Source organism: Acomys minous, assembly GCF_964271855.1.
Source record: "Acomys minous genome assembly, chromosome: 20".
NCBI classification, from domain to species: domain Eukaryota; kingdom Metazoa; phylum Chordata; class Mammalia; order Rodentia; family Muridae; genus Acomys; species Acomys minous.
Genome location: NC_140502.1, coordinates 7,432,418 through 7,504,506, shown reverse-complemented (window position 1 = coordinate 7,504,506; position 72,089 = coordinate 7,432,418). Strand labels below are relative to the sequence as shown.

The window sequence follows — 72,089 nt, the reverse complement described above, 5'->3', positions numbered from 1 at the left end:
ATCATGACATCTTCCACAGATGTTGTTATCCTTTATGGTGACACAGACAGTACTCTTGCTGTGGCCTTTAAAATGTGGGAATCTCTAGGTATACAGAGAACATGGATCACCACCTCACAGTGGGATGTTCCTACAAGTAAGAGAGATCTCACACTTGACCCATTCCATGGAACTCTTGCTTTTACACACCACCATGGTAAGATTTCAGGTTTTAAACATTTTGTCCAGACATTGAACCCTCTCAAATACTCAGATAAATATCTGGCAAGTGTGAAGTGGATGAACGTTAACTGTGAATCCTTAGGATCTAACTGTAAGACAACGAAGAACTGCTCATCCAATGTGTCATTGGAATGGCTAATGGCACAGACTTTTGACATGGCCCTCAGTGATAGCAGTTATGACATATACAATGCTGCATATTTTTTGGTGCACGTTATTCATGAGGTGCTTCTTCAACAAGTAGAAAATCAGCCAATTGACAATGGAAAAATACATGATCATAGCTGCTCAAAGGTACTGTTTTTTTCTATTGGATTATCCATGTTCTTATCAATGTCATAGTTTTTAAGAGTCTCTCAGATGTTTAACTGAGTGAACACGGAAATGTTTCCCAAAAACCTAGGTTTCTAAATGTTTTTATGCTGTCACAATAAATCTAGAGCTTTGTATAAAATTTAATACACAGGTATTGGAATGAAAGACACCATTTATCAGTGAAAATAAGTGACTCTGTACCAGAGCCACTGAATATAATCATACCTGTTCTAATACTGGAGAGATAATTAGTCTCTTTCATTAATTGTCACCATGATGGAGAGATGACTGTTTGTTCATTAATTCTGAAAATTGAGGTAATAAGTTCAGGGGATTGTTTTCTCAATTGATTCTCCCCAAATGTAGTCTCTGTTCACCTACCTCCAAGGCTTAGTGTAATTACACAGGCAGAGTTATGTGAATCAGTTTATTACACACACACACACACACACACACACACACACACACACACACACACACACTCATTTTGTGAATATATATTTCTCACTGTATTAGTGTTTCTATGTGTGTTTCTGTGTGTCTTTGTGTATATCTGTGTTTATGTGTGTACAGAGATATGATTGCACTCGTGTTTGTGTGTGTGTGTGTGTTTCTGTCCATCTGTCTATCTGTCTGTTTGTAGAAGTGAGCTTAAATTGTCTGTGTTTCAATGCCCATGTGTATGTTTGTTTCTGTTTTTGTGTATGTTTCTGATTGTATTTGTTAATTCATGTGTCTGTGTGTTGTGTATCTTGGATTGCAATATGTATATCTCTTGCTGTGTGTGTGTGTGTGTGTGTGTGTGTGTGTGTTTGTGTGTGTTTCTGTCTGTCTCTCCTTTGATATTGTGAGCATAAATTTGATTTTGTTTCAATTTCTCTCATTGTGAATGTTTGTATCTCATTATTTCTCCCTGTATTTGTCTGTGCATGTGTGTGTCTATGTATGTGCTTGATATACTTCTATACTTGTGTGTCTGTTTGGGTGTATAAGGTTGTCTATTCCTGTATGTTCAGATGTGTCCATGTATGTTAATGTGTATAAACAAATATGCGGCTTTATCATATGAATATCTCTATATAGATGTGGGTCTTTTTGTGTGCAGATGCATGTGTGTGTGTATGTGTGTGTTGCACATCTTTATGATGTATATGTGCTTTTCTATGCTTGTGTTTGTTAGTTTACTTACAGAGAACTAAAATTCTACAAACATTATGACAAATTAATATATCATTTTGCTTTTATTGAGATTTTCCACCTGATACCTTCAATAAAATTGCTTTTCAGATACAATCATTATGCATTTTCTCCCTTCAGTGAAGGGCATATGTATTATATAATACTGTCTTCATTTCAGATGCACTCCTTGATGAGAAAGACACACTTTACTAGCCCTAATGGAGACAAAGTTACCATGAACCAGAAAGAAAAAGTTCAGAAAGAGTATGACATTTTCTACATTTGGAATCTCCCACCTGATTTTGAATTTAAGGTGAAGATAGGAAAGTTTAGCCTAGATTTTCCACATGGTCAACAGCTGCATTTATCTGAAGACATGCTAGAGTGGGCCACAGGAAGTCGACAGGTGGGTTGAAAGAACTGTACTGATTTCCATTCCATACCAGTAAACACTGTGTGTTTAGTTGGCCCATTTATGCTTTTTTATAAATTAGTTAAATGAAATAAATTGTCACATTAGGAACCTACTTCTAGTCTCCTATGTTATGTTTCTTATTTTCCTATTTCTTATGTGACCTTTTGTTAGTCCTTCGAGGAGTTCATGCAATAGTTACACTGTATTTTACTATGAAAGAACTGTGGTTTTTGTTTTTTAATAGGAATATGAAACAACTTTTGACCACTTATTTATAATATTTCCAATAAATAGAGCAATAGACTCATGGTACCATTCTTATTACCATATAGTGATTTCCTCACTTATTATGAATCTGTGATAAAAAAGTTACAGAGACTGAAGCTAAGTGTAATGATGTAGTAAATTAAAAATCCAAAGGCATTAGAAAACAAACTCATCATGTCTTTTAATTTTAATTATTTTTTATCTTAATTTTTTATTTTATTTATGTTATATTCCAGCCCTAGCCCCATTCCTTGTGCCCTTCCAGGCACATCCTCTCTCCTCCTTCCCCCTATGCCCCTTCTCTAGTCCTCAGAGAGGGGAACCCTTCTCCCCTACTCACTGACCCCAGCCTATCAAGCATCATAAGGACTGCCTGCATACTCTTCTTCTGTGAGGTGATAAGGGACCCCATCAGAGGGTCGTGTTCAAAGAGAAAGCAACAGTTTTATTTTATATGTTTCCTTAAACCTCTGACACAGAGTCTCTAAATTGTCAACCCTTCTAATCATAAATTCATAATTTTTGATACACATTAAATATTCTATGAATTATTACTTTGTATTTTATTTCCTTTTTATATGTTATTGGTTTTATGTCTGGATGTATGACCATGCAACACTGGTGTATGTGGTGTATATGGACATTAGAAGGGTGATGCATATTCATGGAAATGTCAGACAGCTTGATATGCAAAATGGGTGCAAGAAATCAATTGTTATTCACAGTTTTTCCATGACTCAGCTCTAAATTATGACATGTAAAGAAACAGTTCACTACAGTATCCTTGCTTGGTCCTCTTAATTGTATAGTTCATTCAAACTAAGGAAGCAGTATCTAGTTTCCTTCTCTGTGTTTGGAGGTATTTGGTAGTAATATATTTTTGCTGTGCAGAAATTTGTGAATAAAAAATTCCATCATATGTTCAGGGTATGTTATAGGTGTGAATTCTGAAGTGGTTTCTTTTAGGGTATTCTATTCGAACTATACAAGCGCAAAGTTGTTTAAATTTTAAAGATGTTAAGTCCAGGAATTCTGGTTGCTCATGTACTCTGGCATTTGCAGTTAATAGTCCTTCTCAGATTGATACGGGGAGTCATTGTTATGTAAAGGAACACAGGATCTGAAATTTAGCTACTGAAATACATATATATTCAAAGGCAGCAGTGAAATATTACATGTGTTCTAAACACAGCTTGATTGCATATTACAAAAACATGCACCGGAATAATACTCAATACTAAAAATATATAGACCCATTGTTCTGCTCCCAGTTATGCATATGACGATACATGCTAACTAACAAACATAAAAATGATGATATCAAATCTACCTAGCTCAAAATGTGACAGTCATAGTCTTAAATGAGAGTATGTTCAATGATATGCTTAATATATGATTCAAAGAATGATTATTTGAATGTTCTATGAAAAGTGAGAAGAACTGACATAAATTACCTTGGGAATGATAAAAGGGATCACAAAAACTAACATAAAATAAGTCACTGAAAAAGCATGAGAAAAAGGAATTCCATGAAAGTACAAAATAATAAAAATAGTCAAACAGAAAATATGTAAAGAAAAAATAAAATAAATGAAATAAAATTCTAAATAAAAAATCTCAGCAAGACAATAGTTCGAGATAAAGACAGGATGGCAAAGCTTGAATGTTAGGCATAATATTAGAAAATTCAGACTCTAACAAAAATAAAACAAAACATAAGAGTCAAAATATAGGAGACTTGAGCGTTCCTGATTAAAAGAATAGATTTACAGTCCAGAGGCACTAGCGGAAAAGAAGGACACACTGAAATCATCAACACTATATCCAGTATATTGTAATCATAAATTTCAAGTGAGATGTTTGCCCATCGAGATACAACAGTCATTTATATAGCAAACATTTAAGATCAGTAAACGAACACACCTTGTCATATTTAACTTAAAATTTATTTTGTAACAAAGACATTACGTTGAAGGCTGAAGTACAGAAGACTCTGTCATAGCAAATTCCCATCTGTATATCAGTCAATGTCACCATGGACATTCTTACAGGAGGAGAGTAATAGTGATGTATTTCAAACATTTAACAGCCAACCACAGTAACTAAAACAGAAAAGTTATTCCTCATAATAGAAGGATACAGAGCAGAATTCAATAATAGAAACAGTCACAGGAACTTAGAAGCACTGAAAAATTACCATGAAAGATGCTAGTTGAACCACTTCACATGATGAATGCAAGGATCAAAGGAACACATAGAAAGCACTAAGCTCCAGACAAAAGCAGCTATTAGAAAAAGATCAAATACTACACTATCAACAAGTAGACAATATTTGCCAAATAATCTACAATAATAATTTATTGTTAATGATCACATTCTCTAATAAAAATCCATAGACAACAAGATTGGTTCAATAAGACAACAACAACACCCCAAAAATGTTTTGTTACTTCCATGGGAAAAATGTTATTTTTAACCTGAATGGAATTCTTCTATAAAAATGTGAGTGATACATCATTACGAAGTGGAAACAAAGAAACAAACAAACAAAATCCATGAAAACATTCACTTTTATGGACATGGATGGAATAATTCTTACATAAGCACCTATCAAGACAGTTCAACAACACACCAAAATGTTTGTTCTCTACACCCAAGTGTGTTTCACTCAGAAATGCAAGTCTGAATAAAAAAATACAGTTAAGTGAGATAAGTCATGTAAATACACTCTAAGATGGAATTATATGATTATATAAAATATTCATAAATTTATTATAAAGTCTATTATCTCTTCAGAGTAAAAAGAGAAACATGTCAGAATACAAAGAACAGGTAATATCTTGATAGAATAAATATTTTATGGCAAGCTGACTGAAAGCTTTGTACTAGATGGAGGGGAAAATATAAAAAAAATTTTCAATTAAACTAAGAATGAAGCCAGGTATGTTTGGCCCATGTTTTAAAACAAACAGTTTGTTGGCAGATTTAGAAAATTCTCTGTTGATATGTGACCAGTTTGGCCTAGATAGCTAATCCAAGGCTGGCAGTGAGACATAGAGACCACGCCTTAACATATTGCACCGAAATAGGGCAGGAATATCCAGTCTCCACTCTTCTTTAAAATGGTCATTAAAATCTTACCAAGTGCATAGCCAGAGATTTTGATAGATACTGGGACTTCCTATTGGTACTCTAGGTGAGAGAGGTAAGGATGAATGGTGAAATAGAAAGACCCAGCGTGTCCTAGAAATCAACAAGAAGACAATTAAGGCTGGCAGATCTGGACCCAGGCGGGTCAGCTAAAAATACTGTACCAACAAAGGACAATGCATGTAGTAAACCTAGATCCCCTATCCAGATCTAGCTGATAGACACCACAACCTCCACAACTGTGTGGATAGCAGGGACTGACTCAGTCATGAACTCTGTATCCCCTACTTGACCACTTCCTTTTGGTGGGGAGACCTGTTCATGCTCAGAGGAAAAGTAAGCAGGCTCCCAGGAAAAGACCTGATAGGCTGTGATCTTTATTTTCTTTAATTTTTATTTTTAATTTTCTTAATTTATGTGCGTTGGTTTCAGATCTTGGAGTTACAGATGGTTGTGAGCTGCCATGTGGGTGCTGGGAATTGAACCTAGGTCCTTTAGAAGAGCAGGCAGTGCTCTTAACCACTGAGCCATCTCTCCAGCCTGGGACTGTTATCTTATAGTAGAGAAGAAGGTCCCTTTCTTTCACAAACCTGGGGGAAAGGAATAGGATGAAAGTGGGAGGGATGGGGAATTGAAAGATACAAGTGAGGGGATAAAAATGAGATTTAACCTGAATAAATTACTTCAATAAAGAAATTTTTACCATGTGCCAATATAACTTTGACAATATATTTTAAAAACAGAGAAAATGTCCAATTATAAGTGAGTATATACCATTTGAGTCTTTCTGCTTCCAGTTAACTTAATACGATCATTTCTAGTTCCTTCCATTTGTCCACATATTTTGGGAATTCCTTGTTTTTAATAGCTGAGAAGTATTCTATAGTGTAGATGTACCACACTTTCTTTATTCATTCTTCTACTAAGAACTACTTAGACTTTCCCCAGGTTCTGGCTATTATGAAGAAGGCTGCTATGAACATGGTTGGGCATATGCTCTTGTTGTGTGCTAGAGCATCTTCTACATATATTCCAATGAGTGGAATTGCTGGATCTCAATTTTCTGAGATAGATTTCCAAAGTGGTTGTTCAAGTTTGCATGTCCACCAGCAATACAGAAGTTGTCCCCTCTCTCCACATCCCCACCAGCATGTGATATCACTTGAATTTTTGATCTTAGCCATTCTGATGGTTGTAAGATGGAACCTCTGAGTTGTTTTGATTTGCATTTCCCTGATGACTAAAGTCATATATACTCACATATAATTGGACACTAGCTTAAGGGGCATGTCCCATGGAAGTCTTACCAGGAAAATGGGACAGATGTGAAGACATCCTCTTGGGGCTCTAGGTGAGAGAAATATGGGAGAATGGAGAAATAGAAGTATCCAGAGGGCCCTAGAAACCTACAAGAAAAACATTATGATGGGCCGATCTGGGCCCAAGGGTTCTGCTCAAACTATGGCACCAAGCAAGGACAATATGTGCAGTAATCATCAAACCCCATCCCGGATCTAGAGAATCAACAGGGCATTTTCCACAGTGGAGTGTAGAGCGGGGACTAAGTTCCACATGAACTCTAGTGCCCCAATTTAATCTGGTTTCTTTGATGGGGAGGCCTGGTGGCACTCAGAGGAAGGATAACAGGATTTCAAAAAGACACTTGATACTCTATGATCATATAGAGGGGCAGGAGGTCCCCCTCAGTCACAGACATAGGGGAGGACACTAGGGTGAAAGTGAGAGGGATGGAGGAACCTTAGGATGCAAGGGATGGGATAACAATTTAGACTTGAGATATTCCTATTTTAGATGTGGTTAGTCCTATCTTGCTAAGTCATTGCTTTGATTAAACGTTGGCCAAGGACAAAGTGAGGAGGAATGGTTGCTGTGGCTCATGGGTTATAGACAAGGGAAGATAAGGAAAGACCTTGGACACTGAAACTAAAGCACAGGCCCTTGAGAGAACACTGCTTTCTGGCTTGCCCTGTGTCATTTCTCACACATGCTTGCTTACCAAGAACATTCCCTTTAGTAGACTGGGCATGCCTACAATGAATACCTAGTAGTAAAATGCATTAGTGTTAAAAAGACAGGCTATTCTGATAGGGAGAATTTCTCAGGAAAGGTTCATTCCATGTTCCCTATCTTTTTACTGAACTTTGTGTTAGCTTGATGTAAATCAACAAGAAGACCAGGTAGCAAGCTCTGTAGTGTCTGCACAAAGTACACTAAAATTCTGTTTCCATAATGTCTAAAATTTGGTAAAGAACTCCACTTTTCATCAACTTGTTTTAATATATTCACAAGTTTGGCATTATATAAAGTGCTAACTGACATGTGGTACCTCAGCTTCTGTATATAAAATAAGCGTATTGATATCTCAACATCCTAATATAATATTGCTATGAATGGAGTAGATACAACTTAATATGAATTTTATTTCCTCAGATGGTGACCTCTGTATGTAGTGCTGACTGTCATCCTGGATTCAGAAAATTCAGGCAGGAGGGAATGTCGGCCTGCTGTTTTATTTGTATCCAATGTCCGGAAAATGAAATTTCTAATGGAACAAGTGAGTGTTTGCTGCTGTGGTAACTTTACATTAATAATCCTCTCAACCAACAAAAGGATGCTGAAGGAGTCTAAAAAGCAACCTCAAAAATAAAATATACCTTTTTCTCTGTTATCAGTCATAGGAATGCAAACACTAACAATGTCATAACAAGAAAAAAACTGTTTTGCCTAGATGTATATTTTGATTCAATTTCTGCCACATCGTATTTTCTCTAAGAAACAAAATCTAACTGTAGTGTGAACACATTCTGTATGAGATCTGTCCTTGTTATTAATTTCTCATATAACTAAATGAATGGCAGATTCCAGTCACAAAGTTTTAATCTGTGTATTTATTCTTTTGCATGCATATATGTGTCCCTACATATGTTTATGTACACTGCATATGCACAGAATCTAACAGAGGACAGAATATGTCACCAGATCTGATGGACTGTGTAATGGAGGTGTTAGTAAGCAAGTCTGTATGCTTAGAAAAATTAGTGTAGAGATAAAAAATTACTTGCAAAATTATCAGAAACTGCTTAGTATGAGACCGAATTTGTGTGATTTGTAGAGGCCCATTTTATTTTTCCCCCTTCTTTATTGTAATTTATTCTGATTACATCCCAATTGTTATTCCCTTACCCATTTTCAAATGTCTGATGTAATTTTTTCGAGGAGAGTGAGGATAATTGTTCATGGTGTACAAAATATAAAAAGTCTTATGTCAAATATTTTATAAATAGAGTCCAATTAATAATTTCATGAAAGAATAGATTAGAATGCTTTTGTATTGAAAACAATTAATCACAAACAGTAACATTTTATTGCAACCTACAAGGCCAGTGTGGTAAAATGATTATATATTTATTTGGCTAGATAGAAATGGACAATGAATAGTTATTCCACATTTGCCTGTCATACTATGCAATGAAATTAAGTTCTTAAAAGACATTTCTGGCCAATAGCATGGCTCAACATTTAAATCATTTGCCTCTAAGACTGATAGCTGGAGTTCATTCTCAGGACCCATAGAGGAAGAGGAGGCAAAGAACTCTCAGAAATGGCTTCTGAAATCTATGTGCTCAAATGACATCCATAATTATTAAACAAACTGTAATAAAATTGTTTTAAATGTAAAACTGAATAAGAACTAATGGTAATTACATCAAAACAGAAAATGTTAATATTATTTATAGGTGTGTGTGTGTGTGTGTGTGTGTGTGTGTGTGTGTGTGTGATGTGTTGGTGTGTGTACATAAGGGCAGATGTAGGTGAGAGGCAACTAGTACCTCTACAATTAATTTGCAGCTGTTGTGAAACACCTCACACAGGTTCTGGGAACTGAACTCAGGATTTTTTTGGTGAGAACATTTGCCGGGCATGGTGGCACATGCCTTTAATCCCAGCACTCGGGAGGCAGAGACAGGTGGATCTCTGTGAGTTCAAGGCCAGCCTGGTCTACAAAGCGAGTCCAGGACAGTGAAGGCTACACAGAGAAACCTTGACCTGAAAAAAACCAACAAAGAAAAGCAAAACAAAAAACAAAAAAACCAAAAAAAATCTAGGTCATTTTTGTATGTGGGTTTTTATTTTACTTTTCCCATGCTTCTTATCAATATATATATTTACCTCAGAGTATAGTCACAGAGTCTGGGTCTCAAGAGATTGAAATGAGGGAAGTAGGAATGTGCTGGATGCTTCCCATGAAGGTGGAGTCAAGATGAATGGCTTTGTAGTGCTCAGTCTGTAGAGAGGTTTCTACCTTCAGTGATAGAGCTAGTGCTTCTCATGATCAAGACTCAGGAATTCTTTCTCAATACTGCCAGATTAGAACATAAGTAAGGACATATTAATCATAATTTTCAATTTTCTACAATTTTAAATCCTTTATATTACATTTATATACCGGTAAACTGTACTTCTCATACTTACATTCCTACTTCTTCCAAATGATTACTAAATTTTTCAGCACATCTGATACATTTATTTGGACACACTAATATAAATAATAAGAATTAATAAATAGAATCATTGGTGTACAGCAATGTCCTTCAATTATATTATCAGCAATAAAATGGAGGTATTGCAAAGCTTTCACAACAGACTTATTGAAATATATTGTCAATAAACTGCTGAAGCTGCACAAACAAATCTTTCCTTTCTCATTCAGACATGGATCAGTGTGTGAAGTGTCCAGAGGACCAGTATGCCAACACAGAGCAGAATCATTGCATCCACAAAGCTGTGATCTTTCTGAGCTATGAAGACCCCTTGGGGATGGCTCTGGCCTTATTGGCTTTGGGCTTCTCTGCCTTCACAGCTCTGGTTCTTGGGGTATTTTTGAAGCACAATGACACGGCCATTGTGAAGGCCAATAACCGTGCTCTCAGCTACATCTTACTCATGTCACTCATGTTCTGTTTCCTCTGTTCCTTGCTCTTCATTGGCCATCCAAACACAGTCTCCTGCATCCTGCAGCAAATCACATTTGGAATTGTTTTCACTATGGCTATTTCCAGGGTGTTGGCCAAAACAATCACAGTGGTTCTGGCTTTCAAACTCACAGCTCCTGCAAGAAAGAGCAGGTACATTCTGGTTTCAGGAACACTTAACTACATCATTCCTCTCTGTAATCCAAATTATTCTCTGTTCAATCTGGCTAGGAGCTTCTCCTCCATCTGTTAATACTGATGCACACTCCGAGCATGGCCACATTATAATTGTCTGCAACAAGGGTTCTATTATAGCATTTTACTGTGTCCTAGGATACTTAGGCTTCCTGGCCCTGGGAAGTTTCACTGTGGCCTTCTTGGCCAGGAACCTGCCTGACACATTCAATGAAGCCAAGTTCTTGACATTCAGCATGCTGGTGTTTTGCACTGTGTGGATCACTTTCCTCCCTGTATACCATAGCACCAAGGGCAAGGTCATGGTGGCTGTGGAGATTTTTTCCATCATGGCTTCCAGTGCAGGGATGCTGGGATGCATCTTTGTTCCCAAGTGCTACATCATTTTATTGAGGCCTGACAAAAATTCTCTTCCAAAGATCAGGGAGAAATAATATTCCTAAAGTCATATTTCATGAATACTTTGTGTTAAATTAATTTATTTACTCAATTTTCATCCTGCTTATAGACCCCATCCTTTCTCTCTTTCCAGTCCCACCCTCCCTCCCTCTCTCCATCCCCTCTCCCCTATGCCTCAGATTAGTGGAGACCACCTTCCTATGCACCCCAGCTCTCCAAGTTGCATCAGGACATACCATTTCCTCTTCCCGTGGGGCCTAGATAGATAGTCCCACAAGGAGGGAGTGATCAAAAATCTGGTATCACAATACATGTCAGTAACTCTCCCCATACTTCTTACTAGAGGACCCACATGAAACCTGAGTTGCCCATCATCTACATCTCTGTAGGGGCCATAGGTCCAGTAATGCATGGTTCTTGGTTGCTGCCTCAGTCTCAGCAAGGCACTAAGTGCCTTGGTTAGCTGGCTCTTTTGGTCTTTTTGTGGAACTTGTGCCACCTGAAAGTCTCTTTCTCCTTCCTTCCCACTGTTCCACAAGACTTCCTATTACCACTCAATGTTTGGATGAAAGCCTCAGCGTTTGTTTTAAACCTGTGTTTAGCAGAGCCTCTCAGAGTACAACACAGTTAGGCTTCTGTCTACAAACATGGCAGAGTATCATTAATAATCTCAGGGGTTGGCTCTGTCCATGGACTGTGTCTTGGTTTGTGCCAGGTAGTCTGACTGGTAAATGAATTCTAACTCACAAATTTAAAGTTGGGACATAACAACCAAATATTAGGCTACAGTGCATGCTCTGTCTTTTCTTAGAATATTGCTCACTGCTTCCTCTAATGATGAAGCATAGCAGTATCATGGCTATTAGAGTTGTCTATGTTATCCACATAATCTTGCCCTGATCTTCTTATTTCACAATTTATAACAATTGGGGCATAGTGTACAGAGTAAATATTCTTTTGTTCTTTAGAATAAAAAACGTTCAAAATAAAATCAAACTTGTTTTAATACCTGGGTGAATGACTTTGATGCCAGTGGAAAGGTGATTAAAAATTTAGGAAGTTTCTGGGGGAGTGAACTCATGTTTGTGCATGAAGGTAAAACTATTTTCCTCCTTACAGGGGGATGGTAAGGGAATCTTGATGAAATCTAAGGAAGTAGATGATTTAAACTTGGAAGAGTGATGGTTTAATAAACATAAAGAATACTAAAGAATAAAGATTTGTGTCTTATCTTTAGTGTCTCATATCATGTCTTGCTTTTTAATAAGGCCTGATTCACTGCTCAACCCTGAAAATTATGTTATCAACCCTATGATAGAATAGCTCCAAAGTATAAGATGTCCTGTTCTGGCTTAGATGATTACCTGGACTCACCTGTGCACAAAACAAGACATGAACACACACACACACACACACACACACACACACACACACACACACATACACACACACACACACACACACATGCATACACACACTGACATATATATCTGTATATATATATATTTATGAATATGTATAATTTTTAAGAATATTATAGGAGGATATTTTAAACATTCTGCATAAGGATACTGCTTTTCATGAAGGTCAAAAATGGTGGTGCCAAACACTGCCTGATGGAGAGAGTAGGGACCCTTCTTGGATCTACAGACCACAAGACCTGAAGAGCTTTAAGTGAAATGTGACCACAATGTCCAGACCACAGGTGTGTCCGACCTCATTTCCTCCAAGAGGCCCAGGGAGGACAAGTTTCCAGTCCCCAGAATCTGAACTTGTACCTACTCTGGTGATCTGCAGTCATGCCCTATAGCATGGACTTTGTACCTGACACTGAAGGGAGGGTGGTGAAGTGCTGACCTCCATATCAGCTTGCCCAGGGAAATCTCAGGAAACAGGTGCACCTGACCTCAGACCTAGCCATATGTCCACAGAAAGCCCTTTTTCTCCCTCCTGAATGATCATTAGAACACACAATACTATCATAACCAGTGGGCGCAGGGGGACCTGAGAGTGTGAATATGGGATAGATCTGATCTCAGATATCTGTGCCCATCTACAGAGGGACAATGGGCCCACAGGAGGGCCCATGTGGCTGTGGACATGCACTCCAGCTACAGCTTTATAGCCACACACTCAGCTTGAGTCTTCTAGGGAGCCATGGTCTGAATGGAGCAGGCAAAAGTCAAGCCAGCCATCCTATCAGACTGTCGCTTCTCAATTGGGCAAAACTGATCTGGCCTGAACAGATCCTGCAGATGCCTAGCTAGCCAACACAGTTCAGCAGGGCCTCCCATGCTCTAGTGAGGGTCTGAACCTAGCCACCTGCACCAACCCAGGGATTCATTCCCGTAAGCTGTGGTGGAGCCTGACCAGCTGCCACAACACAGCAGGAGTGCCTGTGCACACCCAGATGGGACTGAACCAGCATGAATGTATCTGGTGGAAGCCCAGATAACTACCACAAGCCAGAGGGCAGTATACGCTCTCTCAAGCAGGAATCAACATAAGCCCCATGGCCTGGATGGATCATGCAAAATCCTAGCCAACCATTACAAGCCAGTAGGGCTTCCAGAACTCTAAGGTACATTGAGCCTTGGATCCCAAAGACCCAGTGGTGGAGGGCAGAGTTTTCAAATCCCATCCAAAGGTAGGATAATTAGCTTCATCTATACTACCTCAAACAGATCCTTAGGGTATAGAGCAACAGCACCAGTCTCTTCTGAACCAGTGGGTAATCCTGGGTGTGGAGTAACATACCCTCGAGCTGCAATCAGGTCACCTGCCTGATCAAGGGAAGAACAAGAATAACTACCTCCCAATGTCAGAGACATCAAGAAGACTAAAGTCCCATGTAAAAATATAAATAACAAAACCCAAAACAATATGGCATCTCCAGATAATAGCTATCTCAAAGAAATCAACCCTGACATCTCAAATACAATTGAAACACAAGAAAATGACCACAAATCCTTAGTAATGAAGATGATAATAAAGAAAATGAATAAAATACATAAACAAATGCAGGAAGATGCAGCCAAAAAGACTGAAGACCTTAAAGAAGGCCATAGAGAGGCACTGGAAGAAGTTCAGGAAAATGCAAACAGTTAGATGAAGGAAACCAATAAAACAGTTCAAGATCTGAAGATGATAATGGAAATAATTATAAAAGCACAGACAGAAGAAAGGCAGGAACAAGAGAACTTAGATAAGAAAACAAGCAGCGTAGAGGCAAGCTTCTCTAAGAGAATTCAAGAGATGGAGTAATGAATCTTGGACTAGAAGATTCAATCATACAAGTTGAAACAGCTATCAACGAAAATCCATATCCTTCATAAGGCGTCTAAATCAACTGAGAAAATCTCATAGGCACTCAAAAAGGCTCAAGCTGAAATCACAGGTCCTACATGGTCTGAATCAGATCATTTGCATATGTAGCATAGCTTTCAGTTTAATATTGGTTAAAATACGTGTGTGTGTGTGTGTGTGTGTGTGTGTGTGTGTGTATGTGTGTGTGTGTGTGAATGAGTGTACATCTGATTGTTGTACCTTCTCTTGGGTGTTTATCTTTCTGTTATTTTTCCTTGTCCATCATTGATGTGACGTATTTTGTTTTGTGTTTTTATATTAATTTTGTTAAAAATAACTCTGAGAAAATGTAATATAAAAGCTTTTGATAGCTTTAAATAGATAGTAATACACACTTTTGTATTAAAAAGAATTTATTCATCTTCTACTTTTGAGTGAACAGAGTTTTGAATAGGTAAGCAAATCCTCTAGAATTGAATTTATAAATGGTTATAGGCTGTATATGGATACTTGGAATAGAAACCCAGATCTCTGTAAGGAGGTCTCTGCTCTTATCGACTGTGTCATCACTCCATACCTCCTAGTGCATATTTTTTCATATCCAGAATTACATTTTTAACTTTTATCTAATTTGGAAAAACTTCAAGTTATGTTCGTTTAGATATAAAAATATGAGTCTGGAGGAGTGTCCCTCATCATGATGACAATGGATAGATAAATAATGACCAAATGAGTTAATGAAAATAGGGGATTTGTGAGAGTTCCCTTAAATGTTTGTAGTGTGAGATGAAACTGAGGGCTCCAGTGCGGTAAACAGGATATTTCTACTTCATTTGGCAAATGTAGGAATAATTTTTGCTATATCAAACCTCTTATGAATTATGTATGTATGCAAGAAAGCATAGCACAAAGATACTTGTCTGCCATGTTTATTTCAGCATATACAAGACATGATATCAAATTTAATGCCTTTTAACTGATGGGCAAATAAATAAGACATATCATCCAAATTTGTGTGATTTTACCTTCATATGTATGTAGTAATTTTTGCTATTTGCAATGCATTCTTAGAATTTTGAAAGGCTAATAAAATATCTTATATCTTAAATATACACTTTATTTTTAATTAAATAATGTAAATGCTTATATAGATGCATAAAAATTTGCTTCTATTTAATTCATAAATGTCTGAAATCAAAAATCAAAAGTAAAACTAAACAAATAAAATTACTGGGTCTATATTTTTCTACACTTACTTGAATTCAGACTAAAAACACATGGTGGTCTCCCTATAAATAATGGGGTTGTGCTCAACCTGGAAAAATAATAACACTCTCAGCAATTGTAGTTATCATCTTAAGCTACGCAGTAAAACTTGGGAAATTCAGAGATTTCATAGACTATAGTTTCAATAGTCTATGTGTATAAGTGTTGGTTGGCGTTCATGTGTGTCATATGTATTTTTACACAAATAAAGTAGGACAAGTATTATTTCAGAACTACCAAGGCCTAGAGGAATTAAGGATGGAGTATTGAGTGACACCAATGGGAAAAAAATATCATCATCACACTGGCAATGCAGATTCTAGGGTATAACCAAGAATATTATTCAAATAAACAGGAAAATGGTATAGGAAGAGTTTACAATGAAGTCCACGATTGTTTCCCAATTCTTATTTACTTCGAAGATACTCAGCATAAAAATTCCTTATAGGCATTACTTGAACATAAAAGAGAAAATTTAATGTTGAAAATCAAAAATGAAACTCAAGACATGGGTCACCAAAGGTTACTGATCCATGAGAACTGAGGTTCTAGGGTGGAGATCATGTGTTAGAACTCAAATATTTAACTAAGTTTCTCATTAATACTGTAGGTGTTAATGGAGTGATACATCTTATTTAATAGTTGAAATGATAAAAAAACATCTGGAATTCTCTCTAGATCTTGTTTAACATTTAAAAATCAGTATTTAACATGCAAATTATTTGCCATTTTGTGAGATGGTGGATGATTTTTGGATACACCAAGACTCAGCAGTGTGTCACTCCTGAATCAATAACTTATGTTTCACTGTGAATCATCTAAAAAAATCTAGTGACATAGTTTTAGTGGTATTCACACAAACATATTTTTATTTTTATTTATTTTTATATTTTCTTTTTATTTTATTTTATTTTATTTTTCCTTTATTAATTTATTCTTGTTACATCTCAATGGTTATCCCATCCCTTGTATCCTCCCATTCTTCCCTCCCTCCCATTTTCCCATTATTCCCATCCCCTATGACTGTTCCTGAGGGGGATTACCTCCCCCTGTATATGTTCACAGGGTATCGAGTCTCTTCTTGGTAACCTGCTGTCCTTCCTCTGAGTGCCACCAGGTCTCCTCCTCCAGGAGACATGGTCAAAGGTGAGGCACCAGAGTATGTGAGAAAGTAATATCCCACTCTCCACTCTACTGTGGAGAGTGTTCTGTCCATTGTCTAGATCTGGGTAGGGGTTTAAGGTTTACCGCCTGTATTGTCCTTGGCTAGTGCCTTAGTTTGAGCGGGACCCCTGTGCCCAAATCTGCCTATCATAATGTTCTACTTGTAGGCTTCTAGGAACCTCTGGATCCTTCTACTTTGCCATTTTTCCCATGCTTCTCTCATCTAGAGTCCCACTAGAATGTCCTCCCCTCTGTCTCAGTTTCCTGGTAAGTGAAGGCTTTCGTAGGACATGCCCCTTGGACTAATATGCAGATATAAGTGAGTATATACCATTTGAGTCTTTCTTCTTCTGGGTTAACTCACTCACTATGATCATTTCTAGCTCAATCCATTTATCCACAAATTTCAGGAATTCCTTGTTTTTAATAGCTGAATAGTATTCCATAGTGTATATGTACCACAGTTTCTTTATCCATTCTTCCACTGAGGGACACTTAGGCTGTTTCCATGATCTGCTTATTATGAATAAGGCTGCTACGAACATGGTTGAGCAAATTGCCTTGTTGTGTGCTGGAGCATCTTCTGGGTATATTCCAAGGTGTGGAACAGCTGGGTCTTGAGGACGTCCTATTCCCATTTTTCTGAGATAGCACCAGATAGATTTCCAAAGTTGTTGTACTAGTTTGCATTCCCACCAGCAATGAAGGAGTGCTCCTCTCTCCCCACATCTTCGCCAGCATGTGGTATCGCTTGAGTTTTTGATCTTAGCCATTCTTATGAGTGTAAGATGGAATCTCAGAGTTGTTTTGATTTGCATTTCCCTGATGATTAAAGGAGGCTGAGCATTTCTTTAAGTGTTTCTCAGCCATTTGATATTCCTCTGTTGAGAATTCTCTGTTTAGTTCCAAGCCCCATTTCTCAATTGGGTTATTTGGTTTTGTGGTGTTTAATTTCTTGAGCTCTTTATATATTTTGGATATTAGACCTTTTTCAGATGTAGGGTTGGTGAAGATCTTTTCCCAGTTTGTTCTCTTGACAGTGTCTCCTGCCTTACAGAAGCTTCTCAGCCTCATGTGGTCCCATTTATTAATTGTTGACATTAATGTCTGGGCTGTTGGTGTTCTGTTCAGGAAGTTGTCTCCTGTGCTAATATGTTCCAGGCTGTTCCCCACTTTTTCTTCTAAGTGACTTAGTGTCTCTGGTTTTATGTTGAGGTCTTTAATATACTTGGATTTGAGTTTTGTACAAGGTGACAAATATGGGTCCAGTTGCATTTTTTTACACATAGACATCCAGTTAGACCAGCACCATTTGTTAAAGATGCTATCCCTTTTCCATCGAATGGATTTGGCTTCTTTGTCGAAAATCAAGTGACCATATGTGTGTGGATTCATATCTGGGTCTTCGATTCATTTCCACTGTTCAACCAGCCTGTTGCTGTCCCAGTACCATGCTGTTTTAATTACTATTGCTTTATAGTACAGTTTGAGATCAGGTATGGAGACTCCTCCGGAGCACCTTTTATTGTACAAGATTGTTTTAGCTATTCTGGGTTTTTTGTTTTTCCATATGAAGTTCAGAATTGAACTTTCAATGTTTTTAAAAATTGTGTAGGTATTTTGATGGAGATTGCATTGAATCTGTAGATTGCTTTTGGTAGGATGGCCATTTTTATTATGTTAATTCTCCCAATTCATGACCAAGGAAGATCCTTCCATCTTCTCATGTCATCTTCAAACTCTTTCTTTAGGGTTTTGAATTTTTTTTCAAACAGGTCCTTCACTTGCTTAGTTAGAGTAACTCCTAAGTACTTTATGTTGTTTGTGGCTAATGTGAAGAGTGTACTTTTCCTAAATTCTTCCTCGGCAAGGTTGTCATTTGTGTATAGGAAGGCTACAGACTTTTTTGAGTTAATTTTGTATCCAGCCAATTTGCTGAAGTTGTTTATCAGCTGTAGGAGTTCCTTGGTGGAATTTTGGGGGTCACTTATGTAGACTACCATATCATCTGCAAATAGGGATAATTTGACTTCCTCCTTTCCCATTTGAATACCCTTGATCTCCTTTTGTTGTCTTATTGCTCTGGCTAGAACTTCGAGTACTATATTGAAGAGATATGGAGAGAGTGGGCAGCCTTGCCTTGTTCCCGATTTTAGAGGAATTTCCTTGAGTATCTCACCGTTTACTTTGATTTTGGCTATTGGCTTCCTATACATAGCCTTTATTATGTTGAGGAAAGTGCCTTGTATTCCCGATCTCTCTAAAACTTTAAACATGAATGGGTGTTGGATTTTTTCAAATGCTTTCTCTGCATCCAAAGAGATGATCATGAGGTTTTTTATTTTCAGTTTGTTTATGTGGTGGATCACATTGATAGATTTCCATATATTAAACCATCCCTGCATGCCTGGAATGAAGCCTACAAATTTTGTGGCATATATGCCTTCAAAGTAGGATCTTATGATTCTTTGTATTTCTTCAGTGTCTGTTGTTATGTCTCCCTTTTCATTTCTGATTTTGTCGATTTCAATACTGTCTCTCTGCCTTTTGGTTAGTTTGGCTAATGGTCTGTCTATCTTGTTGACTTTCTCAAAGAACCAGCTCTTGGTTTTGTTGATTCTTTGGACTGTTTTCTTAGTTTCTAATTTGTTAATTTCATCCCTGATTTTGATTATTTCCAGACGTCTACTCCTTTTGGGTGTTTCTGCTTCTTTTTTTTCTAGGGCTTCCAGTTGTGTCGTTAAGGTGTTTATGTGAGATGCTTCCAATTTCTTTTTAAAGGCACTTAGTGCTATGAATTTTCCTCTTAGCACTGCTTTCAATGTATCCCACAAATGTGAGTATGTTGTTCCTTCATTTTCATTGAATTTCAGAAACTCCTTGATTTCTTTCTTTCTTTCTTCCCTGACCCAGGTGTCATTTAGCAGAGAGTTGTTTAGTTTCCACATCCATGTAGGCTTTTTGTTATTTCTGTTGTTGTTGAATTGCAGCCTAAGCCCATGACGATCTGATAGGATACAAGGTATTATTTCAATCCTCTTGTATCTGTTGAGGCTTTCTTTGTGAACTACGATGTGATCAATTTTTGAGAAGGTTCCATGGGGTGCAGAGAAGAAGGTATATTCTTTCTTGTTTGGGTGAAAGGTTCTATAGATATCTGTTAGATCCATTTGACCCATGGCCTTGGTTAATGATGTTATTTCTCGGCTTAGTTTCTGTTTCAATGACTTGTCCTTCAGAAAGAGTGGGGTGTTGAAGTCTCCCACTATTACTGTGTGGGGATCGATGTGTGGTTTAAGCCTTTTTAGCAGACCTTTTACAAATGTGGCTGCCCTTGTATTGGGAGCATAGATGTTCAGAATTGTGATGTCATCTTGGTTGACTTTACCTTTGATGAGTATGAAGTGTCCATCCTCATCCCTTTGGATTAATCCTGGTTGAAAGTCTATTGGTTTGATATTAAAATGGCTATGCCTGCTTGCTTCTTGTGACCATTTGCTTGGAATTTTTTTCCAACCTTTTATCCTGAGGTAATGCCTATCATTATGGGTGAGGTGTGTTTCTTGAATGCAGAAGAAAGTTGGATCCTGTTTATGCACCCATTCAGTTGGTCTGTGTCTTTTTATTGGAGAATTGAGACCATTGATGTTGAGAGATATTAATGACCAGTTACTATTTAGAGTCTTAATTTTGATGTTGGTTCCAGTCCAGCGTTTGTGTAGTTGTGTTTTTGCCATGGTATAGTTATCTATTTCCTGAGTAGTTTTGGTTGTAGCTTGACCATTTGGGATGGAGTTTTCCTTCTAGTACCTTCTGTAAAGCTTGATTTGTGGATAGGTACCGTTTGAATTTGGTTTTGTCATGGAATATTTTGTTTTCTCCATCAATGGTTATTGATAGTTTTGCTGGGTAAAGTAGTCTGGCCTGGCATCTGTGGTCTCTTAGGTTTTGCAGGATCTCTGTCCAGGCCCTTCTGGCTTTGATGGTCTCTGCTGAAAAGTCGGGTGTAATTCTGATAGTTTTGCCATTAAATGTTATTTGTCCCCTTTCCCTTGCAGCTTTTAATAATTTTCTTTGTTTCTTTGTTTTGTGTTTTGATTGTTATGTGATGGGCAATTTTTCTTTTCTGGTCAATTCTATTTGGTGTTCTGTATGCCTCTTGTATGTTTATAGGCATCACTTTCTTTAGATTGGGGAAATTTTCTTCTATGATTTTGTTGAGAATAGTTTCTTGGCCTTGGAGTCTGATTTCTTCTCTTTCTTCAATGCCTATTATCCTCAGATTTCTTCTTTTCATGGTGTCCTTAATTTCTTGGATGTTTTGTGTCAGGAGTTTTCCAGATTTTGCATTTTCTTTAATGGTTGCTTCAAGATCTGTTATTGTATCTTCTAGACTTGAGATTCGTTCTTCCATCTCTTGGATTCTGTTAGAAAAGCTCAGCACTGTGTCATTCGCCTTCTTCTCTGAGGCCTCACGTTCTTATTTTTCTTCTGTCTGTGTGTTTATCATTAAATCCATTTTCATCTTCATACCTTGAACAGATTTTTTTATTTCTTTCATCTGGTTGTTTACATTTTCCTGCAAATTTTCCAGTTCCACTCTATGTGACTGTTTTATGTCTTGCACCTGCTTCGCTGCATCTTCCTGCATCTGATTTCGAATTTTATTTGTTTCCTCCATTATCATCCTCATTACCAAGGATTTGAGGTCATTTTCTTGTTTTTCCGTTGTATTTGAGTTCTCCGGGTTGTTTGCTTTGGGATAGCTGGGAACTGGAGATGCCATGTTGTTTTGGGGTTTTTTGCGTATGCTTTTATGCTGTCCCTTAGACATCTTGCCTTCTCTGTTTTTGTTGGTTAACTTCCAGAGTTGAGTGGAGGGAGTCTGATGATACATTCACTTATTTTCTCACGATTTCCGTAGGCTGGAAGCTCTGATACTTCACTGGTATAGATGGCAGGAGATTAGCCCTGCCGTTTTGGGCTCTCACAGCCAGTGATCCTCAGCTCCCCTTTGCTGTGGGTCCTGCAATCATTGTAGGTTTCTGAATGATCGTTTGGTCAGGCCAAGGTATCCACAACGTTTTGGGTCCTCTGCCAAGTCCAGCCAGGGTTACTGGGCCCGAACCACGTGTTGAGCTCAGCTAGTTTCTCAGGGCCTGAACGGTCTGCCACAGCAGGAGAACTGCGACTGCACTGAGCAAGCACCCAGGGTGGAAGTGAGTGCTCTGCACAGCTTGCGCTGAGCAAGTGCTTAGGGTAGAGGTGAGCGCTCCGACCAACCCGCGTCACAACACGAAAACTGCGGCTGCGCTGAGCAAGCACCCAGGGTAGAAGTGAGCGCTCTGCCCAGCTTGCGTCACAGCAGGAAAACTGCGGCTGCGCTGAGCAAGTACCCAGGGTATAAGTGAGCGCTCTGCCCAGCTTGCGTCACAGCAGGAAAACTGCGGCTGCGCTGAGTAAGCACCCAGGGTAGAAGCAAGTGCTCTGCCCAGCTTGCCTCGCAGCAGGAAAACCGCCACTGTGCTGAGCAAGTACCCAGAGTATAACTGAGAGCTCCGCCGAGCTCGCGTCACAGCAGGAAAACTGTGGCTGCGCTGAGCTGGAGCCTAGGGTGGAAGTGAGCACTCCACTCAGCCTGTGTCACAGCAGGGGAGCTGTGCCTCAGGCAGAATTGCTTGCTGAGCTGAGCCAGCTTCTCCACGGTACAGCTCACTGAGCAAACCCAGGACTCTGGGGCTGAACTGTCTTCTGAGTCTAGTTTGGGTCTCAAGGCACCACGTGACCCAAATACTGTCCAGAGTCCCCTCTCCCGCAGCAACTCCTACCGTCCACCACACTAATCGCCTCCACTGGAAGGCTCTGAGCTGCAAACCTCAGCCACTGCCGCTGGCACCGTTGGATCCGCTGGTGGCACTGCTGTCCCCACCGCTGCCGCTCTGATCCGAGAAAGTTCTCGCTCCTCCCGTGTGCAGGGGCAGGCAGGTCCTCTACACCCTGGTCCCTCCAAACCGTGGAGCACTTCTGCTGCTGTGGTGTGGGGACCTTGGTGTTCCTGGCTCAGAAATCTGTGCAATTCCCTGAATTGTTCGCTGGAGCTTTCACACACAGTCCACACTGCTCGCCGCCATCTTGGATCCTCCTAGTTTTATTTCTTTAGGATGCTGAAAAACCCTGAATGTGGGCCCATCAATAACTTGAGCTCGATTAATTCATTTTCCTTGTACCTGTGATGAATTCTGTCCACGAGTTAGGGACAGGTCTTCAAATCTCCTACTTTCCAACTCTCAGTCTGCACAACCACAAGAAACAGGTGTTTCTTAATCAAGCCAACAGTTAGGAAGACACTCCTTAATTCAAGAATATCCATGTCATTCATTTATGTGTATGTTAGTGTGAAATGTGTACATATTTCTCTGTGATGTGTGTGTGTGTGTGTGTGTGTGTGTGTGTGTGTGAGAGAGAGAGAGAGAGAGAGAGAGAGAGAGAGAGAGAGAGAGAGAGAGAGAGAGAGAGAGATTAGATGCTAGACTGGATACACTTTCTGACCTGGGTCACCATCATCCATCTTATTTAATAACAGGTCTTTTTGTCTCCCATGTGATGGTGGAGATTCTTTTTCCTCTGCCCCCTCATTTCACCAAAAGAACATACAGATTTATATATGTGCACTGTACTACCCAATTTTCTCAATCCGCAGATGTGAACTCAGTTTTTCACATTTGCACTTCAGGCATGTCACCTTCTGATCTTCATACTCATTCATTTAACATTAGTAGGGGAGAAAATTGCTTCTTCTCTTGAACAACCAAATTCATACACACCTGATGGAATATTATGACACTTCACAAGAAAGACATAACGTTCACAAGTGTTAGTTTCATTAAGGCAGCATTTTGTGAATTGTACTTTATTTGTGTGTCACAATTTATTCTCATGTTGACAACTTTTGGTAACTCATGGAAGTGCAATGCTATTTTCCTCCGTGTTGGTAGGATCTGTGGAAAGGGAGATGAATAACATCTTAAGCTCAGGAGAGAACAAAACAATGCTGGCATCTGTGTGTATATGACAATCCTGAGGATCCCTGGCTATTTAGTAATCTAGGCTTTTCCTCAGTGGACAGTAGCAATCTAAAACCATCAAAAACCTCAGGGCTAGGATATTTAAAATATTAAGAAAAGTGGAATTATAGATGAAATACATAGACTAGGACAACTAGAAACATAGATGTGAGACAGTTAAGAAGATAAAATATTAAATACTTATCATCCTTTTCATCTAGAAATATGAACACCGAGCTTGGGAGAGATCTCACTAAGGAAAGTGCTCAGCATTCCAGTATTAGGAGCTGAGTTTGGCCCTTGGTACCCATGTGTCTTGCAGGGCACAGTGGTGGACAATTTTAGTTTTAGTTTTGGCATTCTGGAGAAAGGTGAGTACCTAAATCTTGCTGTCCTGTCAGTTTAGCCATCTCAATAAACTCCCTGGCAATGAGAGACCATGCCCCCAGAATGTGGCTGTGTCCATGTGGGGCATGTGGATTGTATGACTGAGGAAACTGGATTGGAGAGTATACCATGGTGAGTACATGCCATGTGTACTGCTATCTTGGAAAGTCTATTTTCTGATGTTAAAAAGTTTTGAGTCTTAAAATATATGTTCTGATCATGTGTCCATGTAGGGCATGTGGATTGTATGACTGAGGAAACTGGCCTGGAGCTTAGACCATGGTGAGTACATACCATGTGTAGTGCCATCTTGGAAAGTCTATTTTCTGATGTTAAAATTCTTTGAGTTTAAAAAAATATTTTCTGATCACTAACCCTGTGTAAGATGTATAGCAGATAAGTGTTCCCATTCTGTATGCTGCCTTTTCACATGAGTAATGCTCTGTTGCTGTATAGAAATCTTGATTTCCTGAAGTCCAACTTCTTAATTTTTGTTGTTTTCATCTTTTGCCCTCTCTCCCTTCCTCCTCTCTCTTTTTTGTTTCATTTCTTCTCTCTCTCTCTCTTTCTATCTCTTTCTTTATTATCTGTATTTTTATTTGAGACAGAGTACAAATTTTCCCTACCTAGCCCTATCTGTCCCCAAACTTGCTATTTATAGAAATTTTGCTTCAAACTCCCAGACATCAATACGCCTCCACTTCCAAAGTACTGGAATTAGAGGTTTGCGCCACCACACGAAGCCCTTAGTGTCTGCACTATCAAGATCCAGTTCACAAAGTTCTTTCCTATGATAATGGATTCTATTTCACTGTCTGTCAGATTCAGGGTACCAGGGTTTTAAAAAGATTCCTGATAATGTGGAATTTTGGGGGAACTCATTTGGTCACAAAGTCATTCTCACTGACTCTTCCAAGACACATCCTATTGTCTTCCCATCAAATATTTTTTGGTCCTTAAATACAAACCCTTCATTACCAATTAGTTCTGCTCCAATATTCTTGGATGAGTATGTGACGTGTGGTCAAGTTATGAAGTTATCTACCCTTGGAGAAAATTGTCTGATCCCCTCCCAGTACCCAAGAATTGCCATCATTCTGGAGCTACATGTGGAACTGTGTGCTCAACTCCCATCTGCATCCCGAGGTTTGTGTGGCCTGGGCTGTGACAATTGTGGTGAGTTCCTATGTGCATCTGCCCTGGTACGTCCAGATGTTTCCTTGTGGTCATCCATTGTAGGGGACGGGCTATATGGCCAATGTTCTTCCATCTTGTCAGAGCCTAGCTTCCTATTTCTCCAGCAGTCTGTCATTTACCAGAAACCAGCTGACCTTGTTGTGGTTCAGCAGTTAGACTAAAGATAAGATTTAGATGGAGCCACCCTGTTGTAGTTTAACAGTTAGATTAGATAAAGATAGCAAAATATTCGGTGTGGCTGAACGTTGTGACCTGCTTGGAATTTCTCACGTCTTGAGATAGCCTGCAGCTGGGTTGCCATAGCAATATGCTTCCCTGCCCCCTGTCTTATAAAAACTCTGTGAAATTTTTCCATAAATGGGGCTTGATCAAAGACTTGCTTCCCTTCTTCATGTCTTGTGTTCTTTCCCTATACAGGACAATTCTCCTTCCGAGCATTAGTTGAACCCCAGCAGGCCGAGTCAATCCATCACTTCCAGCTCTTACATGGTTTCTGGCCTTTCTTCCACAATGGAATGGTGTGAGTGTGGTAGTTATGTTCTGTTGTTTCTTATTCTCTGCACGTGTATCCTTGTGGGCCCTTGTGTCAATCAGTGTCTATGAGAAATAGTAGCTTCTCACGAGGAAACCTTTCATTGACTTTAAAAAAAACCAGTTATGTTTGGTTCTACCCTAGGTCTCTGTGCTGTCTGTTCAGCCTCTGGGTCTGAGCCCTGCAGGCAGTATCAGGGGTGAGTTCTCTCTCATGCATGGGTCTCAAGCTGGACCAATTCTTTCTTGACCATTCCCTCAGTTTCTGTGCCACATTATCACAGCACATCTTGTAGTCAGGATCTAGTTGAGGTCAAAGTCTTCGTGGCTGGGTTGGTGTCCCAATCCCTTCTATGGAATTCTTTCCTAGTTATGGGAGATGGCAAGTTGATGCTCCATATCCCCTGTTGCTAAGAGTCTTAGGTAGGGTCACCCTTGTAGATTCCTGGGAATTTCCTTTGCACTATGTTTCTGGTCGTTCCCAAGATGATCCCTACTCCAACTCCAGTTGTCTCTTTTATTGCTTTCCTCTCTTTTCTGCTCAAACTTGATCCATCCTATGACTAGCCCAACTGTTTTCATCTAATAATTGATGGAAACATGCAGAGACCCATGGCCAAATATTAAGTAGATCTTGGGTAATCCCATGGAAGTTCAGGAGGAAGAATTGTAGGATCCAGAGGGTTCTGGATGCTGGAGCATACAATCCTGGACTGCGGACCCATGTTTACAGAGGCAGAATGTGCTTAGCGCCATGAGACCAGGACCCTGTGAAATTCCTGGACTCAGGAATCATTAGGGTGTGGGTGAGGCCTGGTACTGTGCGTCCTCAGCCCCTAGCATGTCTCCTACCATCTGGGAAACTGAGGTCTGTGTTTTGGAGTCAGCCTCCAGGCCACTCACCTGATCCACAATCTCTGATCTTCTGCCACTCAGATTACATAATAACTGCTTGAAGACATCTTGGAAGTCTCTAGGATTTTTTTTTCATACTGGGTTGCTCTATCAAGCCTTTATATGAGTGGAGCTGTTGTTCATGATTGATTTAAAAATTATTTTGGGTCTTTTGTGTTTTCATAGGAAATTAAACATACTTCTTCAATTCCTGTGAAGACTGGTATTCAAATTTTGATGAGGGTTGCCTTGAATCTGGAGATCGCTTTTGGTAGGATGGACATTTTTTTTTTTTTACAATAATTAACGCGGTGGATCCATGGGCTTGGTAGAGCCTTCCAATATCTGGAATCTTATTTAACATTTCTCTGTTCCTTGAAGTTTTTATTATATCTTTATTTCACTACCTTGGTTAGATTCATTCACAAATATTTTATTTTGAGAGGAATTTTCCTTTGTGTTTTTCTCAGTATGCTTAGCATTTGTACATAGGAAGGCTACCAATGTTGTGTGATAAATTTTGTATAATGTTGTGTTGCTGCACATCTGTATTAGCTGTATGACATTTCTGATATGTTCTGTAAGGTCTTTTATGTACATCATTACAACATGTGCAAATAAAGATGCTTTTGTTCTTCTTTTACTATCTTTTGCCTCCTTATCTCTTTCACTTGTATTATTTCTCTTGATAGGAATTCCAGTTCTACGTTGAAGAGAAGGATTAAGGATGTTCAGAAGTCAAATATATTGATTCTTTTTCATTGTTTCCTGTGATATTGTCTGTCAGTTTCTTATATGTTGCCTTTATAATTCTGGCCTATGTTCGCTAAATATTTGTTTTCTCTTGGACTTTTATCATGAAATGATGTTGGATTTTGTCAGAGGCCTTTACTCTGTTTAAGAGGTGATCAGTTTTTCCTGCTCTTTAGTCTTTTTATATGGTGGGTTACATTCATTTATTTAACCACCAACTATTAAACCAACCCCACATCTCTTGGTTGAGGCCTTCATGATCATGGGGTTTAGTCATATTTGTGTGTTATTGAATTCAGTTTTCAAGCATTTACTTGTGTCTCTCTTAATAAGAGGTTGTCTTAAAATTTTTCTTTGTCTTTTGAAAGGGTCTTTGTATGTCTCTGAAATCAGAGCAATACCACCTTCCCAGGGTAAATGTTCTTTCTTTTTCTGATTTATGTAATAATTTGTGATACATTAATGTTAGTTCTTTTTAAGGGCTTGGTAGAATTCTGCATTGACCCTATCTGACTTGAGCTCTTTTATCTAGGAAGATTTTAAATTAATATTTAAATTTTATTGAATGTTATAGATCTATTTGAATTATTAACTTCATTTATATTTAACATTGATAGGTCATATGCATATCTTGAAATTCATAAATTTCTTTAAAAGCTTCCAGTTTAGAGAAATATAAGTGTTTTTGAATACCTCTTTATGATTCCCTGAATTTTCTCAAGGTCTGTTGTAATGTCTTTCTTTCCACCTCCAATTTTTAAAAAAGATTTACTTATTATGTCTACAGTGTTCTGCCTACATGTATGCCTGAACACCCAAAGAGGGCACCAGATCTCATATGGATGGTTAAGTGGGTGCTGGGAATCGAACTCAGGACCTCTGGAAGAACAACCAATGCTCTAAACCTCTGAGGTATCTCTGTATCCCCCTTGGATTCTCTATCTTTTCCTTTTGCTAATTTGGCTAAAGTTTTATCAGTCTTATTATTGCTTTCTTTCATTATTTGTATTCACTTTTCGTTTCTGGCTTATTAATTTCTGTCCTGATCTTGATGAACCCTTTCCATCTTCCTTTATGAATGTTGATAGTATAATTTTAAAGTTTTCATGTATCTCATAACATTTATAATTTTTGACCTCTCAAGCATTTTGGGGTGGATCCAGGCGCCATAAACTTTCCTCATAGGAAAGATTTTATTGTCTCTCATGGATTTTAGTATGTTGTGATTTCAGTTTTATTACATTCTAGTAATTTCAATTTCCTTCTTGGTTTCTTCAATCAATTTTGGGTTAGTTTAGTGTCACTTAGCTTCCATGAATTTGTGCTCTTTCTTCCTTTTCTGTTGTTTATATCCTGATTTAGTCCATGGTGGTCAGGTATGGTGCAGGATGGGATGTGAGTTTCCATGTACTTTAGAGACTTGATTTAATCCTAATTTGTGGTCTATCCTGGAGAAAGTCCCATGAGCTGCTGAGGAGAATGTGTATTCTTTAGTTTTTGGTTGGAATGTTCCGTAGATGTATGCTAAATTTCATTTGACTTTGCAGAACTCCAAATATTCAGGACCACACAAAAAAAGCTTTCCATGTTATAAAACGATAGTGACATTAAATATATAGAACTAGGAAAGGGGATGAAAAGCTGCAAATGAGAAAGATCGTCATGTTCAAAGGGAAGCCCATCAGAATAGCAGCAGATTCATAAATCCAGAAGGGATTGGTATGATATTCTACAAAATATAGAACAGCATCAATACTACCCTAGACCACAATATGCAACAAAACAATCAGTCAAAAATGAAAGAGAAAGGCAAACTTTCTATGTTAAAATGAGTTGAAGAAAATTATGATCACCAAACCAGTTCTTCAAATGACACATGGAGGATAGTTAGGTCTAAAGGAGAGGACAAACGTCCAACATGGCACAGGGAACAGCAACGAAAACAAAATACAGCTGAGCGTGGTGGCACACCCCTCTAATGGCAACACTTGGGGAGGCAGAGGCAGGTGGATCTCTGTGAGTTTGATGCCAGCCTGGTCTACAAAGTGTGACAAAGACAGCCAAGGCTACACAGAGAAACCCTATTCTGAAAAAAAAAGGAAGATTGTGTAATAAATCTCTAATAGAACAACTTAAAAACCCCCAATGAAAATGACAGAAATTAAGACACACTATTCAATAATAACTTTTTGTTTGTTTCTGAGACAGGGTTTTTTGGTGTATTACTGGCTGTCCTTTAACTAGCTTTGTAACCCAAGTTGGCTTTTGCCTTCCTAGCTCTGGGATTAAATGAGTGTACCACCACACCTCACATAGTAATAACTCTTAATATTTATGGTCTCATAATAGTAAAGGTGAGACAAGATAAACAGATTGAATCAGAAAACAATATCCAGGTTTTTACTGTCTCTAAGAAACAGAATCACAATCAGTGATAGACCCCCATATTAGGATTAAAGGATGGACAAAGTCTTCCAAGCAAATGCAAGGAAAAGCTAAGCTGGCTTGAGAGAGTAGGGATAGGAGGAACACACCTCAGCATAATAAGGGAAACTTACAGAGCAAGACAAGTCTATCCACTCTTTCCTTATTTATCTAATCTAGTACTTGAAGTTTTAGCTACATCAATAAGACAACTGAAGGAGATCAAGGGGATACATTTTGAAAAGGAGGAATTCAAAGTGTCACTATCCACAGATATGATAATATACATAAGTGCTCTCCAGCGTCCTACCAGGCAACTCCGACAGCTAATAAACACTTTTAGAAAGGTGTCTGAATACATTATTGACTACAAAAAAAATCAATAGCCATCTTATATACAAAGGACAAATGGGCTGAGATAGAAATCAGAAAAAAACAACCTTCACAATATCCATAAACTATATAAAATATCTTGGGGTAGCTCTAACCAAACGAGTGAAAAACCTGTATGACAAGAACTTCAAGTCTCTGAAGAAAGAAACTGCAGAACATATCAGAAGGTGGAACTATATTCCATCCTCATGTAGGATCCATGTAGGATCAATATAGTAAAATTGGCCATCCTACCAAAAACAGCCTACAGACTTTATACAATCCCCATAAATAATTCCACCACAATTCCAAATCCTTTCAGACCTTGAAAGAACAATACTAAATTTCATATGGAAAAACAAAAATTCCAGGATAGCTAAAAACAATCCTGTACAATAAAATAACTTCTGGAGGTATCATCAACCCTGATTTCAGATTTTATGCCAATACCATATTGCTATAGCAATAAGGACTTCATGGTATTGGCATAAAATAGATATATCAATTAATGGAATTTAATCAAAGACCCAGAAATAAATTCACAAATCTATGGACACCTGATATTTGATAAGGAAGCTAGAAATACACAATGGAAAAAGAAAACACCTTCAACAAATGGTTCTGGTTTAACTAGATGTCTGCATGCAGAAGACTGCAAATAGATCCACAATCATCACCCCACACAAAACTCAAGTCCACGTGGGTCAAAGACCTCAACATAAAGCTGGATACACTGAAGCGAACAGAAGAGAAAGCGGGGAGTATTTTTGATTGCATTGGCACAGGAGATGATTCTTTGAACAGAACAGTGATGGGCAGCACCATCAGTAAGATTGACAACTAATAGATGGGACCTCATGAAGCTGAAATGCGTCTGTAAGGGGGAGGACACTGTCAATGGGACAAAGCAGCAGCCTAGAGAACGTGGACAGATTTTCTCCCACCCCTTCATGACAAACGGCTAATATCCAAAACACATAAGGAACCCAAGAAACTAGACAGCAAACCAAATAATCCAATTAAAAGTCAGGCTACACAGATCATGGAAACAGCCTAAGTGTCCCTCAGTAGAAGACTAATCCAAGGAATACATCCCATGAAAAACTTTACTTACCAGGTATGTGGGTCAGAGGGGAGGACATCCTATTGAGACTTTGTGAGAGAGAAGCATGGAAGAATGGGGAAATAGAAGGATCCACAGGGTCCTGGAAACCTACAAGAAGAACTTTATGACAGGCGGATCTGGGTCCTTGGGTTCTCCTCAAACTAAGGCACCAGCCAAGGAGAATATAGGCAGTAAACTTCGAAACTCTACCAAGACCTAGCCGATGAACAGGATATTCTCCACTGTTGAGTGAAGAGGGAGATCTGACTCTCACATGGACTCTGGTGCCCCTTTTCTGACCACGTCCCCTGGATGGGGAGGCCCGGCGGCACTCAGAGGAAGGATAGCAAGTTACCAAGAAGAGACTTGATACTCTAAGAGCATATACAGGGGGAGGAGGTCTCCCTCAATCACAGTCATAGGGGAGGGGAGTAAGGGGGGAGGTGGGAGGGAGGGAAGAATGGGAGGAAACAGGGGAAGGGCTAACAATCGAGATGTAATATGAATAAATTAATAAAAAATAATTAAAAAAGACAGGCTACAGAGCTAAACAAATAATTATCAAAAGAGGAAACTCAAACGCCTGAGAAACACTTAGAGAAATGTTCAACTGCCTTAGCCATCAGGGAAATGCAAATAACAAACACTCCGAGATTCCATCTTACACCCCTCAGAATGGCTAAGATCAAACACTCAGTTGATGCCTCATGCTGTTGAGGATGTGGAGGAAGGGGAATGCTCCTCCGTTGCTGATGGGAATGAAAACCTGAACAGATACTATGGAAATCAGTATGTCAGTTCCTTAGAAAACTGAGAATATACCTACCTCAAGACCCAGCTATACCACTCTTGGATATATATATATATATATATATATATATATATATATATATATATATATATATATATATATATATATATATATATATGCTCCCACCTACCACAAATGAACTTGCTCAGCTATGCTCGTGGTGGCAATATTCAGAACTGGAAAATATAAATGTCATTGAACTGAAGAATGGATAAAGAAAATGTGGTATATTTACACAATGGAGTATTACTGACTTGTTTAAAAAAATAACATAATTTTTAAATTTTCAGCCAGACGAATGGAACTAGAAAGATATCATTCTGAGTGAGGCAACTCGGACCTAGAAAGACAAACATGATATGTACTTGTGCATAAATGGATATTAGTTGCTAATAAGCGGTAACGATACTACAATCCACATACTCTGAAAGGCTAAATGACAAGGAGCAGGTCAAAGACATATGTATGGCTTTACCTTGGAAATGAAAATAGAATAGATCTTGTGGGCGGGGTGTTGGAGGGTGTTGGTGGTAACTGAGTCATCACATAAGGACGGGGGGGGGCAGGATGCAGGAAGAGAGTACAGTGATGGATGACTGGATTTGGGGGGATGTCGGGGAGCATACTGCAATAGAAGCTTCTAGGATTCTACAAGTTTGATCTGGGTGGGGACTCTTGATAAAAGAGGATATGGAGCCTGAGCTGGCCATCTTCTGTATCCAGACAAACACACGTGGGGGAGCAATGTGACACCAACACCACAAAACCTTCCACTTGCAATTTGTCCTGCCTGCAAGATGCACTGAGGCAATGAGAGGCAGAACTTGTGGGAGTGGCCAACCAATGATTGGTTTAATTTGAGGCCTCCACCAGGAGAGGGAATCCATGCCCAACACTGCCTGGATGACCAGAAACCAGAGGCTGGATCTCCCAGAGCCCTAGGATAGAAAAAAACAATCATTTTTTCCCCTGATTCCTAATGATATTCTGCTATACTCATAGCTCAATGTCTAGCCCAATTGTTATCAGAGATGCCTCTGTTGGCAGCTGATGGGAGTAGATACTGAGACCCACAGCCATACATTAGGGTGGAGCAAGAACCCAAATTAGAGATATTCATTGGTCTCTTTGGTTGGAGCTCTTAGAACCCTGTGGTACAGGGGGAGGAAGAATCACAGGAGGCAGAGGGGTTGAGAACACCAAAACACGGCCCACAGAATCAAGTAAGCAGGCTTCATAGGGGCTCATGGAAACTGAATCTGCAACCGTGGAGTCTGCATTGGTCTTAGCTAGATCCTCTGCCGATATGTTACTGTTGGTAGCTTGGTGTTTTTGTGGGATGCCTAACAGTGGAGTGTGGGTATCTCTGAGTCTTTCTTCTGTCCTTGAGACCCCTTTTCTCCTACTGGGTTGCCTCACCCACCCATCATATTAGCGTTTGCATGTCATCCTGTTGTAGCTGACATCCCTGATATCTTGTTTGGCTGATATCCCTGAGAGGCCTGCTCTTTTCTGAAGGGAAATGGAGATGTGGATCAGGTGGAGAAGGTAGGAGGGGGTGGGGAAGCCGTGGTCAAAGGTAGAATGGATGTGGGGCTAGGAGGAGTGGAAGGAGGGAAAGCTGAGGTTGGGATGTATTGAAACTAAAAAAAAAAAAAAAGAAAAATAAAAAATCTAAGGAGGCATAGCTATGCTGGCAAAGTAGAAGGATCCAGAGGGTCCTAGAAACCTATAAGAAGAACATTATGATAGGTAGATTTGGGCCCAGGGGTCCCACTCAAACTATGGCACCAGCCAAGGACAATACAGGCCATAAACTTCAAACCCCTACCCAGATCTAGCCAATGGAAAGGACATTCTCCACAGTTGAGTGGAGAGTGGGATATGACTTTCACATGAACTCTGGTGCCCCATATTTGACCACGTCCCCTGGATGGGGAGACCTGGTGGCACTCAGAGGAAGGATAGCCGGCTACCAAGAAGAGACTTGATACCCTATGAGCATATACAGGGGGAGGATATCCCCCTCAGTCACAGTCATAGGGGAGGGGAGTAAGGGAAAAATGGAAGGGAGGGAAGAATGGGAGGATAATAAGGGATGGGATAACCATTGAGATGTAATATGAATAAATTAATAAAATAAAATAAAAACAATGATTAAGTAAGAAAAAGAAAAAATATGTAACAAAATCGACATCAACAATGAGGTATTACAATCTTAACTATGCACACATCAAACAAAGGAGCATTCAGCTTCACTAGTGAAACTATTAGATTTACAATCACAGATCAATCCCAGCACAGAGTTGGTGGGTGATTTGAATGCCCCACATTCAGCAATACACAGGTAATATAGTAAAAAAAAAAGTAGAGAAACTCTGAAGTTAAATGACATGATCAGTCAGTTCTGTCACTACCTTTAAACACCTTGTGCACCTGGAAACCTTTAGATTGATGACATGTTTACAGAGAGTACGCATTCAAAAGTCTTTGATGAGCAACCCAGATAAAACGATCATTTCAAAATGTCCTCAAGATATGAGCACTGTGTCCCAGAACCCTTCTGTTTTCTGACAACCAATGGGTGCTATGATGCTCAAAAAACTTGAAAGACAATCTTAACACAAAACATTCCAGTTTAAAAGGTTTCCCCACATCTATAGAGACAAAATGATGTAAATAGGGATGCCTTTATGTTTTCTACACACTATGTACACAGCGATGCAAACCTCAATGTGACAATGGGTGTCAGTCTCACTGTGAGCACACAGACTTACAGCTTTGCATTTTGTTCTCCTGGGAACCAAGATGCAAACACACTGTTGGCAACTCAAAAGGTGTCCATATTCTCCCCAGACAGTATTATATGTGCATTTTCACCATCGGTATTTAAAAACTGTGCTGCTCTGCCAGTTCTACTTCTAAAGTATTTCTGGCTCTTAAGAGAATCTAATAAGATATTTCCAAAAGAGTACTAGTATATTTATTTGGGTGTTGCAGAATTTCTGTGTCGGCCATGTTTGCCTTGAAAACATAGGTCTACCTGTCTGTGCCTCAGAAATGCTCAGATTAAAGGCACACACCGTAATGATGTCCAACTAGACACTTAGTTTTAGAATCACAGGGTTTATTATAAGATGTATTAATAATATGATTAAAATTGAAGAGGATATGTTAACTTCTATAATTTAGTTGGTGTACCCATAGAATGAATTTCCATCTTCTACCACATAAGTAGATATTGAAGTCATGATGATAAATGAACATATATAAATACTATTGCTGACTATGGCAGTACAAAACTTAAAGGAATTAGTGAAATTTGTTTTAGAACAGAGCAGGAAAGATGTGCCATTCCTGAAAAAAAGTAGTTTTGATAACTGATAAATATACCTTGTACAAATAAAAGTTTCAGTATGAAATACCACCAATATTTAAATTAAACAAATTAAATAGTACATTGTAAATTGTTTTCAAATAACCAATAAGCAGATATTTATGTCCTTTAATTTGAAAAATGGTTAAAATGGGAAATATCCACCAAAAAGTGAAAAAAGAACCTTTAAAATCTGACTTTTCATATCTTCTTTTTAAAAATTTTATTATTTACAATGCTCATTGTTTATTTCTTAATTTTCTTGACAAACTTTAACATATCCCCTGAAATATTTGTCCAAATGGTGTTTTGGCAAATTTTATTATCTGATATTTCTTTTTAAAAATTTTTTTATTAATTTATCCTTGTTACATCTCAATGGTTATCCCATCCTTTGTATCCTTCCATTCCTCCCTCCCTCCCATTTTCCCCTTACTCCCCTCCCCTATGACTGTTCCTGAGGGGGACTTCCTCCCCCTGTATATGCTCATAGGGTATCAAGTCTCTTTTTGGTAACCTGCTATCCTTCCTCTGAGTGCCACCAGGCCTCCCCCTCCAGGGGACATGGTCAAATATGAGGCACCAGAGTACATGTGAAAATCATACCCCATCCATATTCTTCTATAACCTAAATCATTTCAAGTTAGTAATATACAAATACACACATGATTGATAAAATGCCACTTGAGCATACTAGTCAACCATATTTTAAGTTAGTGCAAAGGAAAAGCACTCCCATACACAGTGAGAGCAACTGTCATTATTGCTTTGCAGGGACATTAACCACCACACATAAAGATCCCATAATATGTATACATGTACTCCTGTAAATTAATCTGCTTTAATCAGAGGGTAGTATACTTTGCATATTCTGAACCTATGAAATATTCCTTTATCATCTTCCTAATTTTGACAAGAAAGTAAAATCCAAATAGAAAATTAGACCACACAAATTTAGTGAGGAATAAAATAATGCTACCTGCACAACTTATGATTTTTTCTTGTTATGGTAGTTAAGATAGGTATATTTATGCAGCTACAATTAGAACATGAGGACATTTAACTGATGTAAGACAGATCAATTCCTCTTTTGAATTACAGATGAAGTCCCTTATATGTGTGTGATAAATTTTCTGAAGAGTATGAAAGCATTTGTGATCCTTGAAGAGTATATGCTTGGCCCCACACTCTAGGGAAAGTATATTTGAAAGTGTGCAGTCTTCATCAAATATATTACGTAGTTATAGCTTTTATAATTTGACATTTATTTCAGTTTTATTTCTAACTTTGTAAGATACTAAATCACACACAGCAGTCTCTTCTTGTACAAGCAAGCCACAGTGAGCTCATGTAATTACAAGTGTGGTCTTTGCAGAAATGGGGTTGCCACTACACAGCCTGAAGAGGGACCCAAGCTGATGCACAGTGGTGCCTGAGCTGCTGAGATCAGAAAGCAGAGGAGGAGAAGAGGAGCAGAGACACCATCTGCTGTAAAGCAGACCATTCGTAGCATGCAAGGTGCAAGCATCTTGTACATCACACAGCTTTGTAATCTTACTTGAAGTAAAGCAATGATCCTTAGGGCCAGGAGACTCCTCCACAGAATAATTTTTTTGTCTAAATAACGGATTTCTGAGCTTCCCATGCTGCTTATGGTACGTCCATTTGAGACTAAAACTATTACAACATCCCCCTTTGATTTCAGAGTTGAGTACAAGTTGCACTTCTCATTTTCAGAAATTTATATGTGTGGTTACTTACATCTATGGATATGTCTGCCTGCGATAAAATATACCTGACTTAAACTCTAACACGCAAGATTGTTTCTATTTAGCAGGACAGAAGAAACTCAAACAGACTTGTCTGACACTATGTCTTAATCTTGCAACTTTGCCAATGCCTAGAAACATATTTCAGAGGCACCATATCAACCAATGTGTGTACAGAAACACATTCACGACAATGAGCAAGTCCAGTTGGACACACACACACACACACACACACACACACACAAACACACACACACACACACACACACACACACACACACACACACTCAGGAAACAGGTAAACATGGTAAGTTACAAGAGAATACAAATACTGAAGGTCAGATAAAATAATCTGAGAGAGATGAACATATTTCTAAAGTAGAGAGTAGGCCCCAATTCTTTTTTTTTTTTCAATTTTTAAAATTTTTTTGTAGGCTCCAATTCTAATTCTGACATTCCTGCTCCCAAATCATCATCAGAAGAAACAGACATTATTTCTCACCCTCTCACCCCAGCTTCACACAAGGAAACCGCTAGTCACTAATTTCAGTGGCATTATCCATTTTAACAGGAACATAGCTAGACTACTAGATTTCCCTCAAATACTCTAACAACCTTCTATTATATAATCTTTTTGTTTCCTGTAGAGCTAACTTTGAAAACATCCAAATTCTGAAGTGCTACAGGCGTGCGAGAGAATATGGGGGAAAAGAAAAATGAATAAAACCCCAAATTTTTCTCGTCCCTTGAAAGTACCTGGAGAGTACTGGTAAGAAGACAGCAGTACACAAAGATCTAGGAATGGAAGAAAGGAAGTAGCTTAATGGGGCATAGAGTTGGAATAATGACCTTTGAAGCTGTACTTTCTCCAGGGTATGTGAATGCCAAACGTTGGAAAGGAGCAAATGGATAAAAAAGGACTTACTCGACCATAAAATCTCTGTTAAATTTAATCATCTTCCAGTCGGTTGTTTTGTTGAGTGGGTAGACAGCAAAAGCGGGGAAAAATCCAGCAACCACCATGTCTCCTTTACCATTTAAACGGTAATCTATTCTGACTAAGCACTGGCTGCTGCTGTAGTAGCACACGAGAATTGGGAGTTGCAGAACGCAAGAGATAAAAATCCAAGGGAACAGCATGTTAACAAAGTATCTGCCCACCGTGTGAGCACGGTAAGGTGAGCTCTGCGGTGTCCAGCACATATATGCAAGGCTCATGTCTGTGCATGTTTGTTTATGAGTTTATTGGTGAATGAAGTCATCTCTTGAATCACCATCACCAGTTCTTTCTGACATGCTGTTCACCCCCTGTGGAATTGTCCAACACTTTCTTCCCACAGGCTTTGAATCTGAGGCCCTGTATTCAGAATAACAAAATTTATGAATTAAAAATATTTTTTTTTTAGGCTCTTCTTCAGCCACCGGCCGTATGATTTCATCCAAGACCACAGAGATCTAATCCCATGACAGTAAATCCTTAGTGGTTTTGGTCACAAATATGAAGCAAGAAAATACTCTTTCAAAAACCATTTATGATGATACAAACACGCTACACTGGATGATGCCACTGTAGGGAAAAGGGCCAAAAACAAAACAAAACAAAACAAAACAAAACAAAACAAAAAAAACAAAAAAACCAGCCCACACCAGGCCTGACCAAGATGCAGTGCAGACACCATGCACTGTAGAAGTAGAGACTATCAATCCTGGTTTTGATGATCTGATTCTCTGAGTTGTAGAATGTTCCTTCTTTTTCAGATGTATGTATGAACGCCAATATTATGTCTATGCCTTACTCTAAACAGTTTGTGCCTCTTTCTGATGAACCCTACGCTTCTGCTGAATTGATTTTCAAATGTTCAACTTTATGTCACTGCAGAAATCAGGCTTCCTGTTTCAGCCTGAACTGACTTTCTGTAATATTCTTTTATCCACCATGAATCACTGAATTGGCATTTTGTCATGATACCCCTTAGTCCTAGAACACAGTGTCCACCCACTAATTATTCATATCTGAGAACACAGTGTCATTCAGAAATACAATACTGTAGAAATATATCCAGGTTTCCCTCTCCACTAACACTGAGTAAAGCTGTCTGGGGAGAAGGGTTCTGTTCCTAAAGGCACAGGGATGAGTTAAGTCAGCGACTAACTGTGTGAGCCACTGAAGGCATATGTTAGTGCAAAGGTGCCCAAGGGTAGAAACTATTGTGTAATAAAGGCTTCTTTTTGATAGTAATGAATCAATATTACTGTGCTTGGATGCAGGGGAATGTCACTATCCTTTCTGCTCTAATCTAGCTTAACAGTCCTGGGTGCAGAACATCCTTCTCTCACCCTAACTCTACTTCTGGGGACTCCATGGGTTGAATAGGATGACACCGCCCTTAACATTTGCTGTCCTGGGTTTTTTGTCTTTCCGTATGAAGTTGAGAATTGATCTTTCAATGTTTTTAGAAAATTGCGTAGATATTTTGATAGGGTTGCGTTGAATCTGTAAATTGCTTTTGGTAAGATGGCCTTTTTTACTATGTAATCTTTTTTGTTGTTGTTGTTAATCTTTGCCGTTCTTACTGAGGTAAAAGAAATTATGAAATTTCTTTTTATTTGCATTTCCATACAGCTAAGGATGGTGATCCTGTTGAGAGATTTCTGAGGCATTTCTTTCTTCTTTTGCAACTCTCTGGACAGGTCCCTGACCTACTGTTTTTGAGCTGGTCATTTATTATTTTGATTCTTTGAGTTCTCTCAAAAGGATCATCATCCTTAGCTACTCCCCATAAGCTTACGGGCACCATTTTCTTTCAAACCATCACTGTATCTGTTAAATATATTGACATATGATGTCAATTAAGTCTGATGCTTCTGTTTCTTTCCTGTCCAAGGACGTGTTTATTGGAGAAAGTTGGGGTACTGAAGTGACTCATTCTTAGTGAATTGTTGTTAATCTGTGTATTTAATTCAAGTAGCAGACTTATTATTGAGTTCCCTTGAGTTTGATGCATATACGTTCCTGATAGTAATGTCTTCCTGGTTGACTCTTCCTTTGGTTAGAATGAGCTGTCCCCATTTTCTCTTCTGATTAGTTATAGCTAGAGGCCCTTTTTATCAGATACTCGTCTGCTGATTCTGACTTGCTTCCTGGTCCCATTTTATTGGAGTTCCTTTGTCTATTCTTTTAGGCTATGCCTATCTTTAAAACTAAGATGTTTTTCAAACAGAAAAGGGATAGATAAATTTGATTTTTGATTTGTTAAGTCTGTTGATTAGACAACTGAGGCTATTGATATTTATAGTTATTAAAACATTTATGTTAATTGTGGCCATTCTGTGGTTGATTTTTTGGTCTGTGTTTTTGTATGTGTCTCAGTGGTGTTTTGTTTTACTAGTTATGACTGCTCATGTATTTCCAGGCTTCTATGCTCCTTGTTTTACATAGTACCAAATAATCCAACCCATATTTTCTTTAGGTTTGCATAATTTTTAAAATGCTTTTTATATTGAGGAAAGTTTTTGTATATTAACATCACAGCAGTCAGTTTTACTGAGTATATTATTGTCACCCGTCTGTTAGTCTTTTAAGACTTGGGATGTACTACTCCAGGCGTTTCTGGCTATCATAGTTTCCATTGAGAAATCAGCTTATTTTGATGACTTTTCCTTGACATATGACTTTAGATTTTTTCCCTTACAGATTTTAATATACTTTGTTTGTTATGTATATTTGGTGTTTTAAGTACAATATGCTGCAGACTTTCTCTTTTCTGATCTTGTCTATTTGGTATTGTCGGTGCTTTGTATGTGTATCAGTTTGTGTTTCCTACTTTGGTGACATTTTATTCTATGACTTTGTAGAAGATTTATTGTATGCCTTTGACTTCAGATTCCTTTCCTTCATGTATGCCTGCAATCTGAATATTTTGTTTTTGGATTTTTCTTTTTATTGTTTGTCTAGGTGTCCCATATTTCCTGTTTGCATAATTTATTTATTTATTTATTTATTTATTTTTTAGATTTCTTTCTTACTTGGTTTCAGTCTTCTGGGAATGATTTTTTTCTCCTGCTTGACTCACTTTATTTGTTACTCTTTCCTTTGAGTATTCTAGTTGGCCTGTCAGCTTTTCAATTCAACCTTCATTACAGACTGAGTCCTCTTCAGTGTTTTTACTTTCTGATTGAAATGCATTTTCAGTCTTGGATTGCCTTTATCATTTCCATTACCTTAGCTTTTCGGTTTATTTTTATTTTTGTTTTTTTTTTTTATACAGGGGTTTCCCATGTAGCTCTGGCTGTCTTGGAACTCTTTCTGTAGACCAAGCTTACCTCAAACTCAGAGATCCACCTGCCTCTGCTTTCCAAATATTGCCATTAAAGGCCTGTGCCACCACCACCTACCTGGCTTTTTTGAATTGTTAGTTCTATTTTTGCATCACTCTAGTGTTTAACATTCTGCACAACTTCTTTCACTTTGTGTTCATTGAGCTGTTTCTTTGTGTCTTCTTTAAACTCCTTGAAGTCTTTGATGATGGCATGATACTTCTTTAAAATTGTACTTCATCTAGTTAATTCTTACCAGTAAAGAATTTTACAAGATCGTAAATTTTAGATATGAGATACTGGCTTGACATTTCTTATTGTTGGTATTTTGTAATGCTATCAGGACTGCAGAATTCCTTATTTTTTTTTTAAAGTTAGTAATGAATAAAGGAAGTTTGGAAAAAAAGAAAAGATGTAGGGGATGGTTGAGTTGAGATGTTGGAAATGGTGTGGGCGGAATGAAGTCAGGTGGATAGAGGGAACTTGCATAGTGTGCAGGCTCTTCTTCCTTTTTTCAAGCAAGAACAGTGAGGCTAGATAGGTTTGAGTGGTAAGGTTGGATATGACATGGGATTCCAATGGTTTTAGAGGCTACATAGGATGGATCCATGCTTAGAATTCCTTTGCAGCAAAGACCAGATAAGCTTGTGCACTTACTGTGGGACCAGGCTTACTACAGGGGATTTTCAGATCATGTGTTCTCACCAGGCTAGATGCTGCAGGGGTATGTGGGAATTCGGGGTTTGGAAGAGGGTAGTAGACAAAGCACCAACAGATATGAGGATGGATGCATGTAAGGCAGGACCTGGCGGAAGTCCCGTGATTGGCTGCAGCACAGGTTGAGGTGGTCAGACTTGGCCTGATGTGGGATCAATGGGAAACTTAAACATGAATTCAAGAGAACACTGTAAAGAATTTAAAGATTTCTCATAGGTGGAGGGCAATAGGGTGAAAGCAGGAGGGAGGGAGGAATGGGAGCATACAATTGATGGGATAACAATTGAGATGCAATCTGAATAAATTACTTAAAAATAAAAAATAAGGTTGCTCTGAACGTGGTTGAGCATATGTCCTTGCTGTGTGGTGGAGCACCTTTTAGGTATATTCCAGGGAGTGGAATAGCTGGATCTTGAGGTAGCCCTATTCCCAGTTTTCTGAGAAAGTACCAGATTGATTTCTAAAGTGGTTGTAAAAGTTTGCACTCCCAGCAGCAATGAAGGAGTGTTTCCCTTTTCTCCACATCCTTCCCCTTTCTCCACACACATATGCTGTCACCTGTGAGGATCAGGGACCCTTCCCTGGATGAGGCAGGTGACCTGGTTTAAGCTTCAGGGGAATTTGCTCCATTCCCTGGGGTCCCCACTGGGTCATCAGAGGTTGGTGCTGGTGCTCTGCATCTGAAGGATCAGTTTGAGGTAGTGTAGATAGAGCCTGTTATCCTGCCTTTGAAAACCCTGCCCTCAAACACTGGGGCTTTGGGTGCCAAGGCTCAGTCCACCCTGGAGTGCTTGAACCCCTGCTGGCTTATGGCCTGTGACTAGGATTCTGCCTGATCTGTCCAGGCCATGGGGCCTTGATTTAGTCAAGCTTGAGAGAGAAGATACTGCCTTCTGGCTTGTGGCAGGGTTCTGGCCGATCCCTTCAGGCCGGTTCAGTCCTGCCTGAGTTGTAGCAGCTGGGTTGAGGGGGTGGCTAGGTTTCTTCCCATCCCCTCAGGCTGATTCAGACCCTCCCAAGAGTGTGAGGACTCCTGCTGAGCTGTGGTAGTTGGCTTGGCATCTGTCTGATCTGTTCAGGCCAGTTCTGTTCTGACCAAGTGTGCGGGAACAGTCCATTGGGGTGGATGGCTAGATTTCTGCCTCATCCATTCAGACTGTGCTGCCTTAGATCAGTCCATCTGAGGGAGTGCAGCTATGGAGCTATAGCTGAAGACAGGGCCCACATCTGCCTGGACCCCTGTGTGGGCCCTGAGACCTTTCATGGACTGGCAGGATGATCTGAGGTTGGATCTATCCCAGATCCATACTCTTGGGTCTCCCTGGGCCAGCAGGCACTGATTTTATTACTGTGTGGCCCACAGATCGATCAGAGAGGGAGAGAGTGAGAGCACAGGCAAGGCCCAGCACTTTTAGCTGCACTGGGCTTTGGATACGGTGCAGAGTAGTTGAAGGCCCCTGGAGCTTTCTGTGGACTCATGGGTGGGTCTGAGGTCAGAACCACCCATTTTCCTGGGTTTTCCCCAGGCCAGCAGCTCCAGATTGTAGTGCTTCACCACCCACAGTTCAGTCTCAGACACAAAGTTCCTGATATAGTGCAAGGCAACAGCTCACAGGCGGGTATAGGTGAAGTCTCTGGGGGTTGGGCACCCATCTTCCAAGGCCGGACCCACCTGTGCTCTGCAATGTGCGGATTCCTCTCACCTAGGCCTCTCCAGGTCTTGCGGTATGTAGCTCCCAGTCGGGTCCCTAGTCTTTGTCCTGCAGATCAGATACCTTCTGTGTTTGGCACCGCCATCTTGGATTCCCCCATTGCTTGAGTTTTTGATCTTTGCCATTCTGATAGATTTAAGATGGAATTTCAGAGTCCTTTTTATTTGCCTTTCCCTGATGACTAAGGAAATTTAACATTTCTTTAAGTGTTTCTAAGCCATTTGATAGTCCTCTTTTGTGAATTCTCTGTTTAGCTATTTGTCGCATTTTCAGTAGGGTTATTTTGTATGTTTTTATTTATTAGCCCTCTCTCAGATGTTGGATTGATGAAGATCTTTCTCAGTCTGTTAACTGCTGTTTCAGTCTGTTGATAGTGTCCTTCGCATGAGAGTAAACGTTCAGTTTCAAGAGGTCCCATTTATGTATTATTCGTATTAGAATGTGAACTATTGGAGTTCAGATCAGGAAGTTGTCTCCTGTGTCAGTGAGTTCAAAGTTCTTCCCTACTTTCTCTTCTAATAGATTGAAGTCTTTGATCCACCAGGGCTTGAGTTTTGTGTAAGGTGATATATATGAATCTATTTCATTTTTTTTTACATGTAAACATCCAGTTAGACCAGCACCATTTGTTGAAGATGCTTTCTTTGTTCAATTGGATGGTTTTGGCTCCATTGTCAAAAATCAGCTGTCCTTCGGTATGTGAGTCTATTTCTGGGTCTTCAATCTTAGTCCATTGATCAACCAGTCTATTTCTGTGCCAGTATTATGCAAGCAGGTTTTATTATTATTTCTCTGTAATATAGCCTGAAGTCAGGGATAGAGATACCCCAAGAAGTTTTTTTATTGTATAGGATTGTTTTGGCTATTCTGGCTTTTTTTCCTTTTTTGTATGAAGTTTAGAATTGCTGTTTCAGGGTCTGTAAAGAATGGTGTTGGTATTTTGATGGTAATTGCATTGAATCTATAGATTGCTTTTGGCAAAATGGCCATTTTTACTAGGTTGATCCTTCCAATCCATGTGCATGGGACGTCTTTCCATCTTCTGATATCTTCAGTTTTTCCTTCAGAGTCTTGATATTCTTGTTATACAAATCTTTGACTTGCTTGGTTAGAGTTACACCAAGATATTTTATAGTATTTGTGGCTATTGTGAATTATGTAGTTTTCCTTATTTCTTTCTCAGCCCCTTTTATCATTTGTGTACAGGAGGGCTATTGATTCTTTTGAATTAATCTTGCATACAGTCCCTTTGATGATGGTGTTTTTCAGCATTAGGAGTCTTCTGTTGGTACTTTTGGAGTCACTTATGCATACTATCCTATCATCAGTGAATAACAATACTCTCTGACTTCTCCCTTTCTGATTTGTAAGCCCCTGCTCTCCTTTAGCAGTCTTATTGCTCTAGTTAGAACTTCAGGTGCTGTATTGAAGAGATATGGTGAGAGTAGACAGCCTTGTGTTTTCTTTGATTTTAGTGGATTTGCTTTGAGTTTCTCTCTATTTAATTTGATGCTGGCTATTAGCTTCTTGTATGTAACTTTTACTATGTTTATGTATGGGCGTTGTATTCCCAATATTTCCAAGACTTTCATCATGAAGTGGTGTTGGATTTTGTCAAAAGCCTTTTTTTTTTTGCATCTAATGAGATGATCGTGTGATTTTCTTCTTTCAGTTTCTTTATATGGTAAATTACATTGATGGATTTTTGTATGTTGAACCATACCTACATTGCTGAGACAAAGCCTATTTTGATCATAGTGGATGATGTATTTGGTGTGTTCTTCAATTTAGTTCAAGGGTATTGTATTGATTATTTTTTGCATCAGTGTTCATGAGTGAAATTGGTCTGATCTTCTCTTTCTTGAGTCTTTCTGTGGTTTGGGTATGAGTGTGACTGTGACTTCATAGAATGATTTTGGCAACACTCCTTCTGTTTCTATTTCATGGAATCGTTTGAGGAGTACTGGTGTCAGCTCTTCTTTGAATGTCAGGAAGAATTCTGCAGTAAAGTCATCTGGCCTTGGGCTTTTATTTATTTACTTATTTATTTATTTTTAATTTTTTAAACTTTATTAATTTATTCTTGTTACATCTCAATGGTTATCCTATCCCTTGTATCCTCCCATTCTTCCCTCCCTCCCATTTTTCCCCTTATTCCCCTCCCCTATGACTGTTCCTGAGGGGGATTACCTCCCCCTGTATATATTCATAGGGTATCAAGTCTCTTCTTGGTAACCTGCTGTCCTTCCTCTGAGTGCCACCAGGTCTCCCCCTCCAGGGGACATGGTCAAAATGGAGGCACCAAAGTATGTGAGAAAGTAATATCCCACTCTCCACTCTACTGTGGAGAATGTTCTGTCCATTGGCTAGATCTGGGTAGGGGTTTAAGGTTTACCGCCTGTATTGTCTTTGGCTGGTGCCTTAGTTTGAGCAGGACCCCTGTGTCCAAATCTGCCTATCATAATGTTCTACTTGTAGGTTTCTAGGACCCTCTGGAAAATATATTATTTCCTATATTTTAAATATATCGAATGTTATTTTTAACTAAATGATAAAACAGAAAGATGTTTAAAATTAACTTGTATATACTTCATAAATGACTGAAACCACAGAGCAAAGATGAAACTAAATAAATTCAATTACTGGGTCCATACTTCTCTTAGACCTATTTGAATTCAGAGGCAAAGCACATGGTGGCCTATACATAAATAATGGATATGTCTGCAACCTGTAAAAAATAACGATATCATTAGCAGGAATTTCGAATGGAACAGAGGGTCATTATGCTAAGCTAAACATGCAGACTTAGGAAATTCTGAATTTTCATAGACTCTAGTTTAACAGTGTATGTCTTGTATCTATGGTTGTAGGAGTGATTGTTGGTGTGTGTGTGTGTGTGTGTACATATGTGTGTGTGTGTGTGTGTGTGTGTGACACAGACACACCACTTTACACAAAAAAATTAGGTCAGGCATTATTTGAGAAGTGCAAAGCTCTACAGGAATTAGGGATGGAACATCTTGTGAAGCTAGTGGGAAGAAAATATCAGTATATGCTTATACTGGCAATGCAGATTCTACACTGCCACGAAGTATAGATTATTCTCCAATTTGTGTAGGAAGAATTTACACATTAAAACCACAGTTGTTTCCCAGTTATTATTTGCTTCTAAGATATTCAGCACAAGAATTCCTTACAGATATTACTTGAATAGAAATGAGTATAAAAGAATAGTGAAAAGCAAAGATGAAGTACAAGAAATGGGCTATCACATTTTATTGATCTGTGTGAACTGAGACTCTAGGATGGAGACGATGTGTTAGAACTCAACTATTTAACATAGTTTATTTCTAATTATGTAAGAGATGGTTGACGGATAAGTCTCATTTAATATTTGAAATGATACACAAAGGTCATGAGTTTCTTTCGATATTGTTGAAGTTTTAAAAATCAACATTTGAAGTGTACATGAGCTGCTATTTAGTGAGGAGATGGATGGTTTTTGGTACAACAGGACTCAAGAAATTTCTGGATTTCACCTGATTATTGGTTCTCTAAACCTGCAAGCATAGGCTTTGGGTAGATATTCTTTATTTGTCACTGGTGTGACATATTTTACAGTGTGTATGCTCTGAAGTTCTCAGATGGCCCAGACAAGTGGCTGCCTTTGCATCTTATAGACTTGGTGATACAATGCTCACCATGTAGTCATGAAACATTTTATATGCCCAATCTGAATCAATAATTTATATTTCACTGTGCATAATCTAAAAAATATCTACTGACATAGTTTCTATTGGTGTTCAGATAAACAGATATATAAGATAGTACTGAAGCAAAACTTTGACTAAACAGCCACTGCTCAGGGATTTTAATATCCATAAACTTGAATGATGTCATGGAAGCACAGACAGAACTATTATCAAATATATTTATCAACTCATGTTTACCACATGGACTGTGGACCTCAGATGACAAGTCTCAGGGAAGATTCCTCCAGGAATGAGGAAGGGCCTAAGGGAAAAAAGGAATCATGAATGTGCAAGGAAACTTTCCATTGTCCAGAAACATAAAAGAAGATAGGAACACATGGGTGTCCATTTGTTAGGCTGATATGCATGACACTTCACAATCCACAACACCGAGGCTTATAGTAGGACAAAGATGTTCACTTTGATTTTGTTCTACTTGCTTCTGAACACTCCACTTCTCATGACGAGTTTCACTTCTTCCAGGTGCTTTTGGAGAATGAAGAATGAAGAAAAGTACAGAGAGTTAAGGGACGCGTGTATTTTCTTCCTTTATGCAGTGCAATGGTCTGTGGAGGAAGACAATATAAGCAACACTCCTGATATGCTGTAAGTGGTTTTTATATTTTCTTATAGATTTCCTCACAAGTATTTCTGGAGAGGTCTGAAGATGGGTAACAGAACAATGCTTTGAATGTTGTCTTTTTCTTCCAATGTGCACACAAAGAAACAACAGCAAATTCTTTTATAAACTCAATGCTATTTTATGAATTTAAATTGGTCAATAAACTATTATGTTTCTTCCAGTTAGCCTCCTGATTTCAAGGTCAGAAGTTGAGTGGACAAACAATCTGTACCATGATCATAAAGATTAGCCCTCTTGTTGACAGTTTCCATTACACAGTACACAGTGCTTTATTATCAAATGATACCACATGTTATTTCAATATGTTTCATCCTGAGAAGGTAAAATTAAATGGCCATAGACTGTGTTTCTGTCAGTGTGTAACTATCAGTTCCTGTGTGTGTGCACATCATATTTGGAGTACACCTAGTTACAGAAAGCTTTCACATAGATGTTCATTTACTCTCTAAAATTATCTGGATGTGGTCACTCTATATGACTTTTGATCCTGCATCATAAACGTAAGTAGGATTTCTGTCCAATGTGAACTTTAACTATGTCCTTATATCTCCATCTTAACTTGTATACATACACAACTATTGGCTTTTAAGTATTAGAAAGCACAGTTCTTCATTTTCTTCCTTTTCTATTTAGCAAAAAGAAGGAATGCTTAGACTATAAATTTTATGTTTGAAAATTGAGGCTATCTCTAATTGTCGTGACCACTTACTTTCTTTGTCATCTTACTGGGTTACATTTGTAGCATGTGTAGGTAGTTGACAGTACTTGAGAACATGATTAGAGGAGTTTCCTAGTAGCTCATCTCTTCAATTATTTAAGAAGTATGTACATTATGATTGGCAGATCTGGGCCCAGGGTTTCTGCTCAAACAATGGAGCCAACTAAGGACAATACATGCAGTAACCATCGAACCCTTACCCAGTTCTTGCCAATGGACAGGACATTTTTCACAGACGAGTGATGAGTGGGGACTGACTTTCACTTGAACTCTGGTGCCCCATATTTGACCATTTCCCCATGATGGGAAGGCTCGGTGGTACTCAGGGGAGGGATAGCAGGCTACCTTGATTAGCCTTTGTACCCCATGATCACATAAAGGGGGTGGAGGTCCCCCTCAGTCATAGTTTAGGAAGAGGAAAATAGCATGAAAGTGTGAGGGAGGAATGTGAGGATACAAGGGATGGGATAATATTTGAGATGTAATATGAATGAATGAATGAAATAATAATAATAATAATAATAATAATAATAATAATAATAATAATAATAATAATAAAAGAATTATGTGTCTTTATTTTTAAGTCTAAGTTGTTCATTTTCTGATACTTGTATCACATTTGACAATTATGTTTCTCTTTCAGTAATTTTACTAGGTATCATTGCATATTTTACCATGTGGTTACTGTATACGTTTTGTCTTTATGGATTTCTGATAGTTGTTTTTAAGAACATCACTTTATACTACTAGGCTACTCTTATTCAAGTAACTGGGTTTCTAATGTTTAGCATTCATAAGTTAGTATTTGAGTCACACAAATTCTAGTCTCAAATTCCTATTGTGTGGTCCTGATATTTTCAATTGCAGTTTTCTGTGTGGTAATAAAGGGCATTCTAAAAGGGGCTATTTTGTAGACAAAGATAACACAAAGATAAAATTCTAAGTGGAAAATTAATTACATTTAAATCTTTGTGAATCATTCAGAATGAAGGAGTGTTTCTGATGTTTGTTTTTCAGATGATATGAAGTTACTAAGAGGAGACAGGAGAAATTATTCTTCCCATAAAGAGAAACAAAAAATCTTATATTCCAACTTAATATTTGTCCTGTTTTATTAAAATGATATCATAAAGATTTCCAGTATGGTTTACTCTTCATGTTCTATTTTACAAACATGTAATATTGGTACAAACAAATCTTACTGCAATTTCTAGATGTTCCTCATTCTCAGTAAGATGCTAGGGTTCTGCTAGTATAACAGGTCAAAATATGTTTTTGCACAAAGAAAGAATGCTTAGATTGTAAATTTATGTTTGAGAAGACAGAGTGTCACTAATAGTGGTGACTCCTTGTTCTCTTGTCAGTTGACTGAGTTACATTTGTGGCATATATAGTTGATAGTGCATGAGAACAGAAAGAGAGAAGTTTCCTAGCAGCTCATCAGTGCAGTTCTTTAAGAAATATGTGACTTCTTTTTATGTCTAAGCTGTTTAGTCTCTTACACTTTAATCACAGTTACTACTTACATTTCTCTTTCAGTAATTTTACTAACTATAATTGCATAATTTACCATGTGGATACTCTACACATTTTTACTTTGTGGATTTCTGACTGTTGTTTCCAAGTGCAGCAAGCACTTTATACTACTAGGCCACTCTGGTACTCAAGTAATTGATGCTGTTTATGTTTAGTGTGGAAGAGTTAGTGCTTGTGTCACACAAATTCAAGTATCAACTTTCTAATGTGTTCTACTGAAATTTCCAATGACATTTTGTTCTGTGCTGTATAAAGGATATTTTCAAATGAGCTATTGGCATGGACAAAGATAACTCAAAGATACAATTTCCAAATGAAATTCTAAATGTATTTAAATATGAGTGAATCATTCCAAGTGAAGGATTATATTTGATACTTATTTTTCAGATGGTAGGAAATAACTAGCAAGAGACAGGAGTGATTTTTTCCCATAAAGAGAATAAAAAAACCTCAATTTAAAAGAGCATTGCTTAGGTCCATACATCTAGACACATACAGTCACACATCAGTTTAAAATAATATATTTGTTCATGTATTTTACATACTGATCATGGCCCTTCCCTCCTCTACTCCTTGTCACATGCTCTCTCCATCTACTCCATGTGTATTCTCTGTTATTCAAAGAAGGGGAGCCCCCGACTAAGTCACCTCAACTCATGAATCACATCAGGACTGAGTGTGTACTCTTCCCATGTGGCCTAAAATAGAAGCCCCACCAAGGGAAAGAGAGTAAAAAATACAGGCAACAGAGGCCATGTCAGAGACTGTCCCTGTTCCTCTTACTAGGGGATCGACACTAAGCCTGAATTACACATCACCTACAGCTGTTTAGGGGTCCTAGGTCCAGCCTCTTGAGGTTCGTTGGTTGGTGACTGAGTCTCCACAACCCCCTCTGTGCCCTGATAAATTGACTGTTGATTTTCTTGTGCAGTTCGTGTTAGTTCTTCATCCTTCTATACATCCCCCTACTTTTCTATGAGAATCCCAACACTCTTTGTCTAATATTTGGTTTTGATTCTCAGCATCTGTTTTGAATCACTGATGTCTGGAACTCTCAGGGGACATCTATGCCAGGCTCCTGTCTGAAAGCACAGCAGAGTATCAATAATAGTGTCAGAGGTTGTCTCTCTCCTGTGTTCTGAGTCTCAGTTTGGGCCAGGCATTCATTGCTTGGACATTCCCTAAATCTCTGCTCCATTTTTATCTCTGCATATCTTGTAGGAAAGGTAAATTTTGAGTTTAGTTCTTGTGGATTGATTGGTATTCCCCTCTCTCCATTAGGAGTTCCGTCTAGTTAGAGGGTGTCCTCTCAACTGAGTCACCACCATATTATCCCAGAAATGTCTCATTTAGCCATCTTGTCAGAGTGATATCTCCACCCCTGCCTTATTCTTACTGTTCAGGCCCTCTGACTTGCTGCATCAGCTCTCCCCAGGTCTGACATCCACCCTCATTTCTATCTGAGCTCTCTCTCCTACATTTTCCTTATGTTCACCTTCTTCTGCCATCCATTATATTTCATTTTCTGAGTTAGAATAAAGCATCTTGTCTGGGTTCCTCCTTCTTGCTCATTATCTTTGGGTCAGTAATTCTAGTAATTTTTATCCTGTACTATATGGCTAAGTAAATACATCCTTGTGCGTTTTTTTTAGTCTGGCTTATCATACTCAGCAGCTGTTCTCTAGTTTACTTGCCTGAAAAATTTGTGATTTTCTTTGTTTTATATAGGAGTAGTATTTCATTGTTTATTCTCCATTGTTTGAGTGACATCATTTTTTTCTGGATTCTAGCTATTATGATTAATGCTGTTATGAACATAATTGAGCAAGTGTCATAGGGTATATGTCCAGTTATAGTATAGCTATGTCTGGAGGTTAAGCTTTTACCAGTTTTCTGATAAAGAAACGGATTGATTTCCAAAGTTAGACATACATCTATTTAAATATGCATCTCCTGTGTGTGAATTTACTTGAAAATAATCCAGTAAAAAGATGCTCTCTCTGAAAAATAATCTAAAAAGCAATACAACAATATGAAGATGGATAGAGAAGAATATGATATATTTCCAACTAATTATAATTTATTGTTAGTACAGGTACCCAGAAACAATCCTGTGTACTCATCAGTCACACTTTCACTACCTTAGCCAATTTAGTTAATTTTATATGGAAATAGCAGAAACTCAGTGGCTCAAACATCATGTGTAATTTTCCTATTTCTCTATACTTAAACAATGAATGCATGATCAGATTTACAGCTTGGTCAAAACCTGTGGCCTTGTCTTTCCCTTCCGAGCAAGTACTCAACAACCACAGATGAAAAAGCTTTCCATGGAATATGCATGTTTTGTGTAGATGAACTCACATGAAATTTTATAGGTGTTATAATATTCCATATTTTTATATTTGTAAACCTTATTACATGGGATAATTGTCCTAAACATAGGGATAAAGACAATATCTCCAGGTACAGGATATTCATTGTATTGAATGCCAATGTTTATGTGTATACTTCTGTACATAATAAATATTGTACCATTTTACAGAGCACCAGCTGAAAGCCTGTTTCCTCTGGTTTTGGCTTTTTCCTTGGATGAAATAAAGAGAAACCCTGATCTTCTACCGAATATGTCTTTAGTATTTCGAGTACCATATTGTCTAAATGTGTCACTAGTAAAAGATCTCATTCATCTTTCTCAACCACCTGATCGGACTCATCCTAATTATGACTGTACCAAAGGTGTCGGTTGTACAGTACTTCTTACAGGACCAAACTGGGAAGCATCTGTACTATTTCACAGATTAATGTACAGCCGTGAACCTCAGCAGGTGAAATTTTTGTGGGGTTAAAATTAATGAAATTGTGTCTCCATTGGTGGTTTTGATAAGATGGAAAAAAGGGTGTAAAGAGGAGACTGGTCTTACTGGCCTTATGTCAACCTGGTAGTTCAATCGTATTATTCAGATACTTGATGGTGATCTGGAATTTCTCTGTGTGAAATAGGGATAAAGGGAGTAGTAACTGGTAAGGGGGATTTCTAGAACTTTTTACAGATAAAATGTGTTTACAAGTTCTTAAAAGTACATGCTACCTCATGCTCTTCCTTGTGTCCTAGGTTCTCCATCTTACTTATGGGCCTTTCCATCCTCTCCTGAATGACCGTGTACAATTTTCCTATATTTATCAGATGGCCCATGAGGATACATCTATCGCCATGGCCCTCGTCGCCTTCTTACTTTATTTAAACTGCAACTGGGTAGGGCTGGCCATCTCTGACAATGAACAGGGTACACAGTTTCTCTCAGATTTGAAAAGAGAAATGGAAAAGAATACAGTCTGCTTTGCCTTTGTGAACATGATCCCAGTGAACATGGAGGTATACATGTCAAAAGCTGAAGTGTATTACAACCAAATCATGATATCATCCACAAATGTTGTTATCCTTTATGGTGACACAGACAGTACTCTTGCTGTGGCCTTTAGAATGTGGGAATCTCTAGGTTTACAAAGAACATGGATCACCACCTCACAGTGGGATGTTCCTACAAGAAAGAGAGATCTCACACTTGACCCATTCCATGGGACTCTTACTTTTGCACACCACCATGGTAAGATTTCAGGTTTTAAAAATTTTGTCCAGACATTGAACCCTCTCAAATACTCAGATAAATATCTGGCAAGAGTGAAGTGGATGAACTTTAACTGTGAATCCTTAGGATCTAACTGTAAGACAACGAAGAATTGCTCATCCAATGCCTCATCTGAATGGCTAATGGCACAGACTTTTGACATGGCCTTCAGTGATAGCAATTATGATATATACAATGCTGCATATTTTTTGGTGCACCTTATTCATGAGGTGCTTCTTCAACAAGTAGAAAATCAGCCAATTGACAATGGGAAAAAACATGACCATAGCTGCTCAAAGGTACTGTGTTTTCTTTTGGATTATCCATGTTCCTATCAATGTCATAGTTTTTAAGAGTCTCTCAGATGATTAACTGAGTGAACTAGGAAATGTTTCCCAAAAACCTAGGTTTCTAAATGTTTTTAGGCTGTCACAATAAATCTAGAGCTTTTATAGAATTTAATACACAGGTATTGGAATGAAAGACACCATTTATCAGTGAAAATAAGTGACTCTGTACCAGAGCAACTGAATATAATCATACCTGTTCTAATACTGGAGAGATAATTAGTCTCTTTCATTAATTGTCACCATGATGAAGAGATGACAGTTTGTTCATTATCTGAAAATTGAGGTAATAAGTTCAGGGGATTGTTTTCTCAATTGATTCTCCCCATATGTAGTCTCTGTTCACCTACCTCAAAGGCTTAGTGTAATTACACAGGAAGAGTTATGTGAATCAGTTTATTACACACACACACACACACACACACACACACACACACTCATTTTGTGAATATATATTTCTCACTGTATTTGTGTTTCTATGTGTGTTTCTGTGTGTCTTTGTGTATACCTGTGTTTATGTGTTTACACAGATATGATTGCACTAGGATTTGTGTGTGTGTGTGTTTCTGTGCATCTGTCTATCTGTCTGTTTGTAGAAGTGAGCTTAAATTGTTGGTGTTTCAATGCCCATGTGTATGTTTGTTTCTGTTTTTGTGTATGTTTCTGATTGTATTTTTAATTCATGTGTCTGTGTGTTGTGTATCTTGGGTTGCAATATATATATATCTTGCTGTGTGTGTGTGTGTGTGTGTGTGTGTGTGTGTGTGTGTTTCTGTCTGTCTCTCCTTTGATATTGTGAGCATAAATTTGATTTTGTTTCAATGTCTCTCATTGTGAATGTTTGTATCTCATTATTTCTCCCTGTATTTGTCTGTGCATGTGTGTGTCGATGTATTTGTTTGATATACTTCTGTACTTTGTGTCTGTTTGGGTGTATATGGTTGTCTATGCCTGTATGTTCAGATGTGTCCATGTATGTTAATGTGTGTGTAAACAAATATGCGGCTATATCATGTGAATATCTCTATATAGATGTGGGTATTTTTGTGTGTGGATGCATGTGTGTGTGTGTGTGTGTGCGTGTGTGTGTGTGTGTATGTTGAACATCTTTATGATGTATATGTGCTTTTCTATGCTTGTGTTTGTTAGTTTACTTACAGAGAACTAAAATTCTACAAACATTATGACAAATTAATATATCATTTTGCTTTTATTGAGATTTTCCACCTGATACCTTCAATAAAATTGCTTTTCAGATACAATCATTATGCATTTTCTCCCTTCAGTGAAGGGCATATGTATTATATAATACTGTCTTCATTTCAGATGCACTCCTTGATGAGAAAGACACACTTTACTAGCCCTAATGGAGACAAAGTTACCATGAACCAGAAAGAAAAAGTTCAGAAAGAGTATGACATTTTCTACATTTGGAATCTCCCACCTGATTTTGAATTTAAGGTGAAGATAGGAAAGTTTAGCCTAGATTTTCCACATGGTCAACAGCTGCATTTATCTGAAGACATGCTAGAGTGGGCCACAGGAAGTCGACAGGTGGGTTGAAAGAACTGTACTGATTTCCATTCCATACCAGTAAACACTGTGTGTTTAGTTGGCCCATTTATGCTTTTTTATAAATTAGTTAAATGAAATAAATTGTCACATTAGGAACCTACTTCTAGTCTCCTATGTTATGTTTCTTATTTTCCTATTTCTTATGTGACCTTTTGTTAGTCCTTCGAGGAGTTCATGCAATAGTTACACTGTATTTTACTATGAAAGAACTGTGGTTTTTGTTTTTTAATAGGAATATGAAACAACTTTTGACCACTTATTTATAATATTTCCAATAAATAGAGCAATAGACTCATGGTACCATTCTTATTACCATATAGTGATTTCCTCACTTATTATGAATCTGTGATAAAAAAGTTACAGAGACTGAAGCTAAGTGTAATGATGTAGTAAATTAAAAATCCAAAGGCATTAGAAAACAAACTCATCATGTCTTTTAATTTTAATTATTTTTTATCTTAATTTTTTATTTTATTTATGTTATATTCCAGCCCTAGCCCCATTCCTTGTGCCCTTCCAGGCACATCCTCTCTCCTCCTTCCCCCTATGCCCCTTCTCTAGTCCTCAGAGAGGGGAACCCTTCTCCCCTACTCACTGACCCCAGCCTATCAAGCATCATAAGGACTGCCTGCATACTCTTCTTCTGTGAGGTGATAAGGGACCCCATCAGAGGGTCGTGTTCAAAGAGAAAGCAACAGTTTTATTTTATATGTTTCCTTAAACCTCTGACACAGAGTCTCTAAATTGTCAACCCTTCTAATCATAAATTCATAATTTTTGATACACATTAAATATTCTATGAATTATTACTTTGTATTTTATTTCCTTTTTATATGTTATTGGTTTTATGTCTGGATGTATGACCATGCAACACTGGTGTATGTGGTGTATATGGACATTAGAAGGGTGATGCATATTCATGGAAATGTCAGACAGCTTGATATGCAAAATGGGTGCAAGAAATCAATTGTTATTCACAGTTTTTCCATGACTCAGCTCTAAATTATGACATGTAAAGAAACAGTTCACTACAGTATCCTTGCTTGGTCCTCTTAATTGTATAGTTCATTCAAACTAAGGAAGCAGTATCTAGTTTCCTTCTCTGTGTTTGGAGGTATTTGGTAGTAATATATTTTTGCTGTGCAGAAATTTGTGAATAAAAAATTCCATCATATGTTCAGGGTATGTTATAGGTGTGAATTCTGAAGTGGTTTCTTTTAGGGTATTCTATTCGAACTATACAAGCGCAAAGTTGTTTAAATTTTAAAGATGTTAAGTCCAGGAATTCTGGTTGCTCATGTACTCTGGCATTTGCAGTTAATAGTCCTTCTCAGATTGATACGGGGAGTCATTGTTATGTAAAGGAACACAGGATCTGAAATTTAGCTACTGAAATACATATATATTCAAAGGCAGCAGTGAAATATTACATGTGTTCTAAACACAGCTTGATTGCATATTACAAAAACATGCACCGGAATAATACTCAATACTAAAAATATATAGACCCATTGTTCTGCTCCCAGTTATGCATATGACGATACATGCTAACTAACAAACATAAAAATGATGATATCAAATCTACCTAGCTCAAAATGTGACAGTCATAGTCTTAAATGAGAGTATGTTCAATGATATGCTTAATATATGGTTCAAAGAATGATTATTTGAATGTTCTATGAAAAGTAGGAAGAAGTGACATAAATTACCTCGGGAAGGATAAAAGGGATCACAAAACCTAACATAAAATAAGTCACTGAAAAAGCATGAGAAAAAGGAATTCCATGAAAGTACAAAATAATAAAAATATGCAAACAGAAAATATGTAAAGAAAAAATAAAATAAATGAAATAAAATTCTAAATAAAAAATCTCAGCAAGACAATAGTTTGAGATAAAGACAGGATGGCAAAGCTTGAATGTTAGGCATAATATTAGACTACAACAAAAATAAAACAAAACATAAGAGTCAAAATATAGGAGACTTGAGGGTTCCTGATTAAAAGAATAGATTTACAGTCCAGAGTCACAAGGGGAAAAGAAGGACACACTCAAATCATCAACACTATATCCAGTATAATGTAATCATAAATTTCATGTGAGATGTTTGCCCATCGAGATACAACAGTCATTTATATAGCAAACATTTAAGATCAGTAAATGAACACACCTTGGCATATTTAACTTAAAATTTATTTTGTAACAAAGACATAACATTGAAGGCTGAAGTACAGAAGACTCTGTCATAGCAAGTTCCCATCTGTATATCAGTCAATGTCACCATGGACATTCTTACAGGAGGAGAGTAAGAGTGATGTATTTCAAACATTTAACAGCCAACCACAGTAACTAAAACAGAAAAGTTATTCCTCATAATAGAAGGATACAGAACAGAGTTCAATAATAGACACAATCACAGGAATTTATAAGCACAGAAAAATTACCATGAAAGATGCTAGTTGAACCACTTCACATGATGAATGCAAGGATCCAAGGAACACATAGAAAGCACTAAGCTCCAGAGAAAAGCAACTATTAGAAAACGATCAAATACTACAATATCAACAAGTAGACAATACTCACCAAATAATCGACAATAATAATTTATTGTTAATGATCACATTCTCTAATAAAAATCCATAGACAACAAGATTGGTTCAATAAGACAACAACAACACCCAAAAAATGTTTTGTTACTTCCATGGGAAAATGTTATTTTTAACCTGAATGGAATCCTTCTATATAAATGTAGGTGATACATCATTATGAAGTGGAAACAAAGAAACAAACAAACAAAATCCATGAAAACATTCACTTTTATGGACATAGATGGAATAATTCTTACATAAGCACCTATCAAGACAGTTCAACAACACAACAAAATGTTTGTTCTCTACACCCAAGTGTGTTTCACTCAGAAATGCAAGTCTGAATAAAAAATACAGTTAAGTGAGATAAGTCACGTAAATACACTCTAAGATGGAATTATATGATTATATAAAATATTCATAAATTTATTATAAAGTTCATTATCTCTTCAGAGTAAAAAAAGAAACATGTCAGAATACAAAGAACAGGTAATATCTTTTTTTTTTTTTTTTTTTTTTTTTTTTTTGCTGAACCAATGACTTTTATTAGAGTGACTTACAGGACTGTGAGGTCAAAGACAATTGCTAACATAAAACTTGGAAACAGCATGTGATACAGCTCATGAACATTGATCCCTGGAAGCACATTGCATCTGGTAGGCATAGCTACAGGTTAAAGAGCAGCCTGTCTTGTTGGCTCAGTCAGTTTAATCCTCTTGAAACTGGTACCATTTGCCTGTTTCTTCATTTGAATTTAGGACACTGAATACTGTCAGTCTCAGAGATCTCTTGGAGCAATCTTGAGGGATGTATTTGCTGCTTTTAATCAGCTTCCCTTCAAAATGGATCATTTTAGTATACTGGAAAGTGTCAAACAAAAACATTCTTGTGCCTTCTCAATTTTGTTTTCATTATCAAGCAGTTATGGGTGAACAAATACAAAACGTTTTTTTGAAAAATTCATCTATTGTCACATTTGAGAGATTTCCTCAGCATAAATACTTGATGCTTTCACAAGTTTCTTATGCACATAACTCTCTACTGTGGAGCATCAAGTGTCACACACAACAGGGCTTTAATAAAGCACATAACACATACCTTCCTGTGGAAACTTTTCTTCTCATGAATTTTCAAATGCTTCTCACACACAAGATGCAGGTATTTTCTCATACATTATGTAAGGTTTCCCTGTTGTAGTGTTCTCTGATGTATGCTAAGAGTTGAGCCGATAGTAAGGATTTCCATATTCACTACATTTTAAGGTTTCTCTTATTCTCTCATGAGTTCTAAGATAGCTTTTCTTGATAAACGAATTGTCAGAGTCAATAGCTTTGTGGAGCTTGTCTCCTTTATTTTTTTTAATTTTTTGGTTTTTCAGAACAGGGTTTCCCTGCATGGCCTTGATGTCCTGGATTCACTTTATAGACCTGGCAGGCCTCAAACTCACAGAAATCTGCCTGCCTCTGCCTCCCAGTGCTGGGATTAAAGGCTTGCACCACCACACCCAGCCCTTGGGGTTTCTATCCTGTATGAATTCTCTGATGAACCTTAAGACTTTTTTTCAGAGTAAAGGATTTGTCACAATCCCTACATTTGTACGGTTTCTCTCCTGTATGAATTCTCTCATGAACCCTAAGACTGCCTTTCTGGGTAAAGGATTTGTCACATTCCATACATTTGTAAGGCTTCTCTCTTGTGTGGATACTCTCGTGAACACTAAGAATGCCTTTTTTGGTAAAAGCTTTTTCACATTGTGTACATTTATAAGGTTTCTCACCTGTATGAATTCTCTGATGCGTTCTAAGATGGCCTTTATAGGTAAAGGATTTGTCACATTCCCCACATTTGTAAGGTTTCTCTCCTGTATGGATTCTCTCATGAACCTCAAGACTACATTTCTGGGTAAAAGATTTATCACATTCCCTATATTTGTAAGGTTTCTCTCCTGTATGAATTCTCTGATGAACCGTAAGACTGCCTTTCCGGTTAAAGGGTTTGTCACATTCCATACATTTGTAAGGCTTCTCTCCTGTATGAATTCTCTCATGAACCCTAAGACTGCCTTTCTCAGTGAACGATTTTTCACATTGTGTACATTTATAAGGTTTCTCACCTGTATGAACTCTCTGATGAGTTCTAAGATGGCCTTTATGGGTAAAGGATTTGTCACATTCCCTACATTTATAAGGTTTCTCTCCTGTATGGATTCTCTCATGAACCCCAAGACTACATTTCTGGGTAAAGGATTTGTCACATTCTCTGCATTTGTAAGGTTTTTCTCCTGTATGAATTCTCTGATGGACCCTAAGAATGCTTTTCAGGGTAAAGGACTTGTCTTTTTTTTAAAATACATTTTTATTAATTTATACATATTACATCTCAGTTGTTAGCCCATCCCATGTATCCTCCCATTCCTCCCTTCCTCCCACTTCCCCCCTACTCCCCTCCCCTCCCCTAAGTCTGTGTCTGAGGGGGACCTCCTCCCCCTGAATATGCTCATACGGTATCAAGTCTCTCCTTGGTGACCTCTTATCTTTCCTCTGAGTGCCACCAGGCATCTCCGTCCAAGGGGCATGTTCAAATATGGGGCACAGAGTTTGTGTGAAAGTTAGATCTCCTTCTCCACTCAACAGTGGAGAATGTCCATCGGCTAGTCCGGGTAGGGGTTCAAGGTTTTTACTGCCTATTTTTTCCTTGGCTGTTGCCACAGTTTGCGGAGGGCCCCAGGGCCCAGACTCGCCTGTAGTTTTCCAGGATCAACTGGGTCCTTCCATTTCCTCTTTCTCCCAGGCTTCTCACACCTAAAGTTTCAATAGGATGTCCTCTCCTCTTACCCACTATTCTGGTAGGTACAGTTTTTCATGGGGACGTACACCTTGGACTAGTGTCTCAATATAAGTGAGTATATACCATTTAGCTCTTTTTGCTTCTGTGTGAACTCACTCATTATGACAATTTCTAGTTCAATCCATTTGTCCACAAATTTTGGAAATTCCTTGTTTTTAATAGCTGAGTAGTATTCCATAGTGTAAATGTACCACAGTTTCTTTATCCATTCTTCTATAGAGGGACATGTAGGTTGTTTCCAAGTTCTGGCTATTATGAATAAGGCAGCTATGAACATGGTTGAGCATATGTCCCTGTTGTGTAGTAGTACATCCTCTGGGTATATTCCAAGGAGTGGAATAGCTGGGTCTTGAGGAAGCCCTATTCCCATTTTTCTGAGGAAGCACCAGATAGCTTTCCAAAGTGGTTGTACTAGTTTGCATTCCCACCAGCAATGCAGGAGTGTTCCTCTTTCTCCACACCCTCGCCAGCATGAGGTGTCAGTTGAGTTATTGATCTTAGCCATTCTGATGGGTGTAAGATGGAATCTCAGTGTCGTTTTGATTTGCATTTCTCTGATGACTAAGGAGGTCGAGCATTTCTTTAAGTGTTTCTCAGCCATTTGATATTCCTCTGTTGAGAATTCTCTGTTTAGCTCTGCGCCCCATTTCTCTATTGGGTTATTTGGTTTGGTGGTGTTTAATTTCTTAAGTTCTTTATATATTTTGGATATTAGACCTTTGTCAGATGAAGAGTCGGTGAAGATCTTTTCCCAGTCTGTAGGCTGTCGCTTTGTTCTCTTGACAGTGTCACCTGCCTTACAGAAGCTTCTCAGCCTCATGAGGTCCCATTTATTAATTGTTGATGTTAAGGCCTGGGCTGTTGGTAGAACAGGTAATATCTTGATAGAATAAATATTTTATGGCAAGCTGACTGAAAGCTTTGTACTAGATGGAGGGGAAAATATAAAAAAAAATTCAATTAAACTAAGAATGAAGCCAGGTATGTGTGGCCCATGTTTTAAAACAAACAGTTTGTTGGTAGATTTAGAAAATTCTCTGTTGATATGTGACCAATTTGGCCTAGATAGCTAATCCAAGGCTGGCAGTGAGACATAGAGACCACGCCTTAACATATTGCACAGAAATAGGGCAAGAATATCCACTGTCTCCACTCTTCTTTAAAATGGTCATTAAATTCTTACCAAGTGTCTAGCCAGAAATTTTGATAGATACTGGGACTTCCTATTGGTACTCTAGGTGAGAGAGGTAAGGATGAATGGTGAAATAGAAGGACCCAGCGGGTCCTAGAAATCAACAAGAAGACAATTAAGGCTGGCAGATCTGGACCCAGGCGGGTCAGCTAAAAATACTGTACCAACAAAGAACAATGCATATAGAAAACCTAGAACACCTATCCAGATCTAGCTGATGGACACCACAACCTCCACAACTGTGGGGATAGCAGGGACTGACTCAGTCATGAACTCTGTATCCCCTACTTGACCACTTCCCCTTGGTGAGGAGACCTGTTCATGCTCAGAGGAAAAGTAAGCAGGCTCCCAGGAAAAGACCTGATAGGCTGTGATCTTTATTTTCTTTAATTTTTACTTTTAATTTTCTTAATTTATGTGCGTTGGTTTCAGATCTTGGAGTTACAGACGGTTGTGAGCTGCCATGTGGGTGCTGGGAATTGAACCTAGGTCCTTTAGAAGAGCAGGCAGTGCTCTTAACCACTGAGCCATCTCTCCAGCCTGGGACTGTTATCTTATAATAGAGAAGAAGGTCCCTTTCTTTCACAAACTTGGGGGAGGGGAATAGGATGAAAGTGTGAGGGATGGAGAATTGAAAGATACAAGTGAAGGGATAAAAATTAGATTTAACCTGAATAAATTACTTCAATAAAGTAATTTTTACCATGTGCCAATATATTTTAAAAACAGAGAAAATGTCCAATTTTAAGTGAGTATATACCATTTGAGTCCTTCTGCTTCCGGTTAACTTACTCAGTATGATCATTTCTAGTTCCTTCCATTTGTCCACATATTTTGGGAATTCCTTGTTTTTAATAGCTGAGAAGTATTCTATAGTGTAGATGTATCACAGTTTCTTTATTCATTCGTCTACTAAGAACTACTTAGGCTTTTTCCAGGTTCTGGCTATTATGAAGAAGGCTTCTATGAACATGGTTGAGCATATGCCCTTTTGTGCTAGAGCATCTTCTACGTATATTCCAATGAGTGGAATTGCTGGATCTCAATTTTCTGAGATAGATTTCCAAAGTGGTTATTCAAGTTTGCATGCCCACCAGCAATAAAGAAGTTTTCCCCTCTCTCCACATCCCCACCAGCATGTGATATCACTTGAATTTTTGATCTTAGCCATTCTGATGGTTGTAAGATGGAACCTCTGAGTTGTTTTGATTTGCATTTCCCTGATGACTAAAGTCATATATACTCACATATAATTGGACACTAGCCCAAGGGGCGTGTCTCATGGAAGTCTTCATTTACCAGGAAAATGGGACAGATGTGAAGACATCCTCTTGGTGCTCTAGGTGAGAGAAATATGGGAGAATGGAGAAATAGAAGTATCCAAAGGGCCCTAGAAACCTACAAGAAAAACATTATGATGGGCCGATCTGGGCCCCAGGGTTCGGCTCAAACTATGGCACCAAGCAAGGACAATATGTACAGTAATCATCAAACCCCATCCCGGATCTAGAGAATCGACAGGGCATTTTCCACAGTGGAGTGTAGAGCAGGGACTAAGTTTCACATGAACTCTACTGCCCCAATTTAATCTGGTTTCTTTGATGGGGAGGCCTGGTGGTACTCAGAGGAAGGATAACAGGATTTCAAAAAGACACTTGATACTCTATGATCTTATAGAGGGGCAGAAGGTCCCCCTCAATCACAGACATAAGGGAGGACACTAGGGTGAAAGTGGGAGGGATGGAGGAACGTTAGAATGCAAGGGATGGGATAACAATTTAGAATTGAGATATTTCCCATTTTAGATGTGGTTTAGTCCTATCTTGCTAAGTCATTGCTTTGATTAAATGTTGGCCAAGGACAAAGTGAGGAGGAATGGTTGCTTTGGCTCATGGGTTATAGACAAGGGTAGAGAAGGAAAGACCTTGGACACTGAAACAAAAGCACAGGCCCTTGAGAGAACACTGCTTACTGGCTTGCCCTGTGTCATTTCTCACACACGCTTGCTTAGCAAGAGCATTGCCTTTAGTAGACAGGGCATGCCTACAATGAATACCAAGTAATAAAACGCATTAGTGTTAGAACAGGCTATTCTGATAGGGAGAATTTCTCAGGAAAGGTTCATTCCATGTTCCCTATCTTTTTACTGGACTTTGTGTCAGCTTGATGTAAATCAACAAGAAGACCAGGTAGCAAGCTCTGTAGTGTCTGCACAAAGTACACTAAAATTCTGTTTCCATAATGTCTAAAATTTGGTAAAGAACTCCACTTTTCATCAACTTGTTTTAATATATTCACACATTTGGCATTATATAAAGTGCTAACTGACATGTGGTACCTCAGCTTCTGTATATAAAATAAGCTTATTGATATCTCAACATCCTAATATAATATTGCTATGAATGGAGTAGGTAAAACTTAATATGAATTTTATTTCCTCAGATGGTGACCTCTGTATGTAGTGCTGACTGTCGTCCTGGATTCAGAAAATTCAGGCAGGAGGGAATGTCAGCCTGCTGTTTTATTTGTATCCACTGCCCGGAAAATGAAATTTCTAATGGAACAAGTGAGTGTTTGCTGCTGTGGTAATTTTACATTAATAATCCTCTCAACCAACAAAAGGATGCTGAAGGAGTCCAAAAAGCAACCTCAAAAATAAAACATACCTTTTTCTCTGTTTTCAGTCATAGGAATGCAAACACTAACAATGTCATAACAAGAAAAAACCGTTTTGCCTAGATGTATATTTTGATTCAATTTCTGCCACATCATATTTTCTCTAAGAAACAAAATCTAACTGTATTGTGAACACATTCTGTATGAGATCTGTCCTTGTTATTAATTTCTCATATAACTAAATGAATGGCAGATTCCAGTCACAAAGTTTTAATCTGTGTATTTATTCTTTTGCATGCATATATGTGTCCCTACATATGTTTATGTACACTGCATATGCACAGAATCTAACAGAGGACAGAATATGTCACCAGATATGATGGACTGTGTAATGGAGGTGCTAGTAACAAAGTCTTTATGCTTAGGAAAATTAGTATAGAGATTAAAAAATTACTTGCAAAATTATCAGAAACTGCTTAGTATGAGACCGAATTTGTGTGATTTGTAGAGGCCCATTTTATTTTTCCCCCTTCTTTATTTTAATTTATTCTGATTATATCCCAATTGTTATTCCCGCACCCATTTTCAAATGTCTGATGTAATATTTTCTAGGAGTGGGAGGATAATTGTTCATGGTGTACAAAATATAAGGAGTCTTATGTCAAATATTTTATAAATAGAGTCCAATTAATAATTTCATGAAAGAATAGATTAGAATGCTTTTGTATTGAAAACAATTAATCACAAACAGTAACATTTTATTGCAACCTACAAAGCCAGTTTAGTAAAATGATTATATATTTATTTGGCTAAATAGAAATGGACAATGAATAGTTTTTCCACATTTGCCTGTCATACTATGCAATGAAATTAAGTTCTTAAAAGACATTTCTGGCCAATAACATGGCTCAACATTTAAATCATTTGCCTCTAAGACTGATAGCTGGGGTTCATCCCCAGGACCCATAGAGTAAGAGGAGGCAAAGAACTCTCAGAAATGGCTTCTGAAATCTATGTGCTCAAATCACATCCATAATTATTAAACAAACTGTAATAAAATTGTTTTAAATGTAAAACTGAATAAGAACTAATGGTAATTACATCAAAACAGAAAATGTTAATATTATTTATAGGTGTGTGTGTGTGTGTGTGTGTGTGTGTGTGTGTGTGTGTGATGTGTTGGTGTGTGAACATAAGGGCAGATGTAGGTGAAAGGCAACTAGTACCTCTACAATTAATTTGCAGCTGTTGTGAAACACCTCACACAGGTTCTGGGAACTGAACTCAGGATTTTTTTGGTGAGAACATTTGCCGGGCGTGGTGGCACTTGCCTTTAATGCCAGCACTCGGGAGGCAGAGGCAGGTGGATCTCTGTGAGTTCAAGGCCAGCCTGGTCTACAAAGCGAGTCCAGGACAGTGAAGGATACACAGAGAAACCTTGACCCGAAAAAAACCAACTACAACAAAAAAAACTAGGTCATTTTTGTATGTGGGTTTTTGTTTTACTTTTCCCATGCTTCTTATCAATATACGTATTTACATCAGAGTATAGTCACAGAGTCTGGGTCTCAAGAGATTGAAACGAAGGAAGTGGGTATGTGCTGGATGCTTCCCATGAAGGTGGAGTCAAGATGAAGGGCTTTGTAGTGCTCAGTCTGTAGAGAGGTTTCTACCTTCAGTGATAGAGCTAGTGCTTCTTATGATCAAGACTTAGTAATTCTTTCTCAATACTGCCAGATTAGAACATAAGTAAGGACATATTAATCATAATTTTTAATTTTCTACAGTTTTAAATCCTTTATATTACATTTATATACCGGTAAACTGTACTTCTCATACGTACATTCCTACTTCTTCCAAATGATTACTAAATTTTCCCCACATATGATACATTTATTTGGACACACTAATATAAATAATAAGAATTAATAAATAGAATCATTGTTGTACAGCAATGTCCTTCAATTATATTATCAGCAATAAAATGGAGGTATTGCAAAGCTTTCACAACAGACTTATTGAAATATATTGTCAATAAACTGCTGAAGCTGCACAAACAAATCTTTCCTTTCTCATTCAGACATGGACCAGTGTGTGAAGTGCTCAGAAGACCAGTATGCCAATACAGAGCAGAATCATTGCATTCCAAAGGCTGTGATATTTCTGAGCTATGCAGACCCCTTAGGGATGGCTCTGGCCTTAATGGCCTTGGGCTTCTCTGCCTTCACAGCTCTGGTTCTTGGGGTATTTTTGAAGCACAATGACACAGCCATCGTGAGGGCCAATAACCGTGCTCTCAGCTACATCTTACTCGTGTCACTCATGTTCTGTTTCCTCTGCTCCTTGCTCTTCATTGGCCATCCAAACTCCGTCTCCTGCATCCTGCAGCAAATCACATTTGGAATTGTATTCACTGTGACTATTTCCACTGTGTTGGCCAAAACAATCACAGTGGTTCTGGCTTTCAAAATCACAGCTCCTTCAAGAAGGATGAGGTACATTCTGGTTTCAGGAACACTTAACTACATCATTCCTCTCTGTACACTCATCCAAATTATTCTCTGTTCAATCTGGCTAGGAGCTTCTCCTCCCTCTGTTAATACTGATGCACACTCTGAGCATGGCCAGATTATTATTGTCTGCCACAAGGGTTCTGTTATAGCATTTTACTGTGTCTTAGGATACTTAGGCTTCTTGGCCCTGGGAAGCTTCACTGTGGCTTTCTTGGCCAGGAACCTGCCTGACACATTCAATGAAGCCAAGTTTCTGACATTCAGCATGCTGGTGTTTTGCACTGTTTGGATTACTTTCCTCCCTGTCTACCACAGCACCAAGGGCAAGGTCATGGTGGCTGTGGAGATTTTTTCCATCTTGTCTTCCAGTGCAGGCATGCTGTGCTGCATCTTTCTTCCCAAGTGTTACATAATATTATTAAGGCCCGACAAAAATTCTCTTCAAAAGATCAGGGAGAAATCATATTTGTAAGGTTGTATATCATTAATATTTTGTGTTAAGTTAATTCATTTATCCAACTTTTATCGTGATTATCGATTCTATCCTTACTCTCCTTCCAGTCCTACCCTTCCTCCCTTTCTCCATTCCCTCTCCGTTATGCCTCAGATTAGTGATCAAAACTCTGGCATCACAATCCATATCAGTAACAGTACCTGTTCTTCTTCCTAGAGGAGCCACATGAAGCCTGATCTGTCCATCATCTACATATATGTTGTTGGCACATGTCCAGTTCATTCATTGTCCTTGGTTGTTTCCTCAGTCTCAGCAAGCCTCTCTGTGCCCTGGATGGCTGGTACTTTTGGTCTTTTTGGGGAAGTCCTGTCACCTCAAGTCCATTTCTCCTTCCTACCACTGTTCCACAAGACTCCCTATTATCACCGAATGTTTGGCTATGAGTCTCAGCACTTGTTTTCAACCTGTGTTTAGCACAGCCTCTCAGAGGACAACACAGTTAGGCTTCTGTCTACAAGCACAGCAGAGTCTCATTAATAATGTCAGGGCTTGCATCTGTCCAGGGACTGATTCTTGGTCTGTGCCAGGTAGTCTGACTGGTAAATGAAATCTAACTGAGAAATATAAATTTGGTATATAACCACCAAATATTGGGTTGTAGAGCATGATCTGTCTCTTCTTAGGATGATGTTCACTGTTTCCTCTAATGACGTTGCATAGCAGTCTGATGGCTACTGGAGTTCTATGTTTTCCATATCATCTTGCCCTGATCTACTTATTTCACAATTTATAACTATTGGGGCATAGTGCTGAGTGCAGATGTTCTTTTCTTCTTTAGAATAAAAACATTCAAACTCAAATCAAACTTTATAATCTCTGGGTGAATGACCTTGATGCCAGTGGAATGGTGATTAAAAATTTGAGGAAGTTTGTGGGAGTGTGAACTCATGTTTGCACATGAAGGTAAACCAATTTTATTCCTTACAAGGGGAAGGTAAGGGAATATTGATGTTATCCAAGGAAGTCGAAGATTTAAACTTAGAAGATTGATTGTTTGACAAACATAAAGAATACTAAAGAAGATGGCTTTGTGTCTTACCCTTCTCAGTTAATAACATACCTAGCTCTGTAATAAGGCCTGATTCATTGCTCAGCCTTGAAAAAATTATGTTATCAACACTATGTTACAATAGCTCCAAAGTAGAAGATGTCCTCTTCTGGCTTATATGGTTATGCGAGCTCACCTGTGTACAAAACAAGATTTGAAAATTCACACATAGCCAGGAATGGTGGCACACGCCTTTATCCCAGTACTTGGGAGGCAGAGGCAAGTGGATCTCTGAGAGGTCGAGGCTATCCTGGTCTACAAAGTGAGTCCAGGACATCGAAGACTACACAGAGAAAAATTGTCTCACAAACCAAACCAAACCAAAACAAAAAAAGAAAACACACACTAACAAAAACAAACAAACATGTATACACAAATTGACATATATAACTGAAAACATGTAGTCTTTAAAACATTGTAGGATAATATTTTAAAGAGTCTGCAAAAGCAAGCTTTTTTTCAGGAAGATCCAAGAGGGTGATCCCGAGCACTGCAAGATGGAGCCTACAGACCCATAAGTCCTGAAGAGCCTTAGGTGAAATGGGTCCACAAAGTGCAGAGCACAGGTAGGTCTGGCCTCTGGTCTTCCAACTGGCTCCCGGAGGGCAAGGAGACAGTCCCTAGAGTCTAGGTGTGCACCCGCTCTGATGATCTGCAGCTGTGCTCTATAGTATGGACTTGGTATGTGGGACTGAACTGTGCATGCTAAAGCGCTGAACTCCAGAGATGGTCTCCTAGAAAAATCTCAGGAAAACAGGTGGATCTGACCTCACACCCACCCATGAGTCCACAGAAAGACCCAGGTGCTGGCAACTACACCAGCACAAAATACAAAGCCCAAAGCAGCCGAATGTGTTTGCCTCACCTGCGCCCTCTCCCTACCTCTCTGACTGATGTGTGAGTCACACAGTAATAGCATCAGAGTCAGTGGGTCCAGTGGGATGTTAGAGTGTGGATCTGATCTCATATCTCCACACCAGTCCACAGTCTATGAATTGTAGTATGGTTATCATGAACTATATGGCTAAATCTGCTTATGACTATATACCATATCTGTCTTTCTGGGTCTAGGTTACCTCATACTGAATGATCTTTTCTAGTTCCACCCATTTGTATTCCAAAGGTGGCAGACTTAGGCAATCTCAGGATCACTCTGCCTTCAGTTCCAGAGGTGAAAGGCATTGGGGACTACCAACAGTAGTGAGGCATGTCCTTGATCTTTGCATGCCACTACCCAATCGCCTGCTCTATGTGCAATTGCTGAGACATCAGTCATTGGGGTCTATCAGAAGAGATGAGGACTTCTCTGTGTCCTCTTTGCATGATTACCATGGCCGCAGATATGTCTGCACCTCCAGAGGCAGCATTCATAGGAGATTGCCAGCAACTGTGAGATCTACCTCTCAACTTCCATGTACTGCCTTCAGGGTCCCACGTCTGCCTGCAATCTCAGAGGTGGCAGCTATCAGGGACTTCCTTGGCAGTACCCAACAGGGATTAACTACCAGCAGCACATCATGCCAATTCCCAGGGCCCAATTCTACGTACAATTGCAGAAGCATCAGCCACCAAGGACTACCACGGATCTTCAAGTGTGCCACAACCAGGGTAAACTAGATGGTTAATGAATAGCATAGGAACATACTCCACAAAACCCAGGGAAATACAGATTCATCAGAATGCAGATATCCTACTAAAACAAGGCTGGATCATGTAAGACATGTGACCCCTTGCAAAACAATCTTAAAACTTCAATTCTCTAAAAGTAATAGAAGAATATATTAGAAGATGGAAAGATTGTCCTTGTCAATGGATGAGAAGAATCAACATAGTAAAACTGGCCATGTTACCAAAAGAAATCAATAGATTCAATGCAATTCCCATCAAAACAGCTATAGAATATTTTACAGACCTTGAAAGATCAATTTTCAAATTCATATGGAAAAACAGAAAACCAAGAATAGCTAAAACCATACTTTGCCATAAAATATCTTGTGAAGGAATCTCTACCCCAGATCTCAAGCTGTGGTATACAACAACAGTAATAAAAACACCATGGTACTGGAATAGAAATATGCTGGTTCATCAATGGAATCAAATCAAAGACCATGAAATAAATCCTCACACCTATGGACACTTGAGTTTTTACAGAGAAGTAAAATCCATGCAATGGATAATACATAGGGTCTTCAACAAATGGTGCTGCTCTAACTGCATGTCTACACATTGAGAAGTGCAAAAAGGTCCATATTTATAACCCTGAACAAAACT

At 38.4% G+C, this 72,089-nt stretch overlaps 1 protein-coding gene and 1 pseudogene across 2 annotated transcripts in view; both read left to right on the top strand.

Annotated features, from left to right (window-relative positions):
• Positions 1 to 11,171, top strand: part of LOC311590874 (vomeronasal type-2 receptor 116-like) — an 11,955-nt pseudogene extending 784 nt beyond the window's left edge. The window contains exons 2-5 of the transcript in view: positions 1 to 378; positions 1,895 to 2,122; positions 8,000 to 8,123; positions 10,281 to 11,171. The exon at positions 1 to 378 is cut by the window's left edge and continues 297 nt beyond it. The product of the transcript in view is annotated as a vomeronasal type-2 receptor 116-like (transcript). The remainder of the gene's footprint in view (positions 379 to 1,894; positions 2,123 to 7,999; positions 8,124 to 10,280) is intronic.
• A 13,204-nt stretch (positions 11,172 to 24,375) lies between these two features.
• On the top strand, positions 24,376 to 68,728 carry LOC311590873 (vomeronasal type-2 receptor 116-like; the record flags this gene model as incomplete). Its single annotated transcript, XM_084770174.1, has 8 exons — positions 24,376 to 24,455; positions 25,309 to 25,499; positions 38,619 to 38,733; positions 53,496 to 53,778; positions 54,066 to 54,878; positions 56,253 to 56,480; positions 65,570 to 65,693; positions 67,824 to 68,728. The coding sequence occupies 8 exons, from the start codon at positions 24,376 to 24,378 to the stop codon at positions 68,726 to 68,728; spliced, it is 2,739 nt and encodes a 912-aa protein (XP_084626300.1).
• Between the last annotated feature and the right edge of the window lie 3,361 nt (positions 68,729 to 72,089).